Source organism: Hypomesus transpacificus, chromosome 13 (genome assembly GCF_021917145.1).
Source record: "Hypomesus transpacificus isolate Combined female chromosome 13, fHypTra1, whole genome shotgun sequence".
NCBI classification, from domain to species: Eukaryota; Metazoa; Chordata; class Actinopteri; order Osmeriformes; family Osmeridae; genus Hypomesus; species Hypomesus transpacificus.
The window spans coordinates 1,279,322-1,351,410 of NC_061072.1; the positions used below are offsets into that span (position 1 = coordinate 1,279,322).

Below are 72,089 nucleotides of genomic sequence, written 5' to 3' on the forward strand. Positions count from 1 at the left end.
CCTGGACCTTAACAAGAAAGGGTCATCCCACATCAGTGTAGCCGTAATATTAACAGATTATAATTCAGATGTAGACTTCATCTGATATTAGCAAAAAGATTGCATCATGCCCATGTGTAATTTAGTGTTGATGTGAAAAACAGATTCTATATTTATAATGTTAACCTACGTAGATGACCAGGTGCGGAGACCAACATAAAAATTCAGGGCTCCCACCAAACCTAGGGGGTCTGGGTGCATGCTCCGACAGGAAGGGCTTTCCTTATTAACTGCATCTACTGTATATGCACAATTTGTCATTTGCCAATTTGCCATTTGAGACAATAGAATGACAAAATATCTGTACGTTATTTGGGGAAAGACATGATAGTTACAAAATAAAAAAAATTATCCTGAGGAGCCAGCTTCCTATTTTATATCTCAATTGGATTACATATAGGCAGCTGAGGTGCTGGACCTATATATGGCAATATTTCCTCAGTAGATGCCCCATTGATTCGTCCAGCCAGAGAGACTGGAAAAGATCACACAAATTGAAGATATTTTAAAAGCCTAAAAGACTTAGGGCTTTTAAAAAATCATTCAGGGATACTCATCCCCCCAAGGGGCCCCCATATTCAATTAATGTATTAGTTGGAATTAGTCATTTAGGAGGCTCAAGAAGGGGATGATGTATGGTAATTTAATAGATTTTTAAAGGAAGAGGGTGATGGCTAGGAAAACAATAAAAGGTGCTGAAGAGGGAGACATGGCAGTCGTGGTAGAGGTGTTCGGGAAGAGCATTTGCAGCTGTCCATAGGGGGCGCAATTTATGTGAGGTTTATGAGAGGAAGCAGGAGAAATTGTTACGGCTGCATGACAAATTATTGTGTAGAAAAAGGGAGGTTGACGCAGCAATGGATGTGGAGTTTACAATGTTTGAGGTGGTGAGAGCTTTGGAAGGGTGTACCCTTCCTACCCTTCCTTTCATGGAAGGGGTGTACCCTTCCAGGAAAGTCTACCCCAGGGGAAGATATGATAGTGAGGCGTTAAACCATCTCCTGGACAATGTTTTGGAAGTGGTGCTGGGCCTGTTTAAAAGGATTTGGCGGACTGGAGTATTGCCAAAAAAGTGGAAACAGGCAGTGATCAAACCCTTCATTGGGCCACGGGAGGATCCATTTAAGGTGACCAGTTACAAGCCTATTGCTCTAACTTAAAATCTGTGAAAGGTGATGGAAAAAATGGTGGTGGATCTGATTGTTTTTCTTGGATAGTAGGGGCTGTTTAGTCATGCATAAAGTGGTTTCAGGAGAGGGAGGTCTACAATGGATGCACTGGTCTTTATTGTTAAGGTTGTTAAGACACTGGAGATGAAGGAAGTTATGGCTGTGGTATATTTTGACATTAGGAAGGCTTACGACACAATGTGGAGGGAAGGGCTTTTCATTCAATTGGAGGAGTTGGGAGTGGGTGGACATCTATTTGTAAGGGACAATGCCCGACAAGGTGTCCATCATCAGAAAACAATGGACTTTGCTGCACGTTGGCCAGTTCAGGCCTCCTTGTCGTCCTTATTGGGCATTATACCATACATAATGGAATTCCTGTTTGACAGGTATATTCGGGTGAGGAAGGTTGCTGAGATGCTGAGTTATCAGGGTTATATAAGTTAGTGTAGTGAGTCCAGAGTTGTTTGCACTTATGATAAATGATGTGTTCACGGGTGTTGGGTCAGGGACTGGGGCGTCATTGTATGCTGATGATGGGGCAATGTGGAGGAAGGGGAGGAATGTGGCCTTGGTTATGAGGAGGATGCAGGAGGTGGTTAATGTGGAGAACTAGGCTTTGGCGTTTCGTTTTCAAGACAAGACATGCTACATGGTTTTGGGTGTCCCACTCCTCTCCTTGGTACTTGTCTTCCTCTCCCTCGTGCAGGCATAACTGTATTCTTACTTTCTTCGTGTTGCTCTATATTGTCCTTTTTCCACACAAGATCATCCCAAATAGGTCATGTGATTGAAAGAACCTAAACATCTGAGTGTTTCCTAGTTGGAAATCAACTGTGATTTACAGTATTTGCATAACTTCAACCAGCCTTTTCTCAGTGGCAATAGAATAAAATGCAGGTGATATATTTGTGTTTCCATTCACAATGTGAACAGCTGTTTACTTTGACTTTAGCCAATAAGTTAGGTTTTGAACATGGTGTTATCTGTTCTTACATATAGTGTGAAAGCATTGGTAAATTTGTCCCTAAAAATTGATCAGTTGTTATGGGCTGCTACAGCACTCAAAAGAGCAGGCAAACTAAGCATTTGATTTGACATCGCTTGAAATCTTGCTATCGACGTCCAAAAACCGTTGAAATGAACAGTGTTTCATAAGTAATTACATTGTTTTTGTACATTACAATGAAGTTTAGGGTGTTAAGTACAAAACATCAAAAATCTCAATTTTGACAGAAAACGATTTTCGATCTTTTAGGGCTAACAATGAGCGGCCGCGACATCCACGGGTTTCCGTAGGCCGCCACACATTTAAAAAATTAAAGTTTATAGCCTGTTCTCCTATTCTAAAATGGCCGCGGGGCAGTTAGTCTCAAGCCCCCACCCCTCGCCCCTCAGCTTGAAGCAACGGCCCCGGTGGATGTAGGTGGTATTGCATTACGGTTAGGTTTCCGTGTCTTCCGGTTGTTTTTATTCTATTAACTCCAGTCAACATTTACAAAACTATCTCCCCCAATAATTTTTGTTCGATTCTCGAACCTGGCTCATACTACTAGCTTTTTCAAAGAATAATTTTTCCCGATTTTTGCTAAGTTTGAAACCAATCCCAAATGGGTAAACTAGCACCCCATTTATTTGCCCACGTCAATAAAAGTTGCCTGCAAATGTGCTCGCGGAGACTAACAGGGCACGAGCACAAAAGTTCCCATTGGCCGATTGCCGATTTACATTGAGCTGAATGAGCCATAGACTTATATTGAATGAGCACAGGGAGAAATGGCTTGAGTCGCCTGCCTTGTTGTAGCAAGTTTAGCAAATCGTTGTCACACATACATGAAATGTTGTTAATATAGTTTATTCCCGTTATTTTAAAACTGATTCGATTTTTCGTAAAAACTTTCATGACATAATGGCAAATATATTATGTTAAGCGCCAGCATAGATTGTTGACATGTCTATCTGGAGCAAAGACGAAGATTAATACTTTAACTGTTAACCACAATAGGAAATTACATATATTTAAATAATATTAGTCTTGCCTTCAGAAGCTTTTGTTAAATACACCCATTATTCTTTTTCTGATCGTGTCATCAAGCCAGACTCCTTTTGTGGGACAATGAAGGTCCTCAGTCACTATGTTTCACCCCCACTTACATCTGATGGAAACGTCTTGTAGCCTATATGGTTCTATGAATATGCCCCTTTCAAAGACAAATGTTCAATAAAGTATATTTTAGACACACTTCTCGAGCTTTTATTTATTACATTATTAACGTCTTGTTAGATCACGTTATATCCATTAATAGGTTTGGTTTTCTAGGTTGAACATATTAAACACAGGTCACATTTCGACACTGATGTGAAATTGAAGGCAGTGTGAATTTCGTGGCATTTCGTTTGAATATAAAGTTGACAGTAAGCTATGGTACGTCTGCATTCTGGAAGATTTCGGTTACCAAAATAACTAGTAAGCTTTCTTTGCCTGGCGAGAACAACGACAGAGCTGTTCATGTTAAGAGTTTATTTCATCCGATACAATGCGTTGGAATCATACTCATATGACGAAGAAAAAAAAGCAACATGTGTGATGAGTTCCATCTAGAATAGCCATATATTTAGCCCTATAGCCTATTTCTAAAAAACAAGTGTAAGGAATACTATACAGTGACCGAATACATTTCCGTTAAGTTTACATCATGTGTCTGATTCTTATCGGACTTCTACCCTACCCTATTCTGCCCATAGATTCTGCAACTGCAATGCCTTAGCTCACACGCTTGTAAACATATAAATCTATGCTCGCGACTGGTTGTCACAAAGTATGACGTGTACAGCTAGTTGCAAGTGTGCACGAGGTCTCGGAGCCAGGGAAAAAAAGAGCCACTGTTTAAAGCCAGACCGGAAGACACAGAAGTAGAAAGATGGCCGCGTCCAGTCTCGCGCTCTCGCTTGCCTCACTGCACCACTGAGCACTTTTCATAAAAATGAATGGGGACGCCATCTTGGAAGACAAAAGTAGCTTACTCTAGTTATATTAACTCTATGGCAGGTACCCCCTACTCGACATTTGCGTACTACAAGCAACTGAACAGTAACTGTTATGTACCAGTGGAGGCACTGTCACGTAGGCTACCACTAGCTACTGTCATGTAGCAGCGGAGACACTGGCACCACTAGCTCCACTGGCACATACCACTAAGTGCCAGTAAAGGCACTGGCACGTACCACTAGCCATTGTCACGTGCCAGTGGAGGCACTGGCACGTACCACTAGCCACTGTCACGTACCACTCGCTCCACTGGCACATACCACTAGCTACAGTACAGTACAGTTTCGGTTCTAACTGCCTCTCACGACGAGTCTGACTGAGGCTAACGTCAAAACAGTGTAACGGAGTCTTACCCAGATTGCCAGTTTAAACAAATCAGAAAAATAATCGGACCAGCTGGCTAAAAGCAGAATTCCCATATCTATTGAAAGCTGCCCTGCTCGACTTTTGAGATGTGAATTGACTGTAAAACTGTAAAATTATGAACTTTGTGACATGACGTGAAGACATGGCTGCCGCTCGACTGTGCAGTCTGTACCGGGCAACGTTCTCACTAAAATGTCAAGACTTTCGTGACCCAAATCAAAATTCTGATGCGACAGATCAATGGAGAATCGCTTTCTCTCAAAGCCCTTTTTTTGGTCTTTTTAAATCTAACTATTTGTATGATCCGTATTCCTTTTGCCGTTATAAATGCTATCCTTTCCCGGTTTTCTGCCACCATTTTGCGCACGCATCCCGAATGTTTACAAAAATTGTTGTCTATAACCATAGTTGGGAAAATTCACTTTCTACATGAACTAGTTCAGTTAATAGTTCACACATTTTAAAATGATTTCCACAGCCCATATAGAATCACAGACAGCAATTATTTTATTAGTTTGATGCTGAAACTATGTGTCATGTTTCATCTTCATATCCAATTTTTTATCCTTATCCAACATTCGCATTGAAGCGACAGCCTTCCCTCTTTTGTTCTGTCTGCAATACCCCTCTCCACCTCTACACAACTTGGCGCTCTCACACTTGCCAGGCATTGAAGAAAGCACACGCAGCGATTGACTGATTGGGCAACCCTGGAAACAAGACAGTTAACGGTGTGTTTTTTGCCTGGAAGTCTCTAGAAATCTTGCATCTTATTGAACGAAATTAAAGAGTGAACGTACAACAGTGATTTAAGAGAACTACAGCTCTGAATGAATCTGTCTGACACTCCCCGAGCGTGGTGCACTCTGGGAAGGCCGGCGGTGCAGAGCGGTAAAAAAAAGCTGCAGTGTGAACGCACCGTAACGTGCCTACTAGTTTCCGAGCTAACTGGTTTCCCAGCGGTGCGTGTATGGAAGCAAATCAGTGCCATAATGTTTTTAATTTTAACAGGCATCGAATACTTAATATTGAAATTTAGACAACACTGAATTCTCATCTGAATATATTTCAATGTAAAATAAAATTCAGGTTGCCTAAATTCGAGCCTAAAAAATTCGATCTTGAAAATTCAACCATAAAATACTTGACCCTATCAAATTCGATCCGAAAATTTTCGAGCTGAAAAAATTCGAGCTGAAAAAATTCGAGCTGAAAAAATTCGAGCCGAACATTTTCGATCTTAAAAAATTCTGATTTTTAACATTCGGGATATCGAGGACAGGTAGAGCAATTGAGCCTCAATGCAATCGAACCAACTTCTGACTTATCAGAGCACAGACCTTCAGTCAAGCACTCCGAGGAAGCGGGAAACCTTCAAGCCATAGAGTTAACATAACTAGAGTAAGCTACTTTTCCAATGCATTGTATGGATGAAATAAACTGTTAACATGAACAGCTCCGTCGTTGTTCTCACCAGGCAAAGAAAGCTTAATAGTTATTTTGGTATCCAAAATCTTCTATAATGCAGACTTACCATAGCTTACTGTCAACTTTAAATTCAAACGAAATGCCACGAAATTCACACTGCCTTCAATTTATCATCAGTGTAGAAATGTGGCCTGTTTTATATGTTCATCCTACAAAACCAAACGCCTATTAATGGATATAACGTGATCAAGACTTGGTAATAATGTAATAAATAAAAGCTTGAGAACTGTGTCTAAACTATACTTTATTGAACATTTGCCTTTGAAAGGGGCATATTCACAGAACCTTATAGGCTACAAGACGTTTCCATCAGATGTAAGTGGGGGTGAAACATAATCACTGAGGACCTCTTGTCCTCTGTAAGGTTAGTTGGAAGTTCGATATTCAACAGACATTCGCACAGCCGTATCGCCCGTATGTTTAGGGACCATCAACAAATTACACATTTAAAATTTCAAAATTCAATAGCTTTTCAACAACATGAACTAGAAACATAAAAATGATATTAAACTGTTCAAAATGAATGCATACACATTGCACAGCCTTAATTTGTTTATTTTCATATCTGGTTGTAAAAAAAAAAAACAATCTTCAAACTTCAATAGCTTTTTGGCCATGTAACCTATCATCCTCAAATTAGTTTAAGAGTGTTCATTGACTATGCATACATGTTGCACAGCCTTTAGTTTTTTTCATTTTCACCTCACACTATTTTCAGTGAATTTTTGAAAGTTTGAAACTCCAACAGCTTTTTGGTCATGTAACTTATCATCCTCAAATTGGTTTAAGAGTGTTCATTGACTATGCATACATGTTGCAGAGCCTTTAGTTTTTTCATTGTCACCTCACACTGTTTTCAGTGAATTTCTGAAAGTTTGAAACTTCAATAGCTTTTTGGTCATGTGACCTACCATCATCAAATCTATTTCAGAGTGTTCATTGACTATGCATACATGTTGCACAGCCTTTAGTTTTTTCATTTTCACCTCAAACTATTTTCAGTGAATTTCTGAAAGTTTGAAACTTCAATAGCTTTTTGGTCATGTGACCTACCATCATCAAATCTATTTCAGAGTGTTCATTGACTATGCATACATGTTGCACAGCCTTTAGTTTTTTCATTTTCTCTTCACACTGTTTTCAGTGAATTGTTTAGTATTTCAAACTTCAATAGCTTTTTGATCATGTGACCTATCATCCTCAAATCTATTCCAGACTGTTCACTGACTATGCATACATGTTGCACAGCCTTTAGTTTTTTCATTTTCACCTCAAACTATTTTCAGTGAATTTCTGAAAGTTTGAAACTCCAATAGCTTTTTGGTCATGTGACTTATCATCCTCAAATTAGTTTCAGAGTGTTCAATGACTATGCTTACATGTTGCACAGTCTTTAGTTTTTTCATTTTCACTTCACACTGTTTTCAGTGAATTGTTTACTATTTCAAACTTCAATAGCTTTTTGGTCATGTGACTTATCCTCAAATTAGTTTCAGTGTTCACTGACTATGCATACATGTTGCACAGTCTTTAGTTTTTTTCATTTTCACCTCAAACTATTTTCAGTGAATTTATTAGTATTTCAAACTTAAATAGAGCTTTGGTCATGTCACATGTCACTCTTAAAGTGTTCACTGACTAGTTGAAGAAGACCCAATTAACCCGATGCACGTCTGTCGTCTCAAGTTGGTAACTTCTTTCTGGCACAGAAACAGCTGACCAGCCCACTCATCCCCTTGCTGTTGATTTGTTGTAAACCTACTGATTGAAGGTGTACGCTGACCTCCAGGAGAAGACCGTATCTAAACCCCTTCTTTAAAAACAGTTTCTTACCCAATGAAACAGAATTCGCAGAATATGTAGCCTACTGTCTAAAATGGAGGTTGTCATGTAGTGTAGTCAAGTATGTGTAGAATGTGATTATTAATAGGACTAAGAAAATCCACCCCTTTATTACCAAGATATAACATGTTGAATAACTAAATAAATTATAATATTATCAATACTAATTACTATTTTAAAAGGCAGAAGATTCTTGTAATTATTAAAGAATACTGTATTTTTCGGATAAGGCTGCACAATAACTAATACTATGGAGCTTTTTTTCTACTAAACAACAGGAATACACATCAAATAAAAATACAAAAAGTAATGATATTCTATAGAAAAGGCTAGATGATAGGACAAATAATCAGATATGACAAAAACAAGAACAATGCAAATGGTTACGCCATTTTAGTGAGTGCTTGTTCCAACTGGACAACACTGACTGATAAAGCAAGGTGAAGCCAGGAGTCCAGTCTTGTGCAGTGTTGATGTCATTGTTGTCCAGCTGACCCACGGGATAGCAGTTCATAGTTTAGTAAAGCAGACTGCAAAGAGCTGGATCTAGTGATATGCTTTAACAGCATGATCTGTACCTAGTTAGTGCTGTGTACAATTGTGCTGGTGCAAGTGGACCATTGTATTCACTCACTCTTGACTGACTCCCTGGTGATGAGAGGGGGCAGTGGAGTAGTAGTACAAGTAATTGTCAAAGATGCTTTACTGAAAGTCAAAGTATCATTAGAAATTATGTAATGAAATAAAAGGCCTAAGTAAATAGTAAACTTTTTTAAGTATGTACAAAGTATGGAGAATGTGTCACATTATCTCCAGTGTACAGAGATACAATATTTAATTATTGTGTCTTAATGCCAACAACTTAATCTCCCTTTACAATAAAAGCAGTTACTTTAGTAGCTTATGCTTCTCTGAAACTCTTGATTACAAGAGCCGTCTTCGTAGGTCCCTTTTCAACATTTATTTTTTTGGTTTATGATCATCAGGTCCAGGGGACGGCCCGGAGGCAGGGCAGAGGGTCGGGGCAGGTCCGGGGGACGGCCCAGAGGCAGGGCAGAGGGTCGGGGCAGGTCCGGGGGACGGCCTGGGGGTCATAACTCGGGCACGGGGGCGCTGGGGAACGTGGACGAGGAGGCGCCTGGGAGCGCGGACGAGGGGGAGCCTGGGAGCGCGGACGAGGGGGAGCCTGGGAGCGCGGACGAGGGGGAGCCTGGGAGCTCGGACGAGGGGCGCCTGGGAGCGCGGACGAGGAGGCGCCTGGGAGCGCGGACGAGGAGGCGCCTGGGAGCGCGGACGAGGAGGCGCCTGGGAGCGCGCGCACCGGGGCGCATGGGAGTGCGGGCACCGGGGCAGGCGGCAACAAGAATGCCTCGGGAGGATGAGGAGGCGGCCAGAAGTCTTCGGGCGGAGGAGGAGGCGGCCAGGAGTCCTCGGGCGGAGGAGGAGGCGGCCAGGAGTCCTCGGGCGGAGGAGGAGCCAGCCAGGAGTCCTCGGGCGGAGGAGGCGGCCAGGAGTCCTCGGGCGGAGGAGGAGGAGGCGGCCAGGAGTCCTCGGGCGGAGGAGGAGGAGGCGGCCAGGAGTCCTCGGGCGGAGGAGGCGGCCAGGAGTCCTCGGGCGGAGGAGGCGGCCAGGAGTCCTCGGGCGGAGGAGGAGGCGGCCAGGAGTCCTCGGTTGGCCTGGCACAACCTCGGGGGCACAGGGCAGGAACGGGGCTGGGGCACAAGGCAGGAACGGGGCTGGGGCACAGGGCAGGAACGGGGCTGGGGCACAGGGCAGGAACGGGGCTGGGTTCCGGCGGCAGGCGGTCGAGACTCCCCAGCAGGAACAGCCTTAGTGGTCTGGGTACTGGGCGGCGCAACCTTGTTCGTCCGGGCGCAGGGCGGCACAACCTCAGGATGAGGCAGGGGCACAGGGCAGGATCGAGGCAGGAGCCAGGACAGGACTGAGGCTGGAGTCGGGGTTCGGGCTGGCACTGGAGCCAGGACTTGGGGTGAGCCCTCAGCTGCAGGCTTCGGGGTCCACCGAAGGCAAGGCAGGTCCCTATGTAAGGGTTGCGAAAATTCTCCGCAGGGTCCTTTTGTGGTCTTGGCGTTCTGTCACGGTGTAAGGAAGGGTAGGACCCAAACGCAGGAGAGTCGGCAGAAGTTGCCAACAAAAAGGGTTTATGCTCGAAAATGCTCTGAACAGGAAACACACAGGGTACACGCAGGGACAAAGGGTAATGCCAAGACAAAGACTGGACAAAAACAGGAAACTAAATACACAGACAAACAAGGCACAGGTGGACACAATGAAACTAACGAGAACTGAACGAGACACAGGTGAAGACAATGAGACAGGGAACACTAGGACAGGGCAAAACCAAACACAATAGGGGGGGCACGGCTGTGGCCGTGACAGTCTCAGCCTCTAAATGGACATACATTGACAATGTATTTTGTTAGCCGTTAAACAGACCTTTGAAATATACAGGTCACATGACCGAAAAGCTTTTGACGTTTCAAACATTCTGAAATTCATCTACAATAGTGTGAGAGGAAAATCTGAATCAGAATTTGGTTTTATACACCAATAAGGTTTACACAAACAGGGAATTTACTGTGGCCGGAAGGTGCAATCAATAAACATATACGTGTAAGGCTGGTTTCTGGACGGTCTCAACTTGATGGCTCTCACACCCCATTCAAGATGTGGTCTGATTGGTTGTTCTTGTGTATAAAGGGATTTGTAATGCATTGTTCTTTGGATTCTTCATCTCCTGAGACCTTCTCCTCAGTTCTACCTTGTCCTACTCCTTGCTCACCTCTTGCTTTCTCTCTGATTTACAATGATCACGGTAGAGTGGGTAAGATTTAAAGCCTTCATTTTGTAACATGTTTGCCTTGTAATTTGTAACTTGTAACTTACTGTCGCTCTGGATAAGAGCGTCTGCTAAATGACTAAATGTAAATGTAAATGTAATTGATTTCATTCATTTGCAATGTTATTAAATGTGTATTTCATTTAACCGTACTTTGACCATTCTTGCTCTGCTTTAACCCATATTGTCAAATACCTGGAATTCTATTGGTATTGGCATAATTTGGTTCATGCTAATACACTGTTCAGTTTCCCATCTTCCTTTAAACCATAGGGGAATTCATTTTGGTTGCTTGGCCAATATTTAACTCCCTACATACGGATCTTCAATCAAAAAGTATAAAACTACAGTAGTCTAGCTAATCCTAGGAAATAACGATCTAAAAAAAATAAAAAAATACAATTTTAAATGGTAAAATATTAATATAAAAATAAGCATATAATAATAAGAATATGTATGGGCAATAGTGCAAATAAGTTGGCTTGCTCCGAATGCAACAGGTGTCGGATGGACTAATACTAGATAATAATTAAATGTCAGTGGGAGTCCTTGGCTTTGTTGAAGAGGCCAGTAGAGGATGGAAAGAAACTGTTGTTGTGGTGTGAAGTTTCTGAACAGTGTCCAGGGTGGGAGGAGTCAGCCACAATCTTCCTCACTCGCCTCAGGTTCCTCGAGGTGTGCAGGTCCTCCAGGGTAGGCAGATTGCAGCCAACCACCTTCTCAGCAGCGCAGATGATACGCTGCAGTCTGCTGTTGTCATTGGCAGTGGCAGCAGCATACCAGACGGTGATGGAGGAGGTGAGGATGACTCAATGATGGCTGTGTAGAAGAAACCATAATTGTCTTTGGCAGGTTGAATTTATTGAGCTGCCGTAGGAAGTTCATCCTCTGTTATGCTTTCTTGGTGAGGGAGCTGATGTTCAGTTCCTACTTGAGGTCCTGGGAGAGGATAGTGCCCAGGACGTGGAAGGACTCCACAGTGTTGACTGGGGAGTTGCACAGGGTGATGGGGGTGAGTGGGGCTGTATTCTTCCTGAAGTCCATATTCACTGTCTTAAGACCATTGAGCTCTAAGGTGTTCTGGCTGCACCATGTCACCAGAATGTAAGCTTCCCAGCTGTAATCAGACTCGTCCCCGTCAGGGAAGAGCCCAATGAGGGTGGTGTCGTTCGCAAACTTTGATGGTTGGATGACTGGATGGGCAGCTGTTGCTGTACAGGGAGAAGAGCAGAGGGGAAATGATGCAGCCCTGAGGAGATCCGGTGCTGATGGACCGGGAGTCAGAGACGTGTGTTCCCAGCTTAACACACTGCTTCCTGTCTGACAGGAAGTCTAATCCACCTGCAGGTGGAGTCAGGCATGTTCAGCTGGGAGAGCTTGTACTGGAGCAGGGCGGGATGATGGCATTTAAGGCAGAGCTAAAGGAGACATGAAATGAAAACTTCATTTTATGAGGTTATTTAACATTAATATGAGTTCCCCTAGCCTGCCTTTGGTCCCCCAGTGGCTAGAATTTTCGATAAGTGTAAACCAAGCCCTGCGTGTTCTTCTCCGCCTTTGACAAAATGAAGGCTCAATTGCTCTGTTTGAAAATCTCCCCCTACTGACGTAGATAAGGGGAAGGTTACCTCCCGTCTCTCTGCTTTGCCCGTCCAGATCATCTGGCCCGCCCATGAGAAACTGAGCTACCACCGTGCAAGGGCGAGGGCGATATCGGTTTTTCCTGGAGAGACATCATGGCGAGCAAACAAACGAAGCATAACAGTTGCTCAGTGCTTGGATGTACAAATCAAAACAAAAGTATTTTTTTTGTTCCTTCATCCAAGCTTCTGCACAACCAGTATCTTAATTTGATTTTCGCTGGAATTGCGCCGACACAACTTCACAAAGTTTTGTATGTCAGCGCCAAACATTTCAGCCTCTACTGTTTCCTCAACTTGAGCCAATACAAAACTGGCCTTGCTGAAAAAAAATTCTGGATCATTACTAACTCTCCTTGGTCAAGCTACAAACCTTGGACAAGTAAGTTTACTAACGCTATATAATTTTGTTGCTTTACTGTATATGGTTACCTAGCTTGCTACCCTTAGAATGTGGCTGTAACATTAGCTCTGCAGCTAACAGCTGAGTTACTGTTGCTAATGTAAAGATAGATGGCATGAAGTATGTGTGTGAATACAAACGCTGTAACGCCAGTGTTGTACACTTCTTTGCTATTTGGATAACCGTTATGCTGTTGGTGTTATGGCACGGGCGATATCCGCCTTTCTCCTCATTGAAATTATTTATGAGTGTGCACCTCTGCAAACCAGGGTGATCAGATGAGAATGGGCAAATTCGAGGCATCTTACAGCAACGGGGCTACGAGCTAGCTGAGTTACTGACGCTAATGTAAAGGTAGATGGCATCAAGTGTGTGTGTGAATACAAATGCTGTAACGCGAGTGTTGTACACTTCTTTGTTATTTGGATAACCATTCTGCTGTTGGTGTTATGGCGCGCGATATCCGCCTTTCTCTTCATTGAAATGACTATGAGTGTGCACCTCTGCAAACCAGGGTGATCAGATGAGAATGGCTTAATTCGAGGCATCTTACAGCAACGGGGGCTACGAGCCATTGCGATACATCCGTTGTAAACATTAGCGCCTGTTGCCGCCCCTCTCCTCCTCATTAGCATTTAAAGCTACAGACACCAAAACAGCACGTTCTGAGGAAAGCTCATTGTGGGACTACTCGTAGTGGCTATAATTCTGCACCATGGCTGAATTTCGGGAAAGACTTCAGATACAGTATTAGGGGACCACAAAGGCCTATAAAAAAGCATCCAAAAACAGCATTTCATATCTCCTTTAAAGTCCACAAACAGGATCCTGGCGTAGAATGCTGGGGAGTCCAGGGGTCTCATTTATAAAGCTTGCGTACGCACAAAACGGGGCTGAAAATGTGCGTACGCCACTTTCCACGCAAAGGTTGTGATTTATAAAAACAAACTTGACGGTAGAATGTGCGGTCCTCCACGCAAACTCTGACCCTCCCGTAGGCCTACGCACATTTTCGAAACAGTTGGAATTGGCGACGCAGATGACCATACTGTAGTCAGACAGACTGCATAAAGTAAATGTGGGAAGAACGATTAGGCTACTCGCAATATTTAGTATATATTTTTTTCCCAGTCGATTTCATCATTATCATGAAGATTAAATCCAGCAGTGTTATTTGCGCTTGTACTGAGTGATAATTGTTCCATAAAAACCTTGTACAATCCAACTCAAATTTGAAATCAAAATTCAGCGCTGTTTCACCATCAGATTGTCCCCTACGGGAGTGTAGCAGGGGGAGATTCCCCGACTGCATGGAATACAGGATAACATCACATATCCTACCTTTAGATAACTGCAGAACACAGTGTATAACTAAATATATTTCTTTAATACTGTGAATTTATCATCATATGTCAAAAACTGGAAATAAAGTTGTTAAAATTCCCGCGCAATCGCTACGTCCTCGTTATCAGTCCAGAATTACTGTTCATAACAAAACGCTTTTGTTTCCAATTTTATTATTTTTATCCCGACTTGCGGTATCACTGGCACAGTTGAAACCACTCGCACTGTTGTTTTTATTGGTGATTGGAATAGGCTAACAGTGTCTGAGAAGTAGTCATGCGCCAGGATTCACCGTAAAAAACAACGCACGGTTTTATAAATCTGAATTTTTGTGTGCGTACGCCATTTTAGGCTTTTGGGCGTACATACACTTTTTCTAAGAGTTCTACGCACAGTTTTATAAATGAGACCCCATGTGCTGTAGGGTGAAGTGGAGGGCCATGTTAACTGCGTCGTCCACAGACCTGTTGGCTCTGTAGGCAAACTGCAGGGGGTCCAGGAGGGGGTCTGTGATGGCTTTGAGGTGTGCCAGCACCAGGCGCTCGAAAGACTTCATTACCACAGAGGTTAGGGCGACGGGTCTGTAGTCATTATGTCCTGCTGGCCTTGGCTTTTTGGGCACAGGGATGATGGTGGAGGACTTGAGACAGGCTGGCACATGGTATGTCTCCAAGGAGGTGTTGAAGATGGTGGTGAACACCAAACAACTGGTCAGCGCAGTGCTTGAGGGTGGCTGAAGATACAGAGTCCGGCCCAGTAGTGATGTGTCGTTCGTGAACGATTCGTTCATTTTGAACAAATCCTTATAAGGACTCGGGAGTAACGAGTCCTCTCAACGAGTGATTCGTTCATTTCCCGACTCGGTCTTTCTACGAGTCTTTGGATCATTTTTCACGTGACCTGCATAGGCTCTGTAGCTAGAGGAAACGAACGATTCGTTCCTTTCCCGACTCGGTCTTTCTACGAGTCTTTGGATCATTTTTCACGTGACCTGTATAGGCTGTAGCAAGAGGAAACGAACGATTCGTTCCTTTCCCGACTCGGTCTTTCTACGAGTCTTTGGATCATTTTTCACGTGACCTGCATAGGCTCTGTAGCTAGAGGAAACGAATTATTAGTTCCTTCCCCGACTCGGTCTTTCTACGAGTCTTTGGATCCTTTTTTCACGTGACCTGCATTGTATTTTTTAGTAGAGGAAACAGTTTCCTTATTCCCTTTCGCGTGGCCGCTGTTTTAGTAAGACGTGAATGAATGATATTCGCTCAAGTCATCATACTGACTGGTTTTGTTATTTTCACTTTACATTTACACTTACAGTTTAGTGCAGTGTAATTGTTTGACGTGATAATTAAATGCTAGTGTGATAATACATGACCAAATCATACAAACTCATGATACATTATTTTAATGCAGGAATTTATTTTGAAATAGTATTTGCTGGTGCACATGTCATGCACTAACCTACAGTGGACGTATAGGGGCTATACGTCCTTTGCAGTGGACGTATAGCCCCCAACCCCCCCCCCCCCCCCCTGAAATGAACAAATGACTCGAAAAAAGATTCGTTCATTTTACTGAACGAGATTCAAAGAACCGAATCAGTAAAAAGAACCGAACTTCCCATCACTACGGCCCAGCTACTTTGCGAGGGTTCTAAAGGCCGATTTATACTTCTGCGTCTCCGTTAACGGACAGACGCACGCACGTAGTCGGACGGATTGGTTGAATTTATACTACTCCGACGGCTCTGCGAGCTAAAAGCAATTCACAGCCAGAACAGTAGATGGCGCTGCACTGCGATGCTAGCTAGGTTATCGAAGAGTCGGAGCTAATGTACAAATGAACCGTTTCATCAATAAAATAAGCACATTTTCAGCAACTACACTGCCCATTTCTCGTCACGTTTTAATTCAGATGCTGATTTATATGTACTATTTAGCTGAAATAAGAGTTATTTCAGCTAAAATAAAAAAAACTTACAACAATGGCGGTCAAAGGATTCTGTTCTCTTGTTGGTCACGGCAACCACGCCCCCACCCCTGACGCAAGCGGTTCTTAATACGGACCAATCATAGCCAAGGGGTATCCGTAAAAAGACGCACGGACAGACGGACAGACGGATAGTCAGGAAAATAAGGAGGCACACTCAGAGCTCTGCGAGGGCCCTGCGAGGACACGCAGAGGGCGTTTCTTGACGGAGAGGGCGTTCCCCGTGTGCGTGTGCGTAAAAACACAGAAGTATAAATCGGCCTTAACTCTTGAAAAGTCTCTTCAACTCTTCAAACTTCTCCCTCCTGAATGGAGAGTTGTCACTGTGGGTGGGGGGGGCAGTTCAGGACAGTCCTGTTGTCTTTCAAATCTGCAGTGGAACGCTAGTTGGGAGTCGTTAACGGTGTGGGGGGCTCTGGGCTTGTAGTTGGTGATCTTCCGGAGCCCTTTCCAGACAGAAGCAGTGTGGTTAGCAGAGAATTGGTGTTTTAGTCTCTCTGAGTACAGCCATACAAAATGAACAAAATAATGAATGTGCAACATGTATGCACAGTCAATGAACACAAAATTTGAGGATGATATGTCAAGTGACCAAAAAGCTATTGAAGTTTCAAACTTTCTGAAATTCACTGAAAATAGTTTGAGGTGAAAATTAAAAAACTAAAGGCTGTGCAACATGTATACATAGAGAATCGAACAACAATTATTGGGGGAGATAGTTTTGTAAATGTTGACTGGAGGTAATAGAATAAAAACGACCGGAAGAATCGGGAACCTAACCGTAAATGCAATGCCACCTTCAAGCTGAGGGGGTGGGGGTCTGGTCACTGGTAGCGTGACCACGTCTTGTAGTCTATAAGGTTCTGTGAATATGCCCCTTTCAAAGGCAAATGTTCAATAAAGTATATTTTAGACACAGTTCTCAAGCTTTTATTTATTACATTATTACCAAGTCTTGATCACGTTATATCCATTAATAGGCGTTTGGTTTTGTAGGATGAACATATAAAACAGGCCACATTTCACTAATGATCAATTGAAGGCAGTGTGAATTTCGTGGCATTTTGTTTGAATTTAAAGTTGACAGTAAGCTATAGTAAGTCTGCATTATGGAAGATTTTGGATACCAAAATAACTATTAAGCTTTCTTTGCCTGGCGAGAACAACGATGGAGCTGTTCATGTTAACAGTTTATTTCATCCATACAATGCATTGGAAAAGTAGCTTACTCTAGTTACATTAACTCTATGGCTTGAAGGTTTCCCACTTCTTTGGAGTGCTTGACTGAAGGTCTGTGCTCTGATAGGTCAGAAGTTGGTTCGATTGCATTGAAGCTCGATTGCTCTACCTGTCCTCGATATCCCGGATGTTAAAAATCTGATTTTTTTAAGCTCAAAATATTTTGGGTCGAATTTGATAGGCTCGATTTTTTTCAGCTTGAAAATTTTCGGATCGAATTTGATAGGGGCGAGTTTTTTATGGTTGAATTTTTAAGATCTCATTTTTTTGGCTCGAATTTGAGCAACCTGAATTTTATTTTACATTGAAATATATTCAGATGAGAATTCAGTGTTGTTTAAATTTCAATATTAAGTATTCGATGCCTTTTAAAATTAAAAACATTATGGCACTGATTTGCATCCATATAAGTGCACCTATAAGTCAGGGGGGGGTGCCCGGCAGACCTAGCATTATCCTTGTGCAGTTGCGTATTGCAGGCATGCTTAAAGCCCCTGTTACGGCAGCAGATCGACTATCTGTGTCATTCCTTGAAGCACTCGGGGGAAGTAACATTTCTTTATCTTGACGTAACCTGTCTTTACATAAAATAAATGGTTCTAATCTTTCCCAGTTAAGCAGCACGGTCAAAAAACTGTGTGCCTCCGTGCCTCTGTTCCTTCTAACAAACATGCTCTCTTCACATGGTTGACAACATGTCAAAATAAAAGTCTCTAATTTACAGAGGTATTCATTATGATAACAAGGTAATAAAATAATAATATTACAGAAATAATACACATATTGTTCATATTGGCATTGTAAAACTTACGCGAGTGGTAAATTGCGACGGTGGGCAGGAAGGGTCAAAAAGGAGGACAAAAGGGCGAAAAGACGGACACGCAACAGCGGTCCGGACAAAAGGCTGGAAAACCGGACTGTCCGGCCGAAATCCGGACGTCTGGTCACCCTAGTTGAGGATCTCCCTTTACTTAAGAAAATAAAACTGCCACTGTCACTTGGCATTGCATGGTCTTGTGTTTTGCATTTGTCTCCGCTCAAAATGGTTCGTTCGCAAAATGACTGATTGACGCCTCCAAATCCACCCATTTACACTTTAAACTATGTATAAGCAATGTATAGGGTCATAACACAATGTTTACATCTTTAAACATGTCTTTATTAACAATTCACTAACTAATAAAAATATATGTAGCCTATATCTAGGCAAACCCTAACCATAATATAGGCCTACTGTTTTTCAAGTCTATATTGTCATGAGATTTTATTGTTGACTGGCCTACTTTTGTAGTAAAAAATAAAATAAAGGAGTAAATATATAGCCTACACTTAAATGCAATTCATACAAAATAACGTGACGAAAGTTACTGAGTCATCCAAAGTTGCTGTAGCTAGCTACATGCTATGGTAGCCTTTGACAGTTATGGTTTAACTCAACAGCCTGCTAAACATGGCCGCCCTTCTCAACCATTCAAGTGCTAGCGCCGTCCATGCTAATCAGGGACGGCATTCTGATTCGCCGTCCATGCTACTATGCTCCCTCTAGCGACGGACGTCCCTGCAAATCCATCGCCGTCCATGATCTATGCTCCCTCTATCGGTGGATGTCCCTGCTAATCAGGGACGGCACTCTGAACAGCATCGCCGTCCATGATCTATGCTCCCCCTAGCGACGGACGTCCCTGCTAATCAGGGACGGCACTCTGAACAGCATCGCTGTCCGTCCGTCCATCCATGCAAAGATCAGGCAGCCAAACTCCCCCCAGCGAGGCCGTCCATATGGCCGTCCATGACGCAAAAAAAAGATTTAGCTGCCTCTCAATAGGTGCCTGTGCCCCAGTAGAGTTTTATGTCTAACAACGCCCCTGCTGTAACACCCTTAGGGCAGGATTTCCTTCGGCTTCAAAGCTAATATCTTTATTGTGTTTTTTTATTGGCAGACAAAACCAGGATAGGCCTACATTATCATAATGTTTTGCAATGTTTGATTTAAGAACCAACGGAGTCTTACAATTAACCCTACCTACATTTCAGAAGGTTAGTTCAAAATAAAGCCTAGTTCTTACCACAAACCCAACCAGAAACGTTCACACCGTATTTAAGGACTATTAGAAACAGGGGTAGTTGAGGGGATGAACAAAATCAGAAAAAACATGCGTTTTTTCCCGCAAATATTTAGGTGTAGAAATGTGGTCCATCCCTTACCACAATGAGTGTTTCCTGGTTGCATTCCCTAGAGCTGTAGAAAGTACACACAAAACTGCGAGCCTCAGGTAGGCTACATTTTTTGCACTTTTCTTGGCAGGCACCAAGGACGCAGATATCACAAATGGAGACTCGAACCGGCGAGTTATATTTGGAAAGAAGTGACCATTTTGCATTTATGGAGAGCGGTGTTTTGTACGTTTGGGGCGGATGTCAGGTAAGGAAATATCGATGCATCGGAAATAAATTATATAAAATCAATTATTACAAAAATGCCAGGGGTGATAACGAAATAAAAGGTTCTAATATGCGCGCAATTAAGTTGTATCTCTTTAGAAACTATTTGCCATGACAATATTTGGAAAACCACAATGGTCCCTATATAGGCCTATGATCTAAGAGTAATCACATTCACTTGTGCTTTCTCGCATGTAGGCTAATGTCACGACGTTTGATTAATTATTCCCATTGTCGTCTCTATTGAGTTTTATTATTTGAAATTTGTATTGACAAATATAAGCTGAGTGTTCCCTGTGTTTTGACAGTCTAGCTCTGGAACAGAAACTGTGTTACCCGGTGATGAGATTTGGTTTTACGATTTGGACAGCGGAGTATGGTAAGTCGTTGTCTAAGATTGACTTGAAAAACAAAACGAATGACCAATGTTTTTCACCCATGTACTTAACTTCATAATTTGTAAAATTCCCAGAACAAATTATCCACTTTCTCCATTTGGTTTTGTGTCGAGAAATATCTACTCACTTGCAAACACACGTTTTCTCCAACTTCTCATTCACATGCATGTATTGTTAGGGACAAGTGGGAAATGGACGGGGAAGTCCCCCCGGCCTTATCAGGTGCCAGTGGCTCTTATCATAATGGCACCCTGTACATCTTTGGAGGCTGTGACACTAACGGACACACCAACCAGGTGATACATCACAAGCCCTATGTAACTTTTAAAGTAAAACTGATATCAGTTTGTAGCTCAAATGTCAATACATGCCTAAAAGCAGTCTGACACGTTTTTCAGGGACATGCATGCTTGATCTGAGAACTATCTGTGACATACAGCTATTGCGTAACATGATAGCTCTTAAGGGGGAGGGGGATATTTTGTTTTAAGTGGGGAACACAAACTTAGGGTGGCATGTTGATTGTTAAATGCTTCTGGTGTGATCTCAGGGATGCTTTGGAAATAAACTGGATTGGGACACATTGTTTAGTTCAGTAAGTCAGGGAATGTAGAAGCATTTATTGTTTACCTGATGACAAAAACAATTTCCTCCATGCAGCTGTACAGTGTAAATCTTAAAAAGGAGAGCTGCATTTGGAAGAGAGTGACAGACACCATAGGAACTGCCCCGTCACCCAGAGATAAGCACAGCTGCTGGGTGCACAGAAACAGGTAAAACCCACACACTTAAATAAGACCAGATAACATATTGTAGGATTACTTTGTAGAAATATTGAGATCATGCCTTAACGCCTTTGTATTGTAGTGTATTAGTTAACTGTGTTTCCTTGTTGCTGTAATACTGTTTGGGTGTTCGCAGACTGATTTACTTTGGAGGATATGGATGTAAAACTATTCGAGAGGTCAACAATTCAAAGAGGTTCACAGTGGATGACATGTCTTTGGTAATGGATAAAAAGGAAATATACATTAACAATTATTTTTTCTTACCAAGTTGTCTACAAAGACCTGTTAACCCTGTTTTGGTCCCACAGGTGACAACAGGGAATCCATTCTTTAGGTTTTGGGGGTGGAACAATGAGGTCTATGTCTTTGACACTCTCACTTCTGCGTGGAGTGAACCAGAAACTCACGTGAGTGTGTGGAATATTTGAAGTGTGTGCTTGCTTCAGCAGCGGTTATTGACTTAATTGCCTGTTAACCTGTATTTACTACCTGTGATTGAACAGAAGTTGTTGATACGCTATGTCCTCTTGGTTTCTTTCTGCAGGGTGTTGCCCCTGCCCCCCGAGCGTCTCATGCCAGTGCCACCCTTTGGTCTAAAGGTTACGTGTGTGGGGGTCAGGTGAGTAGCCATTCATTGAAATCCAATGTCAGTGTTTGATAATCACACTGTTCACTGTTGTTTCATGTTCTGCATGTATGGCAATGAATGTACACACCTAAACTGATAATAAGGTATCCAGGTGCAGCACATCATTTATTTGTCTACTAAAATATATCTCACATTGCTACAACTGATCATGGTAATTGGCTCATGTCCCTGTTCTTACAGTGTATTCATATTGCTCTGACAGGAGACTGTGCACCTGGACCTCCATTGTCTAGATCTGGAGACCTGGATGTGGACACAAATGTGAGACCACTTCCTTGTTCTATCTTTGTATCACTTTTGAGCTTCATAATGTCTCTGTTTCTTTTTTCACACAATAATTGTTTTATCTCTAAATGCGTGCATGTATGTGTATGTGTCATGTTGGATTCCTTCAGTGCACCCTCCTCGTCATGCATACCCCTGGGGCGTTCCTTACACACCCTGTGCCCTGCGTCTGACCACACACTGTTCTTGTATGGTGGATTAGGTATTACTGGAGAGCCAATGAGTAAGTCTAAATGTACACTTCAAGTCTGACTCCTTAATAAATTGCATGATCTTCTAAGTTTCACAGGACCTTCTAAAGTAGGTCTGTTATGATAAAATAAAATAACCCCCATGACATCACATCTAACATATCCCTTCAAGAGCTGCCTAGCTATGTGTAGTAGGCAGAGTATATTATTTTACAATAGTAGTTTTACAAGTTTGATTTGTATTTACAACACTATGGTTTGAACACCTTGGGTGAATTTCTCTGTTGGTACTAAAAGTTGTTATGCTTCTTTCTCTTTTCAAACATTTCCCCTTAGGTGATGGGTGGGAGTTTGACACACAGAGGAGAGAATGGAGAGAACGGGTTCACCCACACCGCGACAAGCCCAGGTAGGAGACGACCTGTCCAGGTCAAACGTTTCTGATTACATGTCAGGAATCCTCTGAGAGCACAAAGTCTCCTGAGGGCTCCAGCACACCCTACAATGTTGTAATGTGTTGCAAGTAAGGCATATGTTTGTTTCTCAGAATGGCTTTGCACGCATTAAAGGTCCCTGTTATGGCAACCAGTCACTTCCTCTCATACAGGCACTGACAAATACACATACAGTCACAAACTTGTACTTGTTATATTCACCCCCCAGATGATTTGCAGCATAACTTGGAACATGAAGCACAAACAATATGGTGATATGCACTGACACACTTATCCAAAACCTTACAGGTTGTGGCATTCCGCATGTCTGGGCAAGGACAATGATGTGGTTGTCTTCGGGGGTTGCAAAGACTTCTCCCTACTGATGGACTCGGTATGTAAAGACAAATGATAATGGCTGTTTCATTGACAGCAAAATAAAGTATTGAACAAATGTGAACCTGATTGGATGACCAAATCATCATATGATAAAAAAAATGTATATCAAGTTACAGCTACAGTAGCATAGTTGTTATTCAAACATCCATACTAGGAGTAATAGTATGATAGACGTTAAGTCAAGCACAGATATAATCTGAAATATAAACTGTCACTGGAGTTTGAAAAGTAGTTTTCCTTTTGAATGCTGACTTGCAACATCAGTTCTCAGTTTGTAACATTACTTTAAGTTAACACTTTGTGGCGTAAGAGCCTTGTAATTTGAAGCAGTAAACAAGAAGTTCCTAAAATTGGAAAGTGTAACTTTTGAAGAATAGGTAAATTGTCTATTTTACTACTGCAGAGATATCAGGAAAAAAATAAAATACCTTCAACACGTTCAAAATGTTTTGGGGCGGAGCAAATACCCTTCCTAAAAGGAAAGTTGCCTTTTGCTTATTTCTCAACACAAGAAAGGCCCCCAGAATAGTGTTTTGGCTGGAACATAAAGGAATATGCTGAGTATAATAATCCTCATCTTATACCAGTTGTATAAGACATAAGAACAGCTAATTCGTAGTTAAGGTGATTTCAAGGGACCCTGTTTACTCGTTGTAATATGCACACATTTCCCTCATGAATAGCCTAAAACATACTAGATGGAATTTGAGAGTACAGTGTTTTTACTAGTTCAACCTTGTGTCTAAAGATCACTATCCTAAGGTCCCCATTGCAAAACCACTGCAAAGACATTCTTGTGTTCCAGAACCAACCATACCCCCTCCTCAGGTAAGACAGCTTGTACCCAAGTGAAAACTAATGTATTTCTGAATTACACCACTTAACTGCTAGTCCTGCAGATGAGTCCTAGCAGGATCCTGACTGGACTATTTCAGTGTGTGTATTGATAGCTTACTGTACTCCTTATGTTACAACTGCAATTATAGTTATTGGAATTTGTTGCAAGCTTCTCCTCACTGCAACATTCTATGACAAGTACTTTTTTGTATTTGTGTTGCAAAGGGAAACCACCTATACTTGGGGAAAGCCAATAATTTTCGCCCTGTGTCTTTCCTCAAGTGGTTGAGACTCATTTGGAATTACTTCAGCTTGTTTGATGCTTTGGTGAAAAAGTAATATGTGGCATAAAATATTAACTTGAATGTAAACATTAAATTGGGCATTAAGGTCATCAGATGCCCTATGCAAACCTAAAAAAATGGCAGCGCATGCAGGCTGAAAGGATCATTCTGCATACATTATATGTGCACATATACACACAGAGATATATATAGTATATAAAATGGCATTACATTTATATTTCAGATGTAAATTGACATACATGATACTGTATTATAGAGGTGGAAAAATATCGCAATACAATATTTTTACAATATGTATCGTAGAGTTATGGCAATATATTTACAATATATAAAGTATCAAACGTCCGTTCGTTCATTCGTTATCTGCCGCTTGTCCGGGGGTCAGGTCGCGGGGGCAGCAACCTAAGCAGGGAGGCCCAGACTTCCCTCTCCCCGGCCACTTCCACCAGCTCTTCCTGGGGGACCCCAAGGCGTTCCCAGGCCAGCCAAGAGACATAGTCCCTCCAGCGTGTCCTGGGTCTTCCCCGGGGCCTGTTCCCAGTGGGACGTGCCCAGAACACCTCACCAGGGAGGCGTCCAGGAGGCATCCTAATCAGATGCCCGAGCCACCTCAGCTGGCTCCTCTCAACGTGGAGGAGCAGCGGTTCTACTCTGAGCCCCTCCCAGATGACCGAGCTTCTCACCCTATCTCTAAGGGAGAGCCAGGACACCCTGCGGAGAAAGCTCATTTCGGCCGGTTGTATTCGCAATCTTGTTCTTTCGGTCACTACCCACAATTCGTGACCATAGGTGAGTGTAGGAACGAAGATCGACTGGTAAATAGAGAGCTTCGCCTTCTGACTCAGCTCCTTCTTTACCACGACGGACCGAGCAGAGCCCGCATCACTGCGGACGTCGCACTGATCCGCCTGTCGATCTCGCGCTCCATTTTTCCCTCACTCGTGAACAAGACCCCGAAATACTTGAACTCCTCCGCTTGGGTCAAGATCTCCTCCCCGACCCGGAGATTGCACTCCACCCTTTTCCGGTCGATAACCATGGCCTCAGATTTGGAGGTGCTGATTCGCATCCCAGCCACTTCGCATCAGTTGCGAACCGCTCCAGTGAGAGCTGAAGGTCGCGGCCCAATGAAGCCAATAGGACGACATCATCTGCAAAAAGCAGTGACCCAATCCTGAGGTCACCAAACTGGACCCCGTCAATGCCCTGGCTGCGCCCAGAAATTCTGTCCATATAAGTAATGAACAGAATCGGTGACAGCCCTGGCAGAGTCCAACCCTCACCGGGAACAAGTTCGACTTACTACCGGCAATGCGGACCAAACTCTGGCACCGGTCGTACAGGGACCGGACAGCCCCAATCAGGGAATCCGGTACCCCGTTCCCAGCAGACCCTCACATTACGTTTGGGCCTGCCAGGCCTGACTGGCGTCCTCCCCCACCATCGTAGCCAACTCACCACCAGGTGGTGATCAGTTGACAGCTCACCTCTCCTCCCCCGAGTGTCCAAGACATTCGGCCCCAAGTCCGATGACAAGACTACAAAGTCGATCATCGAACTGAGACACCCTTATGCTTGAACGTGGTGCTCGTTATGGACAAGCCGTGTCTAGCAGAGAAGTCCAACAACAAAACACTGCTCGGCTTTAGAACTGTCATTGCCCACATGAGCATTGAAGTCCCCCAGGAGGACGAGGGAATCTCCGGGAGGAGCGCTTTCCAGCACCCCCCCCCCAGAGACTCCAAAAAGGGTGGGTACTCTGAGCTGCCGTTTGGTGTGTAAGCACAAACAACAGTGAGGACCCGTCCCCCCACCCGAAGGCTGAGGGAGGCTACCCTCTTATCCAACGCGGTGATACCCAATGTACAGGCGCCAAATCGAGGGGAAACAAGTATTCCCACCCCGGCTCGACGCCTCTCTACCTCGCGCACCAGCTCAAGCTTCTTTCCCGCCAGCGGGAGAGCTAGAGCTAGCTTCTGCAGCTGAAGATCGGACCGCCAAGGCCCCCGCCTTCGGCCGCCGCCCGTCTCACACTGCACCCGACCCCCATGACCTCTCCTGTTGGTGATGAGGTGGTGAGCTCACTGGAAGGGGGTCCCACGTTGCTTCTTCGGGCTGAGCCCGGCCGGGCCCCATGGGAAAAGGCCCGGCCACCAGGCGCTCGCCATGAGCCCCACCCCCGGGCCAGGGTGGGGCCCCGGTGACCCGTGTCTGGGCAAGGGCAGGAACCATTGTTGTTTTGCCTCATTTTTTGAGCCACGCTTTGTCTGGTCTTTCACTTGGAACCTGTTTGCCTTGGGTGACCCTACCAGGGGCATAAAGCCCCTGACAACATAGCTTTCAGGATCATTAGGACACGCAAACCCCTCCACTGCGATAAGGCGGTGACTCAGGGAGGGGCCATTTGATACTTTGATACTGATATTGGTTGAGCTACCAGCACGAGACCTACTCTGCACCTGTGTCATGTGTGCATTCATTGCTTTCACAGAAATCGCTTGAACTAAGTTCACTAAATTGTATGTACAACAAAGAAAATGATTGAAAATGTTTAATGTTTTGGAAAAAAATCTGTTAATTGAATTTCAGTTTAATTTAAAATGTTGTTCAAAATATCGTGATATGTATTGTACACCCAGCATCGTGATACGTATTGAATCGTGAGCTGAGTGTATTGTTACACCCCTACTGGATTAGCCTTGTTTTTATGTGTATGTGTGCTTGTCCAACCATAAATTCACAAATTATAAGGTGGTGAAACCAAGTTTACAGGCTGTTGTAACATGTGGTATTTATAACTAAACTAACACTGTTTTGATCCTATTCGAACCAGTGACTAGATGACGTGTGTTAAGGAGCTTAAAGAAAGAGATTTTCTCTAAACCTTTTTTTGTACGCCAACATTTTACATATATGCCGACTACCAACTTTAGGTCTCAGTTTCTTATGTTTCTTATGTTACTTTAAGATATGACTTAGATATGGTTCTAAGTCATAGATATGGTTCTAAGTCATACAGCCTCATCATTTGATGCAGCAAACAAGATGACTTTCCTCAAATTGGCCAATGTAACTTTTGAAGAGAAGGTATATTTTACGGTTTTACTAAAGCAGATAATATAGAAACATCATGTACACGAACAACATGTACATATTTCCCATTACATTGGTTTTCAATTCATAACATATTTAAAGTTTACCTTTGTCAGAAATAGTTTACATATTATCATCCTCATTGTGACTTCTGTTTCCAGATTATGTCAGGACTGCTTAGGACAAAACGCAGAGCTTGTGCAAGAACAAATAACATGGCTGCCACCAAAACTCCTGACAACCGTGAACAAAAAAGTCACCTTTTCAAGTAACTGTCCCAAGGATAAAACACAGCTGGACTCAATTTTAGTTTGACATCATATAGGTTTACTCAGACAAAGGCTGTTTCCTACAATTATTCACTCTTGTGCCATGTTTTTTTTTAATCAGTTTTAATCAAAATCGAGCCCTTCTCTTTTTTAACTTAAAATTCTGTCAGACAACAAATGGAAGAGATCTACCATTATAATATCGTTAAAAGCATATTTAAGTGATACCAATTATTATGTGAATACTCTTTTTACATCATTACAGAAATCAGGATTGTTTGTTGAAAAAAAACTTTAGTTTGTTTAAAGTGTTTGATCTTTTGGTATGTTGTAGCATAAACATATTTTACTGTAAACAAACATATTTTCCTTGTTCAACAATGGTAACTAGTTACAAGGATTTATTGCCAAATATAAGTTGCTGCTGCTCTAATAGAAGTTGGAACATTTTCCGTTTTGGTTTGCAAAGGAATCTATTCCACACCCAATACATAAAATATTCAGCAGTTTACTTAAGAGATTTTAATATGGCATCGTGGATTGGTCATTTACTGTTCAACATAATGTTTGCATATTATCAATCGAAATGCTACTGTTGTACTGTTCTTTGGTATTGGTCACCACTTTTCAGGAGATATTTGATTATTAATCGCAAAGCCAAAATGTGTACTTGTCCATGCATGTGTCATTATTATGATGCTTACATGATTGTGTAGTCATCATCATACCAGATTTTAAAAGAGTATAATAAATGCAAATGGAGGCAATATCAGATTGTGGGGAAATGCCTACATATGGCAATCGCCTTTCTGCTGTGACTACACATCAAGGAAGCAATGTATTTTATAGTTACAAGTGCAAGTGCTGGTATTTGTTGGTAAGCAAAGGCTAAAATAAAAAAGATGGAAGAATTTCAATCATTTCTAATCATATTGAAGAAAGTGAAATTCATCATCAGTGTAAAATTAACTAAATGTCAAATATGCCGATATTTTACTTGAATAAAATGTGTTATGGTCTGGGTCTGCTAAATTAATTAATCAAATTGAATCAAAACTCATCTACCAGAAGGGATTGTAAAATACCAGATTGAAAACGTATCTTTCAGCAGTCATTCTCTTCCTACTGAACAGTATACATCTCTACTCTTTCTCCAAATCCATAACAGTGGTTAATGGACAATAATACATGCTGTCATAAATTGGAGTAGTGGTTATGTCATTGTTTTACTATTTGTCTGTGCTTATGTAGTTTGTCTGTACCTATGTATGTACGTGATCTTCTATGTTTTTTCCTTCTTCATTGTTTTTATATAACATCAACTTGAAAGGGAATGCAGATGAAAATGAGCCTGTATGGCTAAATCTGGTACATTTCCATGAGTTAAGTGCATGTTAATTAATGTGAATTGTCCATTCTGAAATCAAATAAACATAGATGAAATTACTTGAGAGGCATGTGAATACAACATTGCATCTACCCTGAACCAATCTTTCCTAAAATTACAATTACATTACATTTAATGCAATGTCAACATTACATCTAATTAAATTTTGGTTGCGATTTTCACTCTCCTTTTCTTGCCACCCTCCCAATTCTCCTTTTTCTTTACTTCATCTGTTCTGCTAGGTCTATTTTTGTAATGTGAAGCATTTACAGCATAGCAGATAGAAACGCACTTTGTAGAACTAAACAAATTCCCTACACTTTATGGTCATAACTGTTCTACACAGCACATTTCATTTCTATGTTTTGTAACATTTCTCACTACAGAGCAAGGCCCAACACTCAGTTTTAGAGCAGTTGGACGTAATTGGCAGGGAGCATTCCTTGTTGACCTGTGCGTTCAATGCGGCCATACATCCAACCCTCATCAATCTGCTGCACGTCTACGACCAGGTCACCTTCCTGGAGGGACACCTCATCTGCATCAGTGGCTGTGTAGCTGTAAACTGCCCGGAAGCGCTTCTGAAAGCATACAAACATAGGAAGAATCATCTCTACAAAGCAACAAACAAAACAAAGTGCAGAGAAAAAAAAATATTTGGGAACCCACAGCAGGGGTTGAAGAAAGGGTCAGGGAAACATTAATGCATGTAATAGAAAAGGACAACAAAGCATACTGGAGGAAGAATGTATTTTATATTGCAGAGTTGCACCCTACCTCAGCAGTACGCACTGGCTCAGCCTGATGGCTGTAGCTCAGAGGGTTAGCTGGAAACTGCTGTTCATTTTCTGTAAACATGACAAAGAAACACATAATTCACTGCAAGTTGATTCAGTCTGTGTGTATGTGTGTGTATTTGTGGCATTTACCTTGCGTGGCATTCTCAGGGGGAGGCGCATCACTTCGAATTCTGCTTTTCTCAAAATCCTCATGGTACTTAATCTGTGAACACACATTTTAGTTACTTCCTGTCACATCCACTAGGTGTCACTTTATCCCCTTTCCACTCTGTCAGTGATTTGGTTGTGTTCACTACCATTTTTGGAGTTGCAGAGATAGGGATGACATGGGGGAGGACGTAGCAAATGTACCACAACATGCACAATATACCATATTCATAACTGTTTGTAACTTCACCCTAACAAGTTATCCTTATCACTCCACAATTTAACCTAACAAATTACATCTGAAAATATAACAATCAAGACTTGATTGTCGAACATGGGCTGAATTCAAAACAGAATTTGTACTTTATTGCCTCCTTATTGAATCTTTCATTCACACTCATTTCCAATGACCGTATAGAACTAGATGTTCTAGCCAGACATTAAAACTGTCTTAATAGTCATGGGGGCTATAAAAACAAGGACATACACGTTGTAAGCTTTTTGGAATGCAGCCACAATCCTGGGGGCAAGGGGCTAACAAAATGAAGGCAGGATGTCCAGAGAGGATAAGCGACATGCAGCCATAACTTTCTGTTCTTAAAGTACTCAGATAACAAAAAAGAATGGGAGGGGCTGGAGAGAAAAAAATGAATAAACAAAGCGAAAGAAAGTGAGTCCAAGAGCAGTAGCACATTACTACACCAAACATGGCATCAAGGGTAAACATCCACAAACAGACCGGAGTCAGTGGAGTGTGTCAGCTAGATTTCTCAGACACTGCATTTCAGACATTTCTCCAAGTCCAAGGAGGAGCTTCCCTATATGGACAGAATGAATTTCTGCCCCATGTTTGCTGCCCGCTAAACTCTGTCGATCTGTTCTCTAGAGAGAAACACTAGCAGAAAGGAATCTAAAGAGAACAAGCACTTAACCCCCCAACCCCTTCTTTTACCATAACAGAACCCACAGAAATGAGCGATTTTCTGTTTTACAATACTCTAAAACATCGGACTATTCATGTATCCTTCAGTATCAATGATCAGGATGTGTGTTAAAACTATTGAGCTGTAACCTTAGTGTTTAAGGCAAGCCATGTTAACTTCAGGAACCCCTTGTGGAAAGCTATCTGAAAGCTATATGCACATTTTTATTCTCATGTCCTTAAAACTGAGTCATACATTGCTGAAAATGGACAGTTGAAGGTGGCCAAGATAGGTGACAGACTCTTCGAAAAGCGGGCATGCGTGCATCTGTGCTCCTCCAGAGTTGGAGAAACACAGTAAGCACAGACTAAAGCTTGTCATTTGACTTTAGCTTGTCATTCATCTTCTCACTATAACTATCTACAGCAGTAGAGTGTGACAAATAAAAAAAGTAAAGGTTGGTAAAATGCACATTACCTGGGAACTACCATAACATCAGTTTAAAGACTGAATCACATAGACACAGTATAATTAGTTTGATCATATTAACTGTTGCCAGACTGTTATTTGGTTTTGTGTTTCTGAATTTGGTAGACATTTGAGTCACAAACTTACGTTGCTAATCTGGTCCTGAGTTTTCTTCACTCTCTGCATCTCAGGAGTGTCAGAGACCACGCTGAAGCCCTTCCCCTTGTTTTTCTCAAACTCCTCTTTGTAAATTGCCTGTCATGAACACACACAAACAAACATCCACCCAGACACACACAAACACACAAAGCTGAGTTAAATTGTCAATGTTGAAACGTAGGGGGTTGGCCATCTTTAGAGGCTGCACTGAGCATACACCCACACATGGCCCAGCAACGCATTAACCTATACCACATATACACACACACATGCATACAACCGCACAGCAAGAGCTACTAAAAAGACAGCACCAAAAGTCATAGCTGTACATTTCTACAGCTACTTTAGACACATCATAAATACATAAACTAGCAACTGAAACAATGCTCTTGATTGATATGACTGTTGCTCTTACACTTCAGCGTGAGTTATTTTTGTTCATTCAAAAGGTAACAAATGATCACACAAACAATGCTGGACAGTCATAAGTATAGCACCTCCATTTGCCAGTTGAAAACAGCAGGCACATACAGACATATTAAAACTATCTCTATGTGGTTTCAGATGCCTGCTAACTGACCCCTACCCAAACACTGAGCTGGCTGGACTCCATCAAAGACTGCTTGAACACTTACAAGCACATGCATGTGAACACACTTATGTAGACTAAATCACACACTGAATAGTCTTCTTTAAAGTTATGATGCAGCAACCACAACTGTTACAGTTTTTTACAATCGTGATGACACTTTTTTCAATACTTCTAACAAGTTTCCTAAACTCTTAACGCGCCAACACTCCTACGACACACAATTGGCAAAACTGTTAATTTCATGCTCAAAATCACTCAATGAAAACTAAACTCAAACACTAATTGTCATAACACAAAATACACTAAACATGACACCATGTCTACCAAAACACAAACACACGTTCTCTTTCAACAGAAACATTTAATCATTCATAGCACAATGTCCTAAAAAACACTAACATCAGATGGAATTACTGAAACTGCATTCTTTTATATGTGTCAGGTCCCACAGTATATTTATAATATCCATTATAAATTGTGTTTGCAATGCAGTTTCTTTTGAAGCCTCTCTACATTTTTGTTTTGTTGGGTTTAGTAAATGCATGCACTTTGTTTGTTTTGCTGCAGAAACTCAGAACAAAAAAGAATGACCCATCTCAGAGTAACATTATAGAATGTATGGTTACTGTATTGAAAAAAAGAAGACAGAAACATAATTGCTGCAGTTAAGTCTTCATTTGGAACAGGACATTACTGCAAGAAATATGCAATTTATCTGCCATTTACAGTATTACCCTAGTTCTGGCCCTTCTCTGAGCGCCACCACGCATTCTAACTCCTCTCCTTCTCTCTTGTCCCACTCCTCTCCCTTGTCCTGGTACTTGTCTCCTTCTCCCTGGTGCAGGCATTAATGTATTCTTACTTTCTGCGTGTTGCTCTATATTGTTCTTTTTCCACACAAGATCAGCTCAAAGAGGTCCTCTTTACTGTATATACCATATGGTCATTTCCTAGTTGGGAATCAGCTGTGATTTACAGAATTTGCATAACTTCAGCTGTTTCTCAGTAGCAATGGAATAAAATACAGGGGATATATTTGTGTTTCAATTCACAATGTAAACAGCTGTTCACTTTAACTTTAGCCAATAATTTAGGTTTTGAACATGATGTTATCTGTTTTGCTGACAGTGTGAAAGCATTGGTAAATTGGGCACAAAAATCTAATGTTTTGGTCTTGGTTGAGCTTGGGTGTAAAAGAAGTTCAAGCATTTAAAATGTGTGTTTACTCTATGCATTTTGTGTCAAAGCAAAAATAAATGTGTTAATTGTACAGCCTATACAGACAGATGTTGTGCTAACTGTGTTAAGAGTTTAGGAAACTTGTTAAAGGTATTGAAAAAACTGTCATAGCAATTGTAAAAAACTGTATTTCTAAGGGAGAGACCAACGCAATCATATTTTTACACACACGGTACTCACATACACACACCAAAGTGAGTCATCTACTTGCTATGAGGAATACACTGTTTCAGAGATTGTGCTAAAAGGCAGTGACTTTTATGGTTAGGAACGGTAAATACAGCTGGTTAAAATGTGATGAAGAGGTAGGCGAGGAAAGACAACTGCATACTGTGTACAAATGAGGACCACAATACAATAAGTCGATCAGTGTTTAATATATTATCTTCCCTGATATTTAATAGGGATAAAGGTGTACAGTACGTATTTTTAACTGACATGTATGGTGGTTTGAAGGTTAAATCCCCAAAAGAAAACTGGAGAGACAATAGATAGACGATAGACATATAGAAATATGTATTAAAGAGTGAGCAATATGGAGCATTATCTACACATAGGTTGTGGTACTGCCTTCACTTTAAGGTATCAATGTTAATGGTTCTAACCTGCTCTTTTGGTACAATAAATGTAGTGTGTTGGATACTGTCTCTGCAATATACTGCCGTTCTACAGGAGCTAATTTCAGCTCAACATTATTGTAGGACTCCCAAGTCTTCTTGGTTTATTTTCATAGACACTGGCTTCAGAGCATGCAGGATTGTGTGGGTGTGCGTGTTGCTGAATTGTGTTTAAAGGATGATGTTGTGGATAAAGGATGTGTATAAAGAGACAAACTGTCAATGTCCTTAACAACTGTTTTTGTTATTGTGCATACACATAACTTCATGACATGATGTAGAATGTAAGTTAAAACAGTAATAGGGTTGAGATAGGGGGTTATGAGAGTGTAAATCGACTGCCATAAGAGTCTGTGAGCCTTGTGTGGGTCTGAAACAGCTTTATTCGCCGTTGGATGTGTGGTTGCATGCTAGGGATCAGTTAGTCTAACCAGGCTGTTCATCTTGCTCTGCTCTTTGAGGCGAAGGTTCTCCGGGGTGTCAGTCACTATTGTGAAGGAGGTCTTCGGGTAGTGCCTGCAACACAGGATGAGAGATGAGATGAAGATTAATGCCTCCATGGGCACTGGTCTAGACTCAACATTATAAATTACTCTGGACACAAATGACTTTAAACTAATTCATGTTAGGAAGCCCCCCACTGGAGAAGATTGTGCCAAAATGATGGTGTCAGGGAAAAGACATCCTGGATTAGAAGGTCATCCTTACATACATCCTGACATACTGGCACGCACATCCATACTGGCACACACACATACATATGTTTTGACACCACAAGAGGCTGGGTTCTAGGGGGCAGATATGTCCCTCTCCAGTGGCTGAGGTCATGCAGGACTACAAATCTAATTTCCCATTAGTGGCCGCTGACCGAACTACAATCCCCAAGATGGGTTTGCATTAGCACACATGAGGAGAATTAAGACATGATTGCCACACATCAGGGCTACATTGGCTCCAGAGAGGAAAGGCAAGAGGAGTGGTGAGAAGAGTAGATTTGTGGCCTGATTGCAATACACTGGGGGGAAGTAAAACCATTTAAAAGTATTTTCCCCTATTTTTCAGTTGTTAATGGAATAATATTTTTTTTGCTATTTCGTACCGGAGAAACCTGAGGTACATATTTCATTTTAGGAAACCTTGCTTTGTGTTCTTTTTGGCAACCACGTGACACTACTAAGGCCCGACATACCTCATGTCTCTCATGGTGTTACAATATACACAGAACATGTGAACACATCACAGAACAGTGCAAACTGTCTCTAACCAGAAAAGAAATTGGAGTGGGAGGCCCTGGTGCACAACTCTGGAAGAGGACAAATTGATTAGTGTCTTTTTCTTCAAATTTTTCGGAGCATATATAGCCTACGCGCTAACCCCATCTGACTCGTAATGTCCTACTAGTGCTATCTTCCTCATTGAAGCAATCGGGAATCTTTCTCTTCTGAGAGAAACATTTTTATTGACAACCTCATCTAAAAATACTATCAAGATTATTTCAACACATACCTAGCTTAGGTAAACGTAGTTGGATAACGTGTCTGCAATATAGTTCAAACTTAAAGCTTTTATATGTTCATGTCGCCCCATCTAGATTTTACAAATAATGTAAACCTATTACTGTATATTGTTACTGTTATTGTTTCTGTTACTAGTTGGAGACGACGGTGGACGGGGCATTCTTATTCGTTTAAGAATAACATATTTTAGAGTTTCTCTTCGCTGGAACAGATTTCATGTTCCAACTGAGGGGGCCTGGCGCCATCTTAATGTCTAGGGCTGCATCAAATACCCTAGTCCACACTTGACCAGTGGGGATCTCATTCTAATATTACTGTAACTGTTAGCTGCTCCTGGCATTCTGTAATTCCTGCTCTCCTCTCTCTGCCCCCCCTCCACACATACCCTGTGGTGTGGGGGGTTTGAGCTTTGAGCTGTCAGAATCTGCCTGGTTGTGAGTCGGTCAACGCTGGACCTGGTCGCCAGTGGAAATCGATCTGTGACAGACTGCCAAAGCTGGATCTAGTTGCCAACCGGAATCGACAGCGAGTTCCTGGTCCCTGTCCTACCCCCCGGCCTGTGATGCTGCGCCGGTCACAGTCCCCGGCCCTGTGGCTACCTCTGCTTATACTGACATTTACCAACTGACCTAAGTTAACACTGGATTTTGGTGTTTCAGCACCATTGACACTTCCATGCTGTACAACTATGTTAAGCCTGTGTTCTGCACCTCTCTTTCACCAACCGTCACTGGAGGAGGGGAATCCCTCACTGAATTGGAGTCAGATGGCTGAGCGGTTATGGAATTTGTCTGTTAATGAGAAGGTTGACGGTTCGATTCCCAGCCATGCAGAATTACATTGTGTCTTTGGGCAAGGCACTTCACCCTACTTTCCTTGGGGGAATATCCCTGTACTTACTGTAAGTTGGTCTGGATAAGAGCGTCTGCTAAATAAGTAAATGTGACTTGCCAAGGTTTCTTAAATTTTTTCACCTCGAGTGACATTTTCTGGGAGTTTTTCCTGTGTCTTTTGAGGGTTTAGGTTGTTTGAGGGGCAATTATATGGGCGTATGTGAAGCCCTCTGTGACATAACTTGTAAAAAAGGGCTGTACAAATACATTTTGATGAGTTGGAATGTCTTTTCTTTACTGAAGTTATGTTCACTGAGTTCGCTCCATAGCTTGAGTAGGCCTACTGTCTAGTTCTAGCTCTAGCTAAAGTTACTAGACTAGCTAGAACATTATTAAATGATTAATTAAATAATTTGTTGGCCATCATCATCACAAACATTACATTGCAAATATTAATTTAAACTAAAATATAGCTAACTTAACGTTAGCTAGCTAAATGTACGTTTTCTCTTGTGCTATCTGGAGGATATCCTCTGCCTTGATTGCAGTGGCGACTGGTCATTAGGGGCAGGTGGGGCACAACAAAGACAAATTGAAAATAAAGAGGCTTGGTGCCCACCAACCATGGGATACTGTAATAACTCAAACTGCTGGTAAAAATAATTGTGGGTTTAACTTGGAGTGGTTTTCTAAGAAAAAGTGGCTAACGGTCAGCACACCAAAGAAGGCACTGTTTTCCTAGTCTTCTATATACTATTTTGTTGTTTGCTTACAAAGCTTTTTAAATTGTAAAAAGGGGGTCCGTTCTTTGTTCAGATTCTTATGTTTTGTCCCCAATTTTTTTTTTCAGTCTTTGTTTCAAAATAAATTAATAGGATTCAAAATGTTTAAGAGGTAGTTAGCTGGCAGTTTTGACTGTCCATTAAAGGTATCTTTATTGTCAGAGTCTCTCTCTCACTGTCACATACACACACCCTGCACAAGTCTTTCATTCAGACAAAGGTTATATAGCATACATATCGCCTAAATAAGATCTATATGTCATATTTTGTACAAAGTGTGCATGAATCTGATAAAATATTTTGAAGTGTTTGTTGCCCCAACAATGTTTTACCCTTAAAAACGCCACTGCTTGTTTGTCACTGTCAGGTTGACCAGGGAGGAGAAAGTGCTCCGCTGTACCAAATACCCATGCTGTTGTTTTTTCAGTTGTTATGACTTTGTGAGTGATAGACTTCCTGTCACTGTTGCCACTGTTCCTGTCACTTTGTGATATTTCGTAGAATTCTGAAGCAGTGGCGGCAATGATTTTGTTGAGGCTGGCCGCCACTGCAAAATGCATGTAGAAAACACTGTGAGAAGCAGTCAGCAGGGGCCTGTACTACGAATCAAGATCAACATGCTCTGGATTACTTTCAGTTACCCGGCTACGCGAAGCCTAACAATCGCAGTCACGATAAGCGGTAGCTACTACGACGGCAGTTATCAACTCTCTAATTCAACCCAGATCTTTCCAATCTAGAGGCGTGCGCGTTCACATAAATGGGCGGTGTTTGCATCGTATGTCCAATCGCAAACATGGACAAAACAAGAGCCGCATATTTCACGCAGGAGGAGCAGACAATAATCTTACAAACTCCCCCTACTCCTCCTGCGTGAAATATTGTAATACAAGCATATCAGGAATACAGACATATAATACATGCAAAATTCAACGAAGTCGCTGCTGCCAAGCTGGCAGAAAATAGCATACGCTGTAAATGCGTAAGCTAGGCCTACATGACTTATTGAAGATGTGACCATAATTACACAACGTTAAACTTTTGTGGCTGCATTATTTTAGTTGCAACCCTGCAGTGGCAAACGATCGTTGGAGCAAATGCTAAATAAATATAAAACCATAATTCAAAACGGTAAGTAGCAGTAGGCAATACTTGCACATATTTTAAGGCCAACAAGTACAAGGCTGAATTGCCTGAATTAGTCCTTTTGTAGGACATTGTAGAGCTATAAAAGACCTATAAGAACAATGAAATTGCCTTCAGCCAACATGAAGAAAAATTAGGCAACTGGTGGCAGCAGGTTGGAAGCCCAGGCATATGTATGTTTCAAGTAATCTATGTGACCATGTTCATTCAACAATTATTTATGAATATTGTAGGAGTGAAATGTATTACTGTTCTTTGCAGTGACAGGAAATACAGTGGTGTTGCTGCCACCACCCACTGTCGTCCCACTGTGCCATACAGAGGTAACAGTGAAACTAATAGTCATACGCCAGTATGTATGCCATTTGTGGTTGTTGAATATTGATCAAATATACCATTTACTTTCTCAAGTGGAGGTCCTAGATGATCAGGAAACTGTGTCTGCCTGCTCATTTTGGGGGTACACTTTTAAATTGTATTTACCACTTGCAACACAGATGGTGAGAGTGTGTGAACGTGTGGCTGTGATTGAAGTGTCTGTAATGACTTACTAATAGTGGTGGTTTCAACATAAGACACAAGTCCTTAAAGTGCTCATTTCAAATATGACTCAATTGATTACATTTCTATGGTGTTAAACTCAGCAGGAAGAGGAACTTCTTCCTCCCCCTGAGCCTAGGGCCTCCACTTTAAGGCCAAGACAAAGACACAAGGTATAAGCAATGAACCACAGTAGTCAAATGAACACCTTCAACTTTCTCCAAGTGTGCCTTGCAAAGGGACAATGTTCTTCATTTGTTTCAGGTTGGAGCAGACAATGTGAGGGCCCTGTAAAAAGAACCCTGGAGCTCGATTATAAGAGGCTTTTAATAAATAAAAAAAACAAAGCTGGAGACAGAGAAACTGGAATATGAGAAGAGATAGTACATGACTGAATGAATGACAATAATACTTAAGTACACTGACATATTTTTCCTGTTCCTAGGGGAGGGAGAACACATGAGGATGTATTTGTTAAACTTTTGTCTACGTTTTGATCTTTTTATACCTTTTTGTGGCTTTTTTGTTGTGCCTTTTGAATCTTTTGTGGGGGGTTTCACCACTTCTCTCTTTCAATGTCCTATTTATTATTTTTGAAAAATGCTATAAAAGTGAATGAAACATCAAAGTTCAATGAAAGTAGTGAAATGATCATTTCTGTATCACTTGTGAAGAGCTTTGTACAGATACCCATTGTTCTTTTTGGTTTGAAAGGTTTTGGTTGAAAGAAACCCCAATTTTCTGATATGGAAATGATTAGAAAATGGGTCAAAGCAACCCAAGGACAAAGGGGTTAAGGGGAGACACCCCAGTGAATAGGGGTAACATATCAACATGAAACCAATAGTAGGTCAAATAATGTTTTCATTAATAGTTTCCTGTAAATGTAGGCCTATGTTTAAATGAGCAAATGATTAAGTTGTAAAATATGATATTCTTTGCATACATTTCCAGAACGGAAATCAGAACATAGAGTGAAAAAACTTGTTTCATTTTGTCAACATATTAGACAACATATTTTGAGTCCAAAGTTTTTACAAAGGGCACTTTGGATAGCCTATCAATTTTTCATCACTCCGCATCACCCACACTATAAAACTACCCATAACGAAATAACAAAACGCTAGTCTGTGGGACTGAGTGCACAGCTCCAATGCATTGCATTGGCAACATACGGCTCAAGAAGCTGGCAATATACGTAATTCCCTCTGTTAAGAATCTATAACTTTCAGAAAGATACTCATGAGGGAATGCAAAAGGGTTTTGTTGGTCTCTAAATGTTCTGGCTCTTCTGAGCGCACCTCTCACTATCCGCGCACCAAGCTGCACAGGATCTCCTATAAACGGTGACGACATTATCGTCAAGAATGAGTTAATAGGTGCGTTCGACATGGACTGCAGCTGCATGAAACGACCGGCGAGAGTAGCCGCTTGCAGTCGGGGAGGAGTTGAAAACGGCTCTTTGAAGTCGGACATTCCAGCTTCTCGTGGTTTGCTGCGTTGATCTTGGCCGATCAAGAGCTGTTTGCTTACTTTACTTTATTTATAATTTAACTTGGTCTTTCCGTTAGTGAAGAGGCTGACTAAAACCTTTTATTCAACACATTTTTAATTCAATTAAACTTTTTTAAGCGTTGGCGAAACTGAAGGTGTCCGAATATTCCAAAACACGTGTCAAAGTTGTCGTGTGTGAGTCTGGCCAATCATGAAATAGCTGTGTCGTCACTTGAACCCGTGCAGTTGCTCTTGAGAAAATGCGCTCGGATCAAGCCCCCACCCCTCGCCCCTCGGCTTGAACAGTTCTCACTCCTATTGAGCTGTTGTGGGAGCATTTTGATCATATGGTATGTAAGAAGTTCGGAATCCAATTTATGGGAGGTGCTTCTGGAAGCATGCGGTGTCTTTTCAAATTACCTCAAATTGACAAATGAAATGCTTAAGGTCTGCAAGTCTGTCAGTGCTGCAAATGGAGGATTATTTGACAAAAACAAAGCTCAAAGGACACAGTAATTATTTAAATAGAAAATTAATAGAAAATAAAAAATATGTTATGTCTAACCTTGTCAAGGATTATATTTATTATTCATTTAGCTATATTTCAGATTACAACTAATTTCCTGTATGGTTTCTTGGAAAACTAGGACATTTCTGTGACCTCAAACTTTTGAACGGAAGTTAATGTGTGTGTGTGTGGGGGTTGGTGTGTGTGTGTCTTCTTCGGACAACCGTCTGGTAGTCCCACCTCTCAAGAGAGCCCGCTCACAACCCAAGGTCTTCTCCGGTCTGGCCCCCCAATGGTGGATTGGGGGCCAGATGGTCCCAATAGTTTCTCCACCTTCAAGAAAAGGCTAAAGACGCACTTGTTCCAGGAGTACAATGGTACTTAAGAAAGATTTGTTGGATCAGATGTTAGTCTATTTCCTCCAGGAACACTATGACACTTATTGAGGGACTCGCTGCACTTGTTGGTTAGTTGCAACTGATTTATCTGCTTGTACTCACTGTAAATTATATTATTGTTACTTGCTTTCCTCCGGGTACACTGTAGAACTTAGGATCATGTTGTTTTTTGGGACAGACTTTTTTGTCTAAAAATAAATTGACTTCAATTAAAAGTTTAATTGTTCTCTTTTGTCCAATGTGACATTAAGCCGAATTACAAAAAGGTGAATGTTTACTTATCTTTGCTAAGGGCTGCCAACAATTCCAGAGGTGACATATATAAGTGTGTGTATATATATGTATATTGTCTGTTGTGTGCTTCAGCACACACATTCACTGAGCCTTCAGTGGAGTGTTAGTTTTAAACTACTTTATTTCATATGAACTGAAAATGTAAGCGTAAAGAGCACATTAACCGAAAGCATTAATAAAATAAATATCTCACAAAATGTAGATAATCATTTTTAGACTTCCTGCAAAAACATGGGACTCACCCATTATAAAATACAGTACAGATTTGTCTATCATTCAGGGTCATTGACAACATCAGTGGTTGGTTTATTTGTGATGTTCGTAAGAATACTGATAAAGGATGCCACTTACATACTGCAATATGGTTTCTTGTCAAAGCCTTGGTAATTCTTCATGTTTAGGGTCATCTTGCACACTTCACAGTTGAAGCATCCTTTATGCCAATACTGTTAAGCACAAAATAAAATAAAATGTTTGGCATATGAAACTTTGCCAAATTGCCAAAAAGTAAATTATTTTCTCTAAACATGACACAAATGCAGCTCTTTTTTATGCAATTATTTAAGTGCACTCACTCACACACATAAATACATACGTATATAGGTATTTTTAAGTGGTCATTGTTATGCTATAATAGAGAGAAATATTTAAATACTTGCACAGGAGAGTATGAACTTTATATTCTCACTATTAATCTCACCAATCTGCCTATGATGGTATTACAATTAGCTTCACACGATACACAAACTGTTGATTTCCCTTTAGGTTTTTAATCAACCACTAAACCACACTAATCTACACAACCTAATAGAAATATCCTGCCTCCAGGGTTACTGCATAAATCTGATGGACCCTTTGGAAATAAATTGTCAATAGTGTGTCAACCACGCCCACTTTTCATTATGGTAACCTAAGTAGAATATATAGCCGTGGTGAATATGTACAGCCAATACATGAAAACAATTTTTCTGCATAACTGAAACATGTAGAAGTAGGCTGTTAGGGAGATACATTTACTGTGTGGTGGCAAATTACTGAATCCAACTGCCACATAGTTAGGGAGTATTAGGCTACAACGTTGTTTTTTTAACACGTAACTATGAATTAATAGCCTTTTTAGCTATGATCACTTCAACATCCATAATCTGTAGTAGCCTTGGCTACATCCATACCTTATCCAAGCAATTCAGTTTTTCCGTGGGGTAAACGGCTTTATTGCATCTTCCACATAACGGATTCATGTTGGAATGGTTTTCTTCTTCAAATGTATTCACACAAGTGGTTTGCCGATAAAGCCTACTTATAAACCTATGCCCAAAGACCCGCCAAGTAATTCCTTAAATTCGAAATTGCAGCCCAGAGCGCACTGTTCTCTGCAAATTCATGGTTTAAATATAGCCTGCGGCGTGGAGGGGAGGAGAGATTTTCAAGCTGCTTGCTTGAACGATTGAAGATAATCGAGGAACACTATAATAACCATATATGGAGTAGGCTACTCAAAATATGTGTTAAGTTTAACAAAAAACAGCACTTCTAATCTATACTGATATCAACAGCACAGAACAAGAGCTTTGGCTGATGAAAAAGGATTTGCTAGTCTGATAGACAGACTAAATTCATGTTTTACTGATTTTTTTTGTTTTTTTACTCTTTCTGACGTTTTAACGCCCCCTGTCGATGGTGAGGGTATCTAGAACGCTTACAAAATGATCCTTTAGCAACAGTCACTGCAACGTAGCCTACACATTAAATTCAAGACGTCAAAGCGAGTAAACATTCGTCAAAAAACATATGTACTGCGTTGATTTTTACTTTTACAGATTTATATGTGCTCATTGACAGCTTTTAACACGACTGGGGGTATAGCTCAGTGGTAGAGCATTTGACTGCAGATCAAGAGGTCCCCGGTTCAAATCCGGGTGCCCCCTCGTTTTTTTTAAACGGCCATATCAATCTCGAATGATTATAGACTGGCTGTTGTGTGGTCTTACTTTTATACAACAGTTAAATTAATGGGGAAATTCTTATCACAAATAATTAACAATTTAGTGTTTTTACATTAATTAGATTTAACCCTTACCTATTCCAGCAGTTTAGTTCGGTTTTTACCAGTAACTAACTATTAGGTAGGCAACTAGCACAGATTTATTTGTTTCTTTTTTATTTATTACTTTAGTCACTATTTAGATGCAGTAGGCTTGTCGTAAACCCTGACACTCAAAAATGTATTTGGATCAAAACTGGAAAGACTGTTCACATACTGTTGTTGTCGTAAAAAGTTGCCGGTGCAAACAAACGTGAAGAAGAATCCATCAAGGATTTAAATTAGTTGTGTCTATTCCAATATGTAATGATGGTATTCAATGACACAAGTTTGTGTTCTAGAAAGAGTGGTCGGGAGTCGCAGAGGTCCGATGATATCAGCTTTAATGCAGCAGTTGGAAATCAACAAATAAAGGAGCTCTGTCTACGTTTCCCTACCCACAACAGAGTTTTGGGCTGGTTCACAAAGTCCAAACTGGCTATCTGTCCCCGCCCCAGCATATATTATACAGTGCAATTAAAACAGGAGATGAAAAGAGGGTTTAGCTTGTTCTTCTCGTGCATCTATGAGTTGTTTTTGCCTACGCATCCCACCTGCTCGGGTGCCGTCTCAGCCCGGTTTCAAGTTTGCTTCTGGAATGAAGAGATTAAGACACAAATACAACCTGTTCCCAACACCCTGTGTTAGACACAATGTTTAAGCCTAAGGAAACTTCTAAGTTCATAAGACATCACTTTAAGAAGCACAATATTTAATAGACACTTTAAGACATGCATCCTTTATCGTATGAACATTGTTCCTGTTGCTATATTCACTAGTGCACAGTGCCACTTATATTGATAACTTGAATTAGCCTATAGATAATGATAGCCCTTGTTAGAATTGGTGACACACAGATGTCTGGAATTATAGAAAGTACCATGCCCGTGATGCAGCTGGTGATGACAGTTCATGAATTGTACTGTAATGTTTTATACATTCTTTAACATGCACAGGGCACAGTTTGACGTGAGATTTACGACGGCGTAAACACACGGTGTGTGTAGGAAAGACATTTGTTGCAATTCAGATGTAGAGAAACTGTCTATTCATAGTAAATTTGATTAAAGTAACCCTAGTGGATCATACTAGGCCACACTTAAGAACTCAGGCTTAGGTGAATTTGAATTTATATTTCTCATAAGCATTAGTATATGAATAATTTACACTGCTTGGATGCCAGGTTAAGGTTACACACACATTTTCAGTCTTGGTCTGTGGCCCCCCTGAAGTAGCCCTGGCCACCCCTTGGCCACCCTATATATAAAAGTCTGGTTCCGCCACTGGTTCCATGCCCTAGCCAGTAGTCTCATGTTAGGGGACCCCACCATTGTCAATGACCTGCCTGTACCCATCTATTGCTCCTTTCATCCTGTCCTGCTTCCACTGATTTAATTTCTTTGTCTTCCTTTGCCTGCCTCTCTCTCTGTGTGTTTGATGATCCGTCTTTCGTGCCTTTACCATTGTGATCTGAAATACATTTTCAATTGGCATTGAACCTTTTAATAGTGAATATAGAAACAGTGCAGTCACTATATTGTATCTGTTTTTAAATATTTCATAAAAAAAATAAAAATACAATAAATACATATTTACACATTTTGCATGTCAAGTTCAGTTAAAACTTTAATTTCAATACAAATAAATTTACCATCAAATGCACAGTTTGACAGGTTTGTATGTACAATTTAAAGTATAAACTCAGTGCATTCTTGAAAGCATATTTAGATCATGAAATTAGGCTACACGTTTGACCGTGGGTAACGTATGATTTAAAGTGATTTTTGACAATCTTCCAAACGTTGTTGGTGTGAGGAAGATCTTGAAGAGTGTAGTCAACCTTCGTGTGTGTTGTGTTCCCGGCTGCCCGGGGAGTGACAGGTGAACCCAAATGCAACACTCAGATGCTGATGTGTGATATGAACCAGGTTTACTGTAGCCAAACAGAGGGTAATGATGGTGAGGTCCGAGGATTCCAGACAGGATGAAACGGGGTTGGAGCCGTAGGTTGTGGATGGTGGTGTCTGTAGCACACAGGGACAGAGGCAAGGCCCAATTACCGTCAAAGTAGCAACGTTGAACTGGCAATGAGTCTGTGGGAAACCAGGGTAAATGAACTGTGCAGGTAACGATAGATGGGTAACAGGTGCGTCTGGTTGGGAGGTGAACTGGAAGATGTGAACCGGAGTATTGGGGTATGTGACCTGGAACACTGGACAGACACAAAACCAGGGGCCTGTACTTCGAATCAAGATTTGGTGTTAGGAGGTAACTTCAGGTTTAACCCAGGGTTTTCTGTACTACGACGGTGGATCACTTGTTACCGGGGTAGATCGCCATGGTAACACATGCTGAACGGCTAACCTGGTCAGGAGCAGATTAAGTTGGAGATCAGAGATCAACCGGTTTAAAAACCCCACCCACTAACTAATTCTTGACGATTCTTGACAAGCTTGTTGCGCTGATAGTGAGAGCAGTGCGCTCAGTAGAACCAGAACATTTAGAGACTGACAAAACCCTTTCGCATTCCCTCATGAGTATCTTTCTGAAATATATAGGTTCTTAGCAGAGGGAATTACGTATATTGCCAGCTTCTTGAGCCAAGAAGCATGTTGCCAATGCGACACTTTGAAGCTGTGCACTCACATTCCCACAGACTGTATGCATAGCGTTTTGTTATTTCGCTATGGGTACTTTTATAGTGTGGGTGATGCAGAGAACCTGAGCAAGAACACGGTCTGCCGCGCAATTTGCAACGGATTTTCTTTAATGGCTATTACCACCATATTCTGATTAATGGAGCAATGAAAAAGAGATATCCAAAGTGCCCTTTGTAAAAACTTTGGACTCTAATATGTTGACAAAATGAAACAAGGTTTTTCACTCAATGTTCTGATTTCCGTTCTGGAAACGTGTGCAAATGATATCATATTTTACAACTTAATCATTTGCTCATTTAAACATACATTCTGCTACAGGAAACTAGTAATGAAAACAATATTTGACCTACTATTAGTTATCAACTGGGGAGGTTTCATGTTGATATATTATCCCTATTCACTGGGGTGTGAAGCCCATTCTGTTGTCCTTGGGTTGCTTTGAGCCATTTTCTAATCATGTCCATGAGTTTTTTTTTTTATCATTTGCTCATTTAAACATAGGCCTACATTTACAGGAAACTAGTAATGAAAACATTATTTGACCTACTATTGGTTTCATGTTGATATGTTACCCCTATTCACTGGGGTGTCTCCCCTTAACCCCTTTGTCCTTGGGTTGCTTTGACCCATTTTCTAATCATTTCCATATCAGAAAATTGGGGTTTCTTTCAACCAAAACCTTTCAAACCAAAAAGAACAATGGGTTCTGTACAAAGCTCTTCACAAGTGATGCATAAATGATAATATCCCTTCTTTCATTGAATTTTGATGTTTCATTCACTTTTATAGCATTTTTCAAAAATAATAAATAGGACATTGAAAGAGATAAGTGATGAAACCCCCCAGAAAAGATTCAAAAGGCACAACAAGAAAGCCACAAAAAGGTATAAAAAGACCAAATAGTAGACAAAAGTTTAACAAATACATCCTCATGTGTTCTCCCTTACCTATGAACACAGAACAATATGTCAGTGTAACTAAGTTTAGTGTCATTCATTCAGTCATGTACTATCTCTTCTCATATTCCAGTTTTTCTGTCCCCAGCCTTGTTTTTATTTTTATTATTAAAAGCCTCTTATAATCGAGCTCCAGGTTTTTTTTATACAGGGCCCTCACATTGTCTGCTCCAACCTAAAACAAATGAAGAACATTGTCCCTTTCCAAGGCGCACTTGGACAAAGTTGAAGGTGTCCATTTGACTACTGTGTTTCAAGGTTCATTGCTTATGTCTTGTGTCTTTGTCTTGGCCTTGAAGTGGAGGCCCTAGTCTCAGGGGGAGGAAGAAGTTCCTCTTCCTGCTGAGTTTAACACCATAGCAATTTAATCAATTGAGTCATATTTGAAATGAGTACTTTAAGGACTTGTGTCTTATGTTGAAACCACCACCATAAGTAAGTCATTACAGACACTTCAATCACAACCACACGTTCACACACTCTCACCATCTGTGTTGAAAGTGGTAAATAAAACTCAAAAGTGTACCCCAAAAATGAGCAGGCAGACACAGTTTCCTGATCATCTAGGACCTCCACTTGAGCAAGTAAATAGTATATTTGATCAATATTCAGCAACCACATATGGCATACGACTATTAGTTTCACTGTTACCTCTGTATGGCACAGTGGGACGACAGTGGGTGGTGGCAGCAACACCTCTGTATTTCCTGTCACTGCAGAGAACAGTAATACATTTCACTCCTGCAATATTCATGAATAATTGTTGAATGAACATGGTCACATAGATTACTTGAAACATACATATGCCTGGGTTTCCAACCTGCTGCCACCAGAGTCTGAAGAAATGCCCCCTTCCACTCCTTCCATCATGGGGTGACCCTGATTGCTGGAGAGGGACAGGTCCCCCCCCCCCCCCCCCCCAGTTGCCTAATTTTTCTTCCTGTTTCATTGTTCTATACGCCTTTTGTAGCTATACAATATCCTACAAAAGGGACTAATTCAGGCAATTCAGCCTTGTACTTGTTGGCCTTAAAATATGAGCAAGTATTGGCTACTGCTACTTACCGTTTTGAATTATGGTTTTATATTAATTTTTTATTTGCTCCCATGATCGTTTGCCACTACAGGGTTGCAACTAAAATAATACAGCAACAAAAGTTTAACGTTGTGGATTGAATGCACACGTAATGAATGAATGTAATTATGGTCACATCCTCAATAAGTCATGTAATTTACGCATTTACAGCGTCTGCTATTTAATGCCAGCTTGGCAGTAGCACTTTGTTGAATTTTGCCTGTATTATGTGTCTGTATTCCTGATATGCTTGTATTACAATATTTCACGCAGGAGGAGTAGACAAAGTTTTTAAGATTATTGGGCCTCATTCTCGAACGCAGTTAAGAAGATTTTAAGAAATAATTTCTTCTGAATTGGATTTAGGAAAATATGTGGCATTCATAATGGTTTTCTCATCTGGGATTTGTTCTGAACTTCAGTTCTGAAGACTTTCCAAACTCGAAATAGCAGTCGTAAATCGGCCAGAGTAGTCTCAAATGCAATTCCTTAAAAAACCACAAGGATCAAAGGAATCGCATTTAAGAAAACTCTGTGTTTGAAGTGTTAATGAAGTTATGAGAACTCGTTGGTGATTGCATTCAACTATACAGACTATGGCAAGCCATTTTATCATTTAACCAATTAATTCTTAATATCCAGAATTGTATTTTGGATATCAATTCGAATAAAATAAAAAGGCTTGCCATAACAGACATCCTTGGATTTAAATAATTATAATAATTAACCTTGCTTAGTGTTCACACTGTTAGATCCAGTGGAGAACAATTCCACTGCTCATCTTACTGGTATGATGTTGCACCGATGGCACCTGTGCACCGGTTGCTTTTCGCTTGGACATAACTTGCGTTCCTGTTGCTTTCCTAATTGTGTCGATTCTAACTGCACACGTCACTGCTGTTGCGTGCCCTTATAAGGCGCTTTCGGGGCGTGTATGTATGCAAATTCAGGAGCACGAGGACGCGCTTTCAACTTAAGAAAACTCTTCCCGAGGAGCACAGCTCAGAAAACTTTTGCTGCGTAAGAACACATTTTCAAGCGTTCATGAATTTGGCAGATGTGTTTTTCTTACGTTGTTTTTCCGAAGCCCGTAAGAAACATTTCTGAAGAAACGTAAGAAAATGTTCGAGTATGAGGCCCATTGTCTGCTCCTCCTGCGTGAAATATGCGGCTCTTGTTTTGTCCATGTTTGCGATTGGACATACGATGCAAACACCGCCCCTTTATGTGAACGCGCATGTCTCTAGATTGGAAAGATCTGGGTTGACTTAGAGAGTTGATAACTGCTGTCGTAGTACCGTTTATCGTGACTGCTATTGTTAGGCTTCACATAGCCGGGTAACTGAAAGTAATCCAGAGCATGTTGATCTTGATTCGTAGTACAGGCCCCAGGACTGGACAAGACAGAACATAACAGTGTGTCCACTGCTGCTGCGGTCGGTGGGCAGCATTCTGATTGGATAATCAACAAGCATCGTGCTGATAGGACACTAGGGTGACCAGACGCATGACCCTGAAAAAGAGGACACTTCGGTCCAAAAAGGAGGACAAAGGGTCAAAAATCCCAAAAAGTTGACATGCAACTGCGGTGTGGACAAAGGGCTGTACCGGACTGTGACGATGTTTGCTTAAAAGTGAGAGAGAGAGAACATATGAGAAGTTTGTTTTGAAAATGGGACCAAAATCGAAGTTGCAATTTTGAATAACTGTAAAAGAGGAGGGCCACATGTAAAAATGAATACTAACCTTTTTATGTCGCCTCTTTACTTCGATGTTGTTCCAAACTTCTCATATGCTCTCTCTTTCGCTCCGTGGGGCCGATAATCAAGCTGTTCCACTTGGTGCTCCCTCTAGAGGCCTGGTCAACTTCCGTTGTGAAAACTGGATGCAGCGTTTTTGGTTTGCGTGTTTTCGTTTTTGCAACGCGGTTATATATTTTCAGCGTTTTTGGTTTGCGTACTTTCGTTTTTGCAGCGCGTTTATATATTTGAAGCGCGTTTATGTATTTGGTTGTGTTGTGTGTATTTGCAGCGCGTTTGCTGAATTCTGAGTATGTGTTGTCAAATTCATGAAGATGTTTTCTTAATTTGCTTGTGTTTTGTCTATTTGCATGGTTTTTCTTAAATTGCAGCGCGTTTGCACATGTCGGCCACCGTATCTGACAGTTATGCGCACCAGGACATTAATTTGGGTATTGAAGTATGTAGCATTTTGTAGGCTACTTATGCAAAAGCATAAATTGCATGTTAAATGTAAACATCGATAGCCAAACAACTATCCGGGTCCCCCCCCCCCCCACCAAACAATAGCAAAGTCGCTATCATCAAGATCATATCCTACATTTCTATACTATCAGGCTTCTTACTGGCTCAGTGGAGATGTATGTGTGTACAATAGCCTCAGCATAATGTAACACCTGATTACGTATGGTAGGTGCTGGGCATTTGTTAAGGCGAACAGTTCAGACAGGAGGTAATCTTGTATAAATATAAAAACGTTTTATTTAATTACATAATTCTCTAAATGCAGCACAACAACGTGCACAAGGGCTTTCGCTTCAAACAAACAGAAAATGGCAAGACTAAAGCAGCGGCTTGCACCAGCATTCTGCAAACAGACATACATATACAACATCATTAACATAACTAAACAATCCAAAACAGTTACATTTCATAGAGCTACCCTAGACGCAACGTTCAACAACACTCACCCTCAATATCAATCGGCAAACATTTGCCTGCACCTGCGTGCTGCCAACAGGTATTCAGCCCTAATGTATAGCGTCTGCAATTACCCGTGCCTCCCATTTAGTGGCCCAATTATGACCTGTGCAAGTAGTGCACCCAGGGGCGCCGCCAGGAATTTTGGGCCCCATGAAAAAGAAAATACATATTTATATTTTTTGATGATTTCTATTTGTTTTTCTATTTTTTGGAGCCCCTGTCAGTCAGGGGCCCTTAGAATCTTCCTAGCTTCTCCTACCTGACACCTGGCCTCATATGGCCCCCCCCGGCTACAATAAAGTGCATGCATTCAAAAGACAAAACAGATGCACAACTGTGCACAACTTTTTACAAAGAATCTTGAAGCTCTCCTCCAGCCGCAGCGCTTTAAGTCACGTGACTTTCACTTGTAGTGACCGCGGTGTAGAGCTGGCGGACAATGGCCATAAGCGGCATTTGTACAGGCACCTACTAGACTACACAAACACTGTTTTTGACGTGATTTAACATAATATTTTGATTGAACGAGTTGCAATAAAGTGCTCACATTAAAGAAAGTAAGGACTGCGTTTATGACGTGATATAAAATTTTTGTTGAGGTTGACCAGGGCCCCTTGGTTTCATGTGCCCTAGGCAAGTGCCCAGCTGACCTAAAAAAACCTAACCCTAAAAACCTAACTTACAAACCTTAACTAACCCTAACTAACTAACCCTAACCCTAAAAATTATCGATCTCCCAACTGGCACTGTATTATTGTGTGTTGTAATTAGTAGTGGGCCGTTATTGGCGTTAACATGCTGCGTTAACGTGAGACTATTATTGGGCGCGAAAAAAAATATTGCCGTTAATCTATTCTCAAAGTTGGGTTGGGAGCTGGATCTATACTACACAAGCTATGATTACTTTCACCTTGATATTTTAACGCGGATGTATACCTAGCCGAATTGCACTGTAGGGGGCGAGAACGAGTCTTCGAACCTGTGTGTATGCCTTGTGTATGAAATTATCACATCATACGTGATGTGCTAACATGGATTTATTTTAGTTTTAAGTTACACTGTGGATAAATGAAAGTATAAATAAATAAATGTGAACACATGAAAACGTAATAATAATTTACACATTTTGTATTTCATTTATTTAAGCTTTGTATTATATAAATATTTAGAGAAGAGATTTATTTATTCAAGTATTTAACTATTCATTTATTTATTTCGTTTTGACCCCTATAATCCTCCATATGTATAAAGCCTGCAGTCATGGGCAGTTTTAGGCACGGCTTTTTCCGCATTTTGTGTTGACATTTTTTTATTGCGATTGTGCGTCCGACTGCATCCCTCTGGATCTTAGTTAGGCATCTTAAAACAACACCATAAATACCTTAAGACAATCTGAGTGTCCCTTCTACAGAGTTTCACATCACAGAACCTCAGTTTCTGTCTATAACAAAGGAACTTACTTTTTACCGCTTAAAGAAACATCGATATTGTAACTATGTCAAAAGTTGCCATTACAACTGACGCTTCAGTCTCTCAGAGTACAGTCGTTTAGCCTCTCTCACCGCCTTGCTAAACCTGTTTTTCGACTCTTTGAATCTGTCTCTATCCCCACTCCTAAATGCTTCCTCCTTCTCTGACATCAACCTTCTGAGCTCTGCTGAGAACCATGGCTTGTCGTTGTTGAAGTTCACCCTGGTGCGTGTTGGAATACAGCAGTCCTTACAGAAGCTTGTGTGTGATGTCACAGCCTCAGTGAGTTCAGCCAGACAATTGGTTGCATTTGTGATCATATCCCAGTCAGTACAGTCCAAGCACGCCCGCAGATCCTCCTTAGCCTCACTCATCCACTGTTTTGATGTCCTCACAACAGGTTTACAGAGCTTTAATTTCTGCATGAATGTAGGGATCAGATGGACCATGATGTGGTCAGAGTGACCCAGTGCTGCACGAGGGACGGCGTGGTAGGCTCTACTGATTGTAGTGTAGCAGTGATCCAAAGTGTTCTCATTCTCTGGTAGGGCATTTGATGAATTGTCTGTATTTGGGGAGTTTGTGGCTGAGATTACCTTTGTAAAGTCGCCGAGTACGATAACAAGGGAATCCGGATTTGCTCGCTCCACACTCAGAATCTGGTCGGCGAGCATGTGTTGGGCCTCTTTAACCTGTGGACCCGGCGCCATGTAAACTCTGCACAAAATGAGAGACACGAATTCTCGCGTCCCCCCAATACAAAAACGCGCTTCCCCAAATGGAAAACGACATTACATTAACTCCAAAACACATTACATTAACTCTGAACGGAAAGGGTAGGTACTACACTTTGGCGCTGATTGGATGCAGTAGGCTAACTAACAAGAAATATGAAATTAATCGACAGAATTTTGACCTGCATGTTTTAGATGTTTCCCTGCTCCAACACACCTGATTCAATTAAAAGGGTTGTTATAACGACCATTCATTTGAATCAGGTGAGCTGGATCAGGGAAACATCTAAAACATGCAGGACAGCGGCCCTCGAGGACCGGAGTTCGACACCCCTGGTCTAGAGGTACAGACAACTAGTTGGATTAGTTTAACGGTGTGGAGAGTGAAGACGGTGACGTGTGGAGCTAGAGAGAAAGTTTGACGGTGAAAGCTAATATCAAGCTAGCAGGAAGCTACTAGCACACAGCATGGATCACATTTTTACCATCCCACCACCGGGACCCTTCGACTTCGAGCCAAACTCGTGGCCCGCATGGATTAAAAGATTTGAACCCTTCAGGCTTGCTTCTGGATTGAAAGAAAAAGACAAAGCTTACCAGGTGAATTCTCTAATTTACACAATGGGTGATAAAGATGACGATATCCTGAGCTTATTGCAGTTGGCTGAGGATAAACAAAATGACTATGACGAGGTAAAAATGCTTTTGACTGACATTTTGTAGGAGTGCATAATGTAATTTTTGAACGAGCCAAGTTTAATAAACGAAGTCAGGAAGTTGGCGAATCTGCAGAGAACTTTATCACAGCACAGTGTTTCCCACACAGACTAATTTGTGGCGGTGCGCCACAGAATCAACACCGGCCGCCACGTATTGCGGTTCATGAAACTTTTTTTTTATCGCTATTTAGGTTAAAACACGTAGCGTATTCGTTCAGCTGCATTTCCTTTCCCCTGCCTCCCTCCGTCTCTCTGTCACTCATGCGTCTTTCTCACATATGCACAGTCACAACGTCAGCACACGTTACCAACAATGCATACATACGCCGTTCTAGTAAGACCGACAGCTATATCAGCGAGCTTTCAGCATTAGTGCCGTAGCTAAAAGTTGAGGCTACTTTTCGCTAGGTACCTTACTCGAAGGTTCCCCTTCGTTCTTTTGGTGAGAAGTCTCAGGAGCTAGCTACTTACCCGGCGTCCTGGAGCCGACCAGTTAAATAGGCTAGTTGTTTAGCACTAGAGTGGCTACATGCATAATGCAGAAATGATATAGCTACTAGTTGTTGTTAATTTAGTGAAGGTGTGAATCATTTAGGATTAATATTTAATGTAACAAATTATTAACAAATTAACTGTGTAACGAATTATTAACAAAGGAATTATTACGATTATTAATCTGTGGGAAACACTGCAGCAGTGCACAAGCTAGCTGAACATTGCAAATATGGTGTCTTGCGTGAAGAGCTGATCAGGATTGTTGTCGGGATACGTGATGCCAAATTGTCTGAAAAAATGCAGCTCAACCCAAAATTGGATTTAGCTACAGCCATAGTTCAAGTGAAGCAGCACGAAGAGGTGAAAAAGCAGCAAATTGTTCTCCGGTCAGCCGATTCACCAGAGCAAATAGATGCAGTGTCTTACAATAGCAAGAGACAGGCTTATAGGAAAAATTCTGCTCCACGTGTAAGCCGTTTTCAGCCCCAGCCTGCCTCTACCAACCCAAAGCAGTGTGGGAAGTGTGGCAAAACCCCTACACATGCATGGACTGAATGCCCAGCAAAAGATGCCGAATGTAGAAAATGTCAAAAGAGGGGACTTTGCATCGGTGTGCAGATCAACTCAAAACCTAGAATCCATTGAGGAAGATTATGGGGCGGCTTATTCGGGAGCTGTCGACTATCCAGTCGCCTGCATGGACTGAAATGCTTATCATAAATGGTGGCCCGATGTGCTTTAAAGTGGACATGGGGGCATCTGTAACTGCTATCCCAGAAACAGAATACACGCAAAAGAAATATGGCAGCTACACAGTGACACGCAGACCTCTGCTGGGCCCCGCCAGTCAACCTCTGGATGTCAAAGGGCAAGTGCATGCTGTCATTCAGAGAGGCGACAGAAAGATTGAGGAGGAGGTGTTCATTGTGAAAGACCTGACCACACCCTTGTTGGGCCTGCCAGCCATTCGCGGACTCCAGATGATTCCTCAGCTCCATAGCATAGACAATGCAGAGACGCACTTCCGCTCAACCTACGCAGATGTCTTTACAGGGCTAGGTAAACTTAAAGGTGAATATAAAATTAAGCTGAAAGACAATGCACGACCTATGCCCTCTCTGCCCCACGACGTGTAGCCATCCCACTCCGGGCCTAAGTTAAAGAGGAACTAGACCGAATGGAGAAAATGGAGGTCATAGCCCGTGTTGAAGAACCAACTGAATGGTGCGCAGGCATGGTCCCTATTGTGAAAACATCGGGGAAACTACGCATTTGTGTAGATTTAACCCATTTGAACGACAGCGTCATCAGAGAGAGACACATCTTACCGGCAGTGGACGAGACGCTGGCCAAGCTGGAAGGAGCCAGAGTCTTCACAAAGCTTGATGCAACATCAGGCTTTTGGCAAGTGCCGCTCCATCAAGACTCAATGCTGTTGACCACGTTCATCACACCGGAGCGCCGATATTACTTCAAGAGGTTACCCTTTGGTATATCATCGGCCCCTGAGCACTTTCAAAAGAGGATTTCCCAGCTGATTGATGGCATTGACGGAGTGCTATGTCATGCTGACGATGTCCTCATCACAGGAAAGGACCGGGCAGAACACGACGATAGGCTGCACAGGGTGCTACAGAAATTCAGAGAGTCTGGGTTCACTCTGAATGAAAAATGCCAGTTCGCACTGACAGAGGTCCGTTTTCTGGGCCATGTCATAAACTCCAAGGGCATCAGAGCAGATCCGGATAAGATAAAGGCGATCCGCGACATGCCTGAGCCGAAGGATGTGGCAGATGTTCGCCGTTTCATGGGCATGGTGAACTTTGTAGGGAAATTTGTAGGGAGGATTATCAGATTCAGGGGAGGCTGAACGGGCCGTCAGAACTGTTAAGTCTCTCTTAACAGAAAGAGGGAGATTTCCACAAAGCTCTGCTGGCCTACAGGTCTACTCCATGGTCTCTACTGGCACACGGGACCTCCCCAGCACAACAATTGATAGGGAGGAGACTCAGAACACCAGTCCCAGTGTCACCGCTGCAGCTACAACCACAGTGGCCTGATCTCATGGAATTCAGAGAAAAGGACACTGCGTTGAAACGGCAACAGCAACAAACGTTAGACCGGAGACACCGCACTCAAACCCTGCCACCGCTTCGGTCGGGACAGCAGGTGTGGATCAGACCCACACGCACCAGAGGGACGGTTGTGGGCCCTGCACCTACACCACGCTCATACGAGGTGGAGACCCCGGATGGAGGACGGCTGCAACGCAACCGTTCACACCTCAGGGAAGTACCAGTGCCCCCAACATCAGGTGACATGTCAATGACTAGGTCAGGGAGACTGTGTAGGGCTCCTGAAAGACTGGACCTTTGAACACTAAACACAAAAATGTTGCAACAAAAGAAAAGTCATAATGTTCAGTGTAAAAGGTGAAATGTTTAGACGAAAAGCTATGTTCTGATTTAATGCATCTAGTGAGTAATCTCATAAAATAGCTACCGTATAATTCTTCTGTAAGTTTCTCAATTTAGACTTAAGTTTTAATAAGGATTTGAGTAACTCTAGGAATTATAAGATAAGTTAGGAAACTGGAAAGCAGCCATATGGTTGAAGGCACTTTGTCATCTTGAGGTTCTGACAAAGCAGTTAAACATCCATCTAAAAGGGGGAGATGTAGTGGTCGGCTATGGCCAGGTGATGGCGCATTGATATATGATGTTATGAGAAACGTGTGAAAGAAGATAGAATAAAAGTTGTCGAGTTGCATCCTGATGGTTGTGTCCTTGAGTACCTAGTATATAGGCACAATACAAATAGTCCTGCTTCCTTCAACTGCATTTTTAGCGTGCGCATAGGCTACTTATATTGTGAAACGTTTACAGCATATCTGAGATTATTTCATAGGAATGATCGTGATTAAAATAAAGAGTAGAGTAGTGTCATGACTCTGAATTGTAAACATTAATGTTTCCTCTTTCCTTCCAACCAAAACGATCAAGTTCATGATAATGACAGAGTTACGTGGACTAGTTGTTTGGCTATCAATGTTTACGTTTAACACCCAATTTATGCTTTTGCATACGTAGCCTATGCTACATGCTTCGATACCCAAATAAATGTCCTGGTGCAAGTAAGTCTGTCAAGCTATTGCATTTTGTACTTCTGTCGATCAACTTCTTGTTAGTTAGCCTACTGCATCCAATCAGCGCTTAAGTGTAGTACCTACCTATCAGGCTAGGTCTGAAGCACAAGCGCAGAATGCAGGTGTGGGGTTCAACAAGTTTATTGAGTTCTCCTCGGAACAGAGCGGGCAATATTTCAACAAAAAGGTAATCTACACAGGAAACCAGAAAAAAACGAAAGAAAGTTTGTATCCGGCTACTGTGAACTTCACAGAACGGAGCAGTCAGTATAGTCCAATATAATCCACAACAAAAGAGGTATATTCCAAAATACTACAAAAGAAACAGTAATCCACCACAGAAAACGTATTCTCACCAAGTTCGGTTGACATGTGTCCAAGACAAACCATGACGGAGTGAATAAGGAGGGCCTTCCTGTCTTTAAATAGGAAGTCAGTGAAAGGTGAAAGGTGTGTCCTAGGGTCTGCATCGCCCTCTGGAGGAGTGGCGGACATGCACAGACGTGACACTACCCTTTCCGTTCTGAGTTAATGTAATGTGTTTTTGAGTTAATGTAATGTCGTTTTCCATTTGGGGGAGCGTGTTTTTGTATTGGGGAGAGGTGAACAAGTCATCCGATTTGGGGGGAGTTGACTCGTATTCGGGGGTAGTGTTTTCATATGGGGGATGTACTCATATTAGGGGGTGTGATTTGCACTTCAGGGAAGTGAAACCTCCCCAGTTGATAAATAATATTAGGACAAATATTGTTTTCATTACTAGTTTCCTGTAAATGTATGTTTAAATGAGCAAATGATGCATTAAGTTGTAAAATATGATATAATTTGCATACATTCCCAAAACTGAAATCAGAACATTGAATGAAGACAGAATGAAAATCCTTGTTTCATTTTGTCAACATATTAGAGTCCAAAGTATTTACAAAGGGCTCTTTGGATATCTCTATTTAATCACTCCATTAATCAGAATATGGTGGCAACAGCCATTGAAGAAAATCCTTTGCAAATTGCGCGGCAGACCGTTTTTTTGCTCAGGTTCTCCGCATCATCCACACTATAAAAGTAGGTAGCGAAATAATGAAATGCTATACAGGGACGTGCACAGGCTATGGCTTAAGTTGCCCGGGCAACTGCCCGTTTGCCCTCCTCGAGTCAAAATGCCCCTTCGAGGAAAATAAATAAATAATAGTGAATTTAAACAGCTGCATAATTTCATGTAGACATAGATTTAATAAATCGCCACCCGAAACATTTCATAAATGAGCATTATTCACTTCCAATCGATAAGCCTATGGGCAACGAGAGTGGAAGTCACAAGGGGGAGGGGGGTATGCCCCCTACTCTGTTTACTCTGCGGTACTGCACGCGACCGCCACCTGAGCCTGCATTTTCTTGCACTTAAGAGACGGTCACGGATGTTTTATTGTGTCGATAAAAAACTGCTTTGACGTTGTCAGAAAAGGTGAGTTTTAAGTTGTAGAAATGTATAACAAACGAACAATCATCATCAAGTTTTATGAAATCAATAAAAATCTTCATAAATCCAGGCTTCTGGGGAAATTGGAGTGTGCTTGCTTGTGTCGGTTGCAGGTGGGTCCGTTTTCCCTTCTAGTGATATTTTCAAGCATTTAGGCTACTCATATTGCATAATTCATTAAGAACACCGTTTGAAACAAAGAACCCCCTTTGAAACAAGCTACTGTAACAATGTTGTCACTGGCAGTATTTCAGATGGAATTGCAATTCAAATAGTACCGTCTGCTAACTGAAAATAAGCCCCCCAAAACGTAAATAAGTTCGATATTAATTTAGGGGGACATGGCTTATTCAAAAGCAGTTTGCTAGAGGCAAGCTAGCTGCCGTTGCTATCCACACTTCACTGTTTGAAAGCGCCGGAAATGAGAACGTTTCTTTTGTAAGGGATAATGTATAGAACGCCGGTCATTATCGGGACAATAAGCCCCGACAGGGCGAACAGCACCCCGACGCGAAGGGGTTTTGTTTCGCCCTGAAGGGGCTTATTTTCCCAATAATGACCGGTGTTCTATGCATTATCCCGCTTATTACACGGCTACTTGCTAACAAAAATAACTTGACAGTTTGTCTTTTTACAATGTATTTGTTACCATTCATATTGTTGATCAGCAGAGAAATTGTTCGCCATCTGAGGCAAAAAGGCCACTTCCCTTGACAGCGGTCAAATGTGCATAGCAACGGTCAAATATAAGAAAATTGTTCACCTCAGAATGTTGGGATGCCCCATTCAAGTAAATGGAGCATTCTGCAGCATTAAAGAACAGCCATAGACATAATAAAGCCATAGCTGTGGCAATGTGTGGCATTGAAGACAGTACTGTAGCCATGGGCGTCAGCAGCATTTTGAGAGTGGGGGGGACACATTATGCGGGGGGTCTGGGGGTTTGTCACCTATAATTTTTTTAAAGATGTTGATGCAATTTCCTGCATTCTGGTGCATTTACCACAACAATTTACCATAGTTGTAATACATATACTGAGGGGCTGGACATTAAAATATTTTGAAAACTAAACTTCCCAATAAGCAATGGGACATCTTCAACTACCTGTTACCTTTCAGCACTCACCTCAGCAACAGAGCTGTCTCCGCTGCCCCTGCATGCTGCCCCTGCCTCTGACTCACTCTCAATCTCTACCACCTATATCAGGAGACATGGAAATGCATTGAGCATTCTTTCATATTGATAATAATAAGCTTAATGTAGATTTTTCAAATGAATATGTTATCAGCATATAAAATTCAGAATTGGTATAGGTTTAGTAGCCTAATAATTATTTAGGCTACATAAAAAAAGCATATCCCTAAAGCATGACTGGACAGTTCATAAATTTTCCACAGATCACATCCTTAGGATGTAAGCTTTCATAAAATACATGGTTTAGGTGGTTGAATCAGTTTCCCTAAATGGCACAGCCCAAAAAAGTATCAACCATATAGCCTACTCCATTTACCAATACCGAATTTATTATGCATGGGCAGCATACTAATATGGAGAGATGGACGTGTCTCTTGTCTCATTAGATAACATCCTGAGGGTATAAGCTTTCAGAGGATATATGGTTTTAATGGTTGAATCAGTTTTGCCTTCATGTTACAGACTAACATGTAACAATAAAATTCTGCGAATTGCCAAAATTACAAGTTGAGCAACCTTATTTAAATTGGAAGACAATGTTAGACAAACTAGACAAACTAGCATGTTAGCTAAGGTTAACTCCAGATTAGTTCACCAGCAACACCAGCAATTTCTTTTGTAGCTACTTGGAAAAAACATCCTTGTCATCTCTTTCTGCCTGAAACAGACTTAAGTCTGAACACGGCCAAAAGCACATATTTCAGATTCAGATTAAGAAATCAACAAATGATGTTCCACTTGTTATGGGTAAACAAAGTATGGTATAGCCTAGTGCTAGATGTAGGTAACAAGCTTGCTTATCTAGCTAGCAATAATCATAATGTTTGCAGAAGGATCTTTGTGACTTAACTAACGCTATTATAGTCAGAGCATGTCTCATAAGGGTGCTTTGGCCACTGAAGGGAAAACTGGGCAACTTTGACTTACTTTCCTCTTCGTCGAAAAAACCCTCCTTATGTCCATCTCGTCTGTGGAACAGTCATGTCTGAAGTGCTAACTACAAGCGCGATGCGTCGATCAAAGAATATGGGAGTTGAATCGGCGTGCGTGATGCCGTTTTTCTAGAAAACGTGGAATTCTATTGCTATGGGTATTCTCCCTACTGATAATGTGGAACGGATTTGATTGTGAAGCAATGGAAAGATCGCTGGACTAGTAGACTAGTCATGCACTAATATTTTGATCGCAAATGTGGAGGGGTCCAAACGGACTGTAGTACGGTGGCCCTGAAGTGCAAACCACACCCCCTAATATGAGTACATCCCCCAAATGAAAATACTCCCCCCCAATACGAGTCAACTCCCCCCAAAACGGATGACTTGTTCACCTCCCCCCAATACAAAAACCTGCTCCCCCCCAATAGAGTCAACTCCCCCCAAATCGGATGACTTGTTCACCTCCCCCCAATACAAAAACGCGCTCCCCCCCCAATACGAGTCAACTCCCCCCAAATCGGATGATTTGTTCACCTCCCCCCAATACAAAAACGCGCTCCCCCAAATGGAAAACTACATTACATTAACTCAAAAACACATTACATTAACTCTGAACGGAAAGGGTAGGTACTACACTTTAGCGCTGATTGGATGCAGTAGGCTAACTAACAAGAAATAAGAAATTGATCGACAGAAGTACAAAATGCAATAGCCTGGCAGAGTTACGTGCACCAGAACATGTGTTTGGCTTTAGAAGAATGTAGCAAATAGTAGGGTACTTAGGCAAAAGTATTTCGAGTTAAATGTAAAAATTGATAGCCAAACAACTATCCTGGTCCACGTTACTCTGTCATTGTGGCATTTCATTCTTCTGTAGTGGACTATTAGGTTTTTCTTCTGAAAAGTCCTGCTTCCTTCAACTGCGTTTTTAGCGTGCGCATAGGCTACATATTGTGAAACGTTAACAGCAGATCTAAGATTATTTCATAGGAATTACCCTGATTAAAATAAAGAGTAGTGTAATGACTCTGAATTGTAAACATGTTTCCTCTTTCCTTCCAATCAAAACGATTAAGTTCATGATAATGACAAAGTTACTTGGACTAGTTGGCTATCGATGTTTACGTTTAACACTGCAATTTATGCTTTTGCATACATAGCCTATGCTACATGCTTTGATACCCAAATAAATGTTCTGGTGCACGTAACTCTGTCAGACTATTGCATTTTGTACTTTTGTCAATCAATTTCTTATTTCTTGTCAGTTAGCCTTCTGCATCCAATCAGCGCTAAAGTGTAGTACCTACCCTTTCCGTTCAGAGTTAATGTAATGTGTTTTTGAGTTAATGTAATGTCGTTTTCCATTTGGGGGAGCGCGTTTTTGTATTGGGGGGAGGTGAACAAGTCATCCGATTTGGGGGGAGTTGACTCGTATTGGGGGGGAGTATTTGTATTGGGGGGAGGTGAACAAGTCATCCGATTTGAGGGGAGTTTACTCGTATTGGGGGGGAGTATTTTCATTTGGGGGATGTACTTATATTAGGGGTGTCATTTGCACTTCAGGGCCACCGTACTGTAGCCTACTACTACACACTGCCAGAGGGCGAGCCGAGTCTGTAACGTCAAAACAAGACGCGGTCTCACTCAAATTCCATGTTTTACACAAATAACAAACATATGCTGACCCGCTGTCTGTCTTCACAATCGCCATATCTTTAAAACACTGCTCTCCATTTGGATGTAGAGTTGACCCTGGTACGAAATTAAGAAAATACTCAGACGCAGAACGACAACAGTGTTGTCGAACACTCGTCGACAACACTGTTGTTACTGCCGGTGTTACGTCCCAACTGGTTCCGAATTCAACTGGTTCCCCAGCTGTGCGTGCACCTATCAGTCCGCCTCCATCACCAGATTCGTCACAAATTAGCAAACATATTACTGGCGATTTTTAAGTCGGATCTCATATTTGCTGCGGCAAATATGAAAGTAGGCCAATAGCCTACGTGTGCACTACATTAGGCTACCATTTGCGACAAAATAAATGGAGACAAAATAAAACATTTGCAGGCTTGCATGAAGTGGGATTCGATCCCACTAGAGCAAAAATACGTTCACACGTAAGTCCGTTGATTTACACCGCGTGCCATACCAGGTCTGAGATGCAGGCAATATGATTACGTAGGCAATATGATTACGTACTTGTTAACTACGTTGGCCTTCAGGTAACATTTTGATTTGGCTTCTTCTGAATCAACTGGTTCCCATAGACACTACCCGAATGTAGGCTACTAATCACGTATTTGGGGTTGTTCCGAGGCAATAGCCGTATTTACCACGACATCAAAGCTCCTTCTGACACCACATATTAAAAATTCATACGAAGAACGTCGCTGCTAACCCAGACAATACGATCAAAATACGCGTAACACAACATGGAAACATTCGTTTCCTATGCGATTTGTGTAGCCTATGGCTGAGTGTTTCTTCGCTATATCTTTTGAAATCAATTCATTTCATAATTGAATATTCTGAACAAATGTAGTGAGCGCTACATTACAGCCAAGCACACCATAATAAATGGAAGCTAAGAAAATAAAAGATTCGAGTTGGATTCGATACCACAAGCAAAAAACACCTGCATTACTACAAACCTTTGCATTATACCGTGAGCCATTGAAAGCACATAAGTCGGTCACAACATTTTTAATAAAGTTGGGCTTCAGGCAACATGTTGTTTTGGTTCTTCTGAATCAACTAGTTACCGTAGACACCACCCGAATGTAGGCTACTCATCACGTACTTGGAGTTGTCTCAAGGCAATAGCCATTTTGCAGCCGTGTGCCGATCTGCACCTGATGTTGCACCCATCGATACAGAAAGCATGGGTGTGGATGCATTGTTCATTGGTGCGGTCACACAAGCACATGCTCGATCTAAAGACACAGGGTGGCGCACAGCGCTCCGAGTTGGTGGGAGAACGGTCAACTTCAAGCTTGTCACAGGGGCTGAAGCCAACGTGCTGCCACAATCAATAGCAAATGCAATGCCCAAGCAACATACAATGAAGAAGACCAACACTGTACTTGTAGCCTATGGCGGCACCCGCATCAAACCCAAGGGTATACTCACGTTGCATGTGAACTCCCAACACAAGCGGCCCTCCTACACTTCTATGTGACTGACACATCTGACACACTGCTTGGCAGAGATGCTTGTGTGAGACTTGATCTCGTCAGAAAATAGAGACATTAACACGGCGAACTCCACCTCAGACCAAAGAGGAGCTGCTCCAGCGCTATCCCGGCGTGTTCCAGGGACTGGGTGAATTTCCAGGCATACACCACATCCATGTCGATCCAAAGGTGCCCCCTGTTGTCCATGGGTGCAGGAAGATCCCATTCGCTGTGCTGGATAGGCTCAAAGACACACTGGCCATTCAAGAACAGATAGGGGTGTGTCGCAAGGTAACAAAGCCAACACCATGGGTGAGCAGCCTCGTTATAACTGAAAAGAAAAATGGTACCCTACGGGTGTGTTTGGACCCGAGGGACCTCAACAAAGCAGTGCTTCGCCAACACTACTCCATACCCACACCCGAGGATGTTCAATGCCAGCTGGCAGGAAAGACCGTATTTACAATTATTGATGAAAAGGATGGGTATTGGCAAATAAAACTCGATGAGGAGTCAGCTGACCTGTGCACGTTCAACACCCCCTGGGGGCGGTACCAGTTTACGCGCCTGGCGTTTGGCATTAAAAGTGCAAGTGAGGTGTTCCAGCAAACTAATACGGAAAGTTTTGGTGACATTGCAGGAGTCCACATTATTGTAGATGACATGATAATAGCATCAGCCACAAAGGAAGAACATGATGACATCTTACAACAGGTCAGAAAAGACATGATGTGGCAAAGGCAACCAGAGCACCAAGCAGCACTAGACAGACTGAAAGCAGCCATCTCCAACACGTCGATGCTAAAGTTTTTTAACCCACGAGAGGAAGTTGAGATACAAGCCGACTCGTCCAAAGACGGCCTGGGTGCAGTACTAATGCAGGGTAAGCGTCCTATTGCTTTTGCATCCAGAGCCCTCTCTACAGCTGAGCAGAACTACGCTTAGATTGAGAAAGAGCTCCTGGCTATAGTGTTTGCGCTGAAAAAATTTCACCAATATGTCTATGGCGTCAAGGTCCAGTCTGATCACAAGCCCTTGGAAGCCATAGTTACCAAGCCCATCGGCAAAGCGCCCGCCCGCCTCCAGAGAATGCTACTCCAGACACAAAAGTATGACATTCACGTCACCTACACCCCTGGCAAGGACATGGCGGTGGCTGACGCGCTCTCCAGAGCTATCCCACCACATGCCAGACAAGAAGACTGTGAGATGGGGGACGAAAGGGTTGTATATCAGTGCAATGACTCCTCTTGATCGGTCTGTCATGGAGCAACTGAGAGCAGCAACAGAGACAGACCGCGAGATGCAGACATTGGTGAGTCTTCACGAGCGAGGGTGGCCAGACAGGAAGAGGTGCATTCCACTAGCGGCACAGCCATATTGGCATGCTAAGAATGACATCTACATTGCGGATGGCTTGCTAATGGTCAACCTCCACATGATAATCCCCAGAGGCCTCAGGGCTGAGATGCTGAGGCGGCTGCACACTGCACACCAGGGCATCCAGCGCTCCCTGGCGCACGCCAGAGCTGTAATGTATTGGCCTGGCCTGGATAGTGGATTACTTTTCCAAGTGTCCTGAAGTTGTAAGACAAGACGTCTGGTACTGTGATAGCCAAGTTCAAGGGTGTTTTTGCTAGGCATGGTATACCCACTGAGCTGATTGCAGACCATGTACCCTTTGCCAGTGCTGAGACGGCCCAATTCGCAAGGAAATGGGGTTTCAAGAAAACGCATTCTAGCCCTGCCTACCCACAGTCAAATGGCTTGGCTGAAAGGACCATCCAGTCAGTGAAGAACATGTTGAAAGCCACTTCACAGACGGGTATTGACCCTCACATGGCTCTCCTGCATTTCCGGTCACAGGCCTTAAATTCTCACCGGCTCAACTGCCGATGGGGCGTGTTCTTCGTTCCGATCTCCCTGCCAGCAAGGCAGCCCTGGCTCCTGCGATACCAGAGAATGTCCAGCAGAGTCTCAGGAGGCAGCAGCTTCGCCAGAAGTACAGCGATGACAAGGCGGCATCGCCCCTTCCTCCCTTTATGGAGGGAGAGAGTGTGTGCATGAAGACAACAACAGGATGGCAGCCAGCGAAAGTAGAGAGAATCAGGGATGAGCCGAGATCCTATGACATCATCACACCAACCGGTGCAAGATACAGGAGAAACCGCAGGCATCTCAGGCCTGACAGAGTTGCTGTGCATAGAGACAATGATGAAACCGCAGGCCCACACTCTGATACCGACCATGAGAGTGAGCAAGGGCAGAATGGGACACATGATGAGCCAGGACCAAGGCCTGACACAGAGACTGGCACAGGCCAGACAACCAGAGCAGGAAGAAGCTTGAAACTGCCAGCTCGTCTGCAGGATTACATACTTTAGTGCAGCTTGGCTGAGTAAAATGCGGTGGTGTTGTCAGCTGTATGTTTCATGACTTATCGGCAGTCACTCTGTTACATAATGCATTCGATGTTTACTTGAGGTTCGGAATACTACATGGAATATGTTTGTGTACTTCTGTTTAGCTTAGAGGGGGGATGTAGTATATGGCGTGATGTTCTGACAGCCAATCACGTTGGACATGGGAAGTTTGGGTTCCGGGGTTGTGGCCTTAATACGAGTGGTAATCGATGGTTACTGTATTCTAAAAGTAAAGCGAATGATTTAACTCTAAACCATTGTGTAGTCTTTCATGCGGCACGGAATACGATAGATTATGTACACTTTAAACTCAATGTACATACCTTGTTTGGCCAATTTGGTCGATTGTGGAAAAAAAGTCGAACCGTTATTAGTTATGGAGAGCCATCACGCTAGCTCGATTATGAGAAATGTAGCTAGAATCCACACCTCAAACAAGTTAACCTAGACGCAAAACTATACGTCCAATCCCAAAAATAAGGATATTTTCCGAGACCCAAGGCTCTGCCGAAACCATTGATATCCTTTGAGTCTGTGCGGTCAGAAATACAACTCTTTTGGCAGTTTCAAAAACGTCACCCAATTCTGCTTTCATGGTGCATGTCTGTTTGGTTGCCACAGTGATGGCGCAGCTGTGATTGCCAACGAGCTTGGCAGAGAATAACACATTCAGCTGGAATCCACACCTCAAACAAGTTAATCTAGACGCAAAACTATACGTCCAATCCAACAAATAAGGATATTTTCTGAGAGCCAAGACTCCCGAAACCAGAGATGTCCTTTATATGTCTGTGCGGTCAGAAATACGACTCTACCGGCAGTTTAAAAACACGTCTACTTTCGAAATTCTCTGACGAATTTTACCCACCTCTCCCTTGAAGTTAGTGAGAGAATTTGAAAGGCTGCTCTCGCTTCAAGGCTCAAAGCTGAAAATCTGTAAATGTGAGCTCTTTAGTAGTTAAATTGGCTGAAAGAGGACAAGTTTTCCTACATTTTAAGGTAAAACTTGTTTCTGTAAGTTAAACTATATGAACATCAGAGGAATTTGTTTGATAATTTAGTTGAATATCAGAAAAAGAGCTGCTGGCTGCTCAATCATAAAAATCAAGAAGGAGCTAAGTTTTTCATGTATTTAAAACTGTCACAATTCAAAATTGGCTGAATATATTTGAACAAGCTGAATCATTTGGGAATAGCTGAATGTCTTGTGAACATTTTAAAATGGTGTCTCTAGCTGAAAGTATGCTGAAGTAGTTAAGTTTGAAAGAGGAGGAAGCTTTTTAATGATTTGAAAGGATTTACCATTACATTTAATGGGAGAATAATTTGCACCAAAACCTTAATTCTTAAAACAGTATAAAAGTGAGAAATACCAAAAGTCATAGCCATCATCTCCTGAAGGAGCTGAACGTTTTGATACAAAAATGTTAGGAATCGGTGAAAGTATGCAGGACTAGTTAAAGGCCAAAAAACAGCAGAAGAACTGAGTTGAAAAGCAGAAAAGCAGTGCTTAACAGCATTCTCACAATAATAAATATATGAGCACACCCCAATGATGGAAGTAATGCATTACACAGACCTGCAAACTCCTCAGAGTAAAAAAGGTGACGGTGTCTCAGGGGGGGGGGGGGGGGGGGGGGGGGGGCGACAAACTTTTTTTTTGTGATTTCAATTTGCAAATGACATTTCAGAGCGTTACTTAAAGAGAATGACACATTGAATATTTTCAAAATATTTTTTTTACAACATGGAAACACCTGTAACTCAACACAAGCGTTCTGATGCATGACAAAAAAATAAAAGACTGACAGACAAAAAACATTTATTATTTTTTTCTCTTAACCTGGAGTTCACAGGCTCTCTTGCACTTGGCTGCATGTCGCCTTCTGGCCAGCGCCTCCTCTTCTGCCTTGGCTCTTCTTGCTGCGGCAGCACTTGAGGATGGCTGGCAGTCAAACGCCTTTCTTCATGCTATCTCCTTCAGGGTTGCCTGCTTCCTCAGAGCTTTGTCTTTGGTTCCCGCCGACATGATGTTGTGGCACATTCTTTGGTCCACTGGCCCATACTTCAGGTCTGGTCTCAAACATCTGCAATGCAGTCTGCTTCCGGGTCAGCGTGGTGTGTTTCACTGTTTGGATGGCACTCAGAGTGGAAATGTTCATGCTGCCACTTCTCGAGTCAATGATTTCAGACATGAGACTGAAATTAGACTCCACCATTGGCCCATGGAACACCGACAACGCTGCCTTTACTGCCATGCAGAGACCTGGGTACCTTCCCGTTTCAAAGACAGCTGCCCACCAGCTGACAGCATTGTCTCCTTCTCGGAAAGTTGGCAGACTGTGGTCTACGCCATACTAAGCATTTAATTATCCCACCAGGGACATTTAACCTCCAAAGCAGGAAAATATAGAGTTAAAAAATAAACAGCAACAATATCAAAAACATCCACACGAGACTCACAAACAAGCAATACATACTAAGGGAAGTGCATTATCCAGCTAACCTCTTGCTGAACATCCACATCAGCAGGGAGAAACTGATATAACATCTCCACAAGTTGTCTCAGCAGACGTCCAGTCTTGGAGCGCCCCCTTGCAATAGGGTCAACAGCAGACAGGCACTGCAGGGTCATGCTATCCAGTGGCAGCTTGCTCTGCAGGCATTCCCCACATTTGATGTATCCCTGGAGTACTTGGTCCAGGGTGCTATTGCACGAAACCAGGATATGGGATTAAGTCGGGATATTCAAGTTATCCTGGATGAATTTAGCTTTGAGTTGGTTGCACGAAAGCAGGTTGAATTAAACCCAGCCAAGTAACCATGGAGATTTATTATTTGCAGGTAGCCTGCTCCAGAGCAGGCCAACAGCCAGGCTAAGGTTAATTCTGTAGTCTCATGTGTTAAATCAGCTGCCGCTCTGATCCGAAATAAACGTTTTTAACAGTTATTTCGTTGTCTTCTGTGTTTGGATCTATTTTTATTAACATGCATTAGGCCTAGGCGACTTGTCACTATTGCTGTCACGAGTTTGATTTTAAACCCTACTATTGCAGTTGTTTAGATGGTTATAAATGGTTGACGAAGTTGCAACAGTGATTTCAATAAAGTCAGTGATGAGGGCAATAGGCTATATAAAGTCCTATTCACCTGTGTTTCTTCTTGCACCATGGCATGCCCATTTCTTAATGATGTGTTGGACGACGAAGCACTGATACTGAGACGTGCCGTCAGACGTGAGAGGGTGTTTCGTGACAGATCTGACCCCTTGGCTTTTTCGGACGAGTACCTGCATGAGAGGTATAGGTTTTCTGGAGATGGGGTCCGTTATTTGTGCAGACTGCTGGGTCACAAAATTCAGCACCGCACAGGGCGAAGCCATGCTCTCACCATCCCACAGATGGTCTGTGTGGCACTGCGCTTTTTCGCAAGCGGCATGTTTTTATATGCTGTGGGAGATGCCGAAACCTTGAATAAAGGTACTATTTGCCGTAGGGTCAGAAGTGTGTGTTTGGCACTGAAGTCCTTGGCACACATCTTCATTACCTTACCTGGCCACAGAAGAATGTGTTACATCAAGGAGGATTTCCACAAGATTGCAGGTAACATGAATTATAGATTACAAAAAGCGTTACGTTAGAACAGTCACCAAATACTCAGACTTTTGTGTTACAGGTTTCCCTAATGTCATTGGTGCGCTGGACTGCACACGCATCAAAATTAAACGCCCCTCAGGGGCCCATGAGGGAGATTATGTCAATCGAAAATCCTTCCACAGTATCAATGTTCAGGTAAAAATTATGTAATTACTGTCATCTAGCCTAATATTCTGTGCATTAAATGTGTAATGAATAGGCAACATTGCATCGTTTCAGATGATCTGTGATGCTGCCTGCATGATCACCAATTTGGAGGCAAAGTGGCCTGGGTCTGTCCATGACTCCCGAGTTTTCAGGTCCAGTACCATTTCCCAGCGTCACAAGGTATGCCACACACGTTTCACCGATAAACAATTGCGTCAAAGGTTTAACTTGTGTGTAGTTGTAATGATTACATTTTGTATTCTCAGGTGAATTCTCTGGCGTTCTTCTGGGAGACAAGGGTTATGCCTGTGAGACATACCTCACTCCACTAGCAGACCCTCAGACAGCAGCACAGCAAGGGTACAATCTTGCCCATGCAAGAACAAGGGACCGAATTTAAATGGCATTTGGCCTTCTAAAGTCACGTTTTCAGTGTCTCCACCACCTGAAGGTCACCCCAGACAGGGCATGTGACATCACTGTAGCTTGCACTGTCCTACATAATGTTGCCTGTCTGAGGAGAGAAAGGGATCCTGCACTGGATCCGGAGATTGAGTGGGACAATGCAGCAAACTTCCCAGATAACATAAATGGCAGGCTAGTCAGAGACCAATATATTAATTATTTTACATAAAAACCTTTATTTTCTTGTCCTTCTCAGGCAAGCTGGGGAGAGAGAGAGACTAAATGAATACATTGTTTTACCGATATGCAAAAGTGTGGATTGAAGTAATTTACTTCTTTTTCTAGTTTCTTTATCTCCAGATCCAGTTTCCTCAGTTTTTTGTTCTTGATTTGTACATCAAGGTCCAGATCCTGGAGACGCCTCTTATTTACAGCAATCTTTGCATCTGCCAGTTCAATTTGCTTTTTTAGATGCTGCGTGTACAGACATCTGACAGTTTGTGAAGTCTGTAAACCATTCATTGATTAGCACAGCAGGAATTGTGCATGATTTAGATTTCCTTTAGCCCATACATACTATGTTGCCAGGCTGGCTGTCAAGCTGTACTGCGTCTGGATCCTGTTACAAATATATATTATATTTGTAACAGGCTACAGGCTACAGACTGCTATATAACTGACTTCTTATCCATTAGGGGCTAAATATGCTTTTCCATACAATTTACATGATACCTCAGGCCTTCTGGAATCCAGTGACACAGTCTCCTCGTCATCCCATATGGCAGAAGTTCCTTCCCCCTGCCATATTGAATATACTTTTTATTGACAGGATGTGCCAAGCCTTGTGCTTTTAACGAATAATACTCACTGGATCTTCGCCTGGTGGCAGGAGTGTAACTGTGTCCCCGGACACTGCAAGGCAAAACAAGGTCAGACAGGCACATATGCCCGTATAAATGGGTAATTGTGTTTGATATGCAGTACTGGAAAATGTACCATGGATAAGGAGGGCAGTTTCTGTAGGTGGAACACAGTCTGTAGCTGTCCCACCCTCAATCCTTTCCATCACTGGCCTTCCCTGATTTAAATTCAGCGCCAATTCCTCAGCTGGGGTGAAGCCTGGAGCTGGTGGCCCTCCCCCAGTGCCAGACAAATGAGCCTTCTTCTTGACTGCTAAAATCAGTTTAGATCAAATATGTGAGCAGGCATAGTGTAAGTAATTTCTAAATAACATTTGCAAACTGTTAAGGCAC

At 42.0% G+C, this 72,089-nt stretch overlaps 2 protein-coding genes, 1 non-coding gene and 1 pseudogene across 4 annotated transcripts; 3 read left to right on the plus strand and 1 right to left on the minus strand.

The window, feature by feature from the left end:
* The first annotated feature begins 19,623 nt into the window (after positions 1 to 19,623).
* LOC124475399 (kelch domain-containing protein 1-like) lies at positions 19,624 to 28,964 on the plus strand. The gene is made up of 13 exons (XM_047031977.1): positions 19,624 to 19,850; positions 20,179 to 20,249; positions 20,447 to 20,564; positions 20,929 to 21,041; positions 21,190 to 21,274; positions 21,365 to 21,463; positions 21,601 to 21,675; positions 21,908 to 21,966; positions 22,101 to 22,213; positions 22,518 to 22,590; positions 22,925 to 23,009; positions 23,763 to 23,842; positions 27,411 to 28,964. The coding sequence occupies exons 1-13, from the start codon at positions 19,758 to 19,760 to the stop codon at positions 27,562 to 27,564; spliced, it is 1,218 nt and encodes a 405-aa protein (XP_046887933.1). The 5' UTR covers positions 19,624 to 19,757; the 3' UTR covers positions 27,565 to 28,964.
* A 161-nt stretch (positions 28,965 to 29,125) lies between these two features.
* lasp1 (LIM and SH3 protein 1) lies at positions 29,126 to 42,908 on the minus strand. 2 transcript variants are annotated; one of them, XM_047031978.1, is made up of 7 exons: positions 42,535 to 42,899; positions 41,714 to 41,808; positions 34,282 to 34,366; positions 31,391 to 31,498; positions 29,835 to 29,907; positions 29,683 to 29,753; positions 29,126 to 29,486 (listed from the first exon to the last, which is right to left on the minus strand). In XM_047031978.1, exons 1-7 carry the CDS (start codon positions 42,601 to 42,603, stop codon positions 29,313 to 29,315), a joined length of 675 nt encoding a protein of 224 aa, XP_046887934.1. In that variant the 5' UTR covers positions 42,604 to 42,899; the 3' UTR covers positions 29,126 to 29,312. The 2 variants fall into 2 exon arrangements, with proteins under 2 accessions (XP_046887934.1, XP_046887935.1); XM_047031979.1 differs by lacking the exon at positions 31,391 to 31,498 and having other exon boundaries at positions 42,535 to 42,908.
* Positions 42,909 to 43,218: 310 nt separating this feature from the next.
* Positions 43,219 to 43,290, plus strand: trnac-gca. The gene has a single exon. It is a non-coding gene; the product is annotated as a tRNA-Cys (tRNA).
* Positions 43,291 to 69,797: 26,507 nt separating this feature from the next.
* Positions 69,798 to 72,089, plus strand: part of LOC124475790 — a 3,435-nt pseudogene continuing 1,143 nt past the window's right edge.

What these genes read in the sequence shown, in the direction of transcription:
- LOC124475399 (XM_047031977.1), top strand. Translation starts at nt 19,758, where the DNA reads ATGGAGACTCGAACCGGCGAGTTATATTTGGAAAGAAGTGACCATTTT. An exon ending in CTAACGGACACACCAACCAG is followed by an intron (nt 20,565 to 20,928) that starts GTGATACATCAC and finishes TCCTCCATGCAG; the next exon opens with CTGTACAGTGTAAATCTTAA. An exon ending in CAACCATACCCCCTCCTCAG is followed by an intron (nt 23,843 to 27,410) that starts GTAAGACAGCTT and finishes TTCTGTTTCCAG; the next exon opens with ATTATGTCAGGACTGCTTAG.
- lasp1 (XM_047031978.1), bottom strand. Translation starts at nt 42,603, where the DNA reads ATGAATCCGTTATGTGGAAGATGCAATAAAGCCGTTTACCCCACGGAA. An exon ending in CTCAGGACCAGATTAGCAAC is followed by an intron (nt 29,908 to 31,390) that starts GTAAGTTTGTGA and finishes GTGTGTTCACAG; the next exon opens with ATTAAGTACCATGAGGATTT. An exon ending in AGCCAGTGCGTACTGCTGAG is followed by an intron (nt 29,487 to 29,682) that starts GTAGGGTGCAAC and finishes GTATGCTTTCAG; the next exon opens with AAGCGCTTCCGGGCAGTTTA.